The sequence below is a fragment of the Lolium rigidum genome, chromosome 4 (assembly GCF_022539505.1).
Source record: "Lolium rigidum isolate FL_2022 chromosome 4, APGP_CSIRO_Lrig_0.1, whole genome shotgun sequence".
NCBI classification, from domain to species: domain Eukaryota; kingdom Viridiplantae; phylum Streptophyta; class Magnoliopsida; order Poales; family Poaceae; genus Lolium; species Lolium rigidum.
The window spans coordinates 272,063,719-272,135,807 of NC_061511.1; the positions used below are offsets into that span (position 1 = coordinate 272,063,719).

At 44.2% G+C, this 72,089-nt stretch overlaps 1 protein-coding gene across 1 annotated transcript; it reads left to right on the top strand.

Annotated features, from left to right (window-relative positions):
• Positions 1–32,099: 32,099 nt before the first annotated feature.
• On the top strand, positions 32,100–34,619 carry LOC124648790. Its single transcript, XM_047188497.1, has one exon. It carries the CDS (start codon positions 32,100–32,102, stop codon positions 34,617–34,619), a length of 2,520 nt encoding a protein of 839 aa, XP_047044453.1.
• Positions 34,620–72,089: the final 37,470 nt, after the last annotated feature.

A 72,089-nucleotide genomic window follows, 5' to 3' on the forward strand; every position in this document is an offset into this window, starting at 1 on the left:
ATTCTTGTGCATTAATGAGTCTCTCTTTATAATCAATGATATAAGGATTATCACTGTAGCTTTCTATGCAAAAATTAAGGATAGAAGAGACATAATCTTTAAGGTCCTTACAAACAACACAAGTTTCATAATTTTTAGCCATGAAGGATTCTATCTCAGAAGCTCCCATAAACAAAACAAATTGTTCTACTTCTTCGAACCCAAAATGAATATAGCTATTCCAATTATAGTTCTTAATTAAAACTTCCTCACTAAAGCCACATTGAAATTTAAGATGTTTAGTATCCTGTTTAGAGCAACGAGTTTATATCATGGCGTTTAAGCAAGATTTTAGCAATTGCATTCAATTTTTCTATCACATCACTCATAACTTTACCCGTTCTTGATTCTCTATAATTATTATATAATTCAATAAGCTCCAAATAGGTTGTAGGTTCTCCCATAGCAACAGTTTTTAATTTTTCGGTTTTTCAAATTTTTATGGATTTTCGGGTATATGAGGAAAATAAAACAAGACAAAAAGAAACTAAGCAAAAGTAAACTAAGCAAAATAATACTAGGCAGAAATAAACTAAGCACAAATAAACTAGACAAAAGTAAACTAAGAAAAACAAAATAAAATAAAACAGAGAGAGAGGTAGAGTGTACTCCCTAGGTGAACTTATGAGTAGAGCTATGCCTCCCCGGCAACGGCGCCAGAAAATAGTCTTGATGACCCACAAGTATAGGGGATCGCAACAGTCTTCGAGGGAAGTAAAACCCAAATTTATTGATTCGACACAAGGGAGGTAAAGAATACTTATAAGCCTTAACAACTGAGTTGTCAATTCAGCTGCACCTGGAAAAGCACTAGTAACAGGGGTGATGTGAAAGTAGCAGTAATATGAGAGCAGTAGTAACAGTAACACAGCAACAGTAATAGTAACACAGAGGCAATGGCACCAGAAAATAGTTGATACTACTTCCAATGACATGTAGAACGAGTATATGATGATGAGAGATGGACCGGGGTTCCCGACTATCTTCACTAGTGGTAACTCTCCAATAACAAGTGTTGGGTGAACAAATTACGGTTGGGCAATTGATAGGATTGAAATAGCATTAAGACAGAACATCAAGATTATTAATCATGTAGGCATGTTTTCCATATATAGTCATATGTGCTCGCAATGAGAAACTTGTATAACATCTTTTGTCCTACCAGCCGGTGGCGGCCAGGGCCTCAAGGGAATCTACTCGGCAATTAAGGTACTCCTTTTAATAGAGCACCGGAGCAAAGCATTAACACTTGGTGAAAACATGTGATCCTCATACCTAAGCCTTCCCCTCCAGGTTATCCCGATTGCTTGTCACTCTGGGGCCTCGGGTTCCGGACATAGACATGTGCAAACAACTTGTAGATACAATCTAAGCAATAAGTATAGAGCTTAAATCTAAGATCATGCCACTCAGGCCCTAGTGACAAGCATTAAACACAACAAGATTGCAGCAACAATAACTTCATAAACTTTATAGTAACAATCCATCGGATTCCAACAAACACAACACCGATTACATCAGATGAATCTCAATCATGTAAGGCAGCTCATGAGATCATTGTATTGAAGTACATGGGGGAGAGAGTACCAACTAGCTACAGCTAGAACCCGTAGTCCATGGGGGAACTACTCACGGAACATGATGGAGGCGATGGCGTCGATGGAGATGGCTTCCGGGGGCACTTCCCCGTCCCGGCAGGGTGCCGGAACAGAGACTTCTGTCCCCCGAAACGGAGTTTCGCGATGGCGGCGGCGCCCCTGGAGTCTTTCTGGAGTTTCGTCAATTCGTGTCGAGGATTTAGGTCAGGACGGCTTAAATAGGCGAAGAGTCGGAGCCGGAAGGGCCACGGGGCCCCCTCACAGTAGGGGGCGCCCCCCTAGGCCATGCCGCCACCATGTGTGGGGCCCCCAGGGCTTCCCTCTGGTCCCACTCTGGCTCTCTGGAAGCTTCCGGGAAAAATAAGGTTCTGGGCGTTGATTTCGTCCAATTCCGAGAATATTGCCCGAACAGCCTTTTCGGGAACCAAAACAGCAGAAAACGGGAACTGGCACTTCGACATCTTGTTAATAGGTTAGTTCCGGAAAACGCATAAAAACATTATAAAGTGCGAGCAAAACATGTAAGTATTGTCATAAAACAAGCATGGAACATCAGAAATTATAGGTACGTTGGAGACGTATCACGGCGCTGCGGAACTCTTCGTGGAATATGACTGATATCTTTAGGGTTTTCGCATCTGGAAGAATATATAGGCGGAAGGGCGGCCTCGGAGGGGCCCCAGGGTGCCCTCCCCACCTGGTGGCGCGGCCAGGAGTGGGCCCGCCCCTCCCTATGGTGTGGGGGCCCCTTGGCCCCCCTCTGGCCCTTCTCTGGCTCTCTGGGTCCGTCTCGGCAAAATATTGACTTCTGTCTTCGTGGGGTCCAATTCCGAGAATATTTCCTATGTAGAATTTCTGAAACAAAAAACAACAGAAAACAGGAACTGGCGCTTCGGCATCTTGTTAATAGGTTAGTCCCGGAAAATGCATAAAAATGATATAAAGTGTATATAAAACATGTAGCAATTGGTATAATATAAGCATGGAACATCAGAAATTATAGATACGTTGGAGACGTATCAAGCATCCCCAAGCTTAGTTCCTACTCGCCCTCGAGTAGGTAAACGATAAAAAGAATAATTTCTCAAGTGACATGCTACCAACATAATCTTGATCAATACTATTGTAAAGCATATGAGATGAATGAAGTGACTCAAAGCAATGGTCTATAGTTTGCTAACAAAAAGATAATGACTAAACAACTGAATCATATAGCAAAAACTTTTCATGAATAGTACTTTCAAGACAAGCATAAAAAAGTCTTGCATAAGAGTTAACTCATACAACAATAGATTCTTAATAAAAGGTTTTGAAGCAACACAAAGGAAGATTTAAGTTTCAGCAATTGCTTTCAACTTTCAACATGTATATCTCATGGATAATTGTCAACACAAAGTAATATGATGAGTGCAATAAGTAAGCATGTAAGAATCAATGCACACAGTTGACACAAGTGTTTGCTTCTAAGATAGAAAGAAGTAGGTAAACTCGACTCAACATAAAGTAAAAGAAAGGCCCTTCGCAGAGGGAAGCAGGGATTAAATCATGTGCTAGAGCTTTTCAAGTTTTGAAATCATATAGAGAGCATAAAAATAAAGTTTTGAGAGGTGTTTGTTGTTGTCAACGAATGGTAGTGGGCACTCTAACCCCCTTGTCAAACATACTTTCAAAGAGCGGCTCCCATGAAGGACGTTATCTCTACCGAAGCAAGGTAGATCATCCCTCTTCTCTTTTGTTTACACATGTATTTTAGTTTTATTTATAGATGACACTCCTCCCAACCTTTTGCTTTCACAAGCCATGGCTAACCGAATCCTCGGGTGCCTTCCAACATTTCACATACCATGGAGGAGTGTCTATTGCAAAATTAAGTTGCTTACCGATAAATCGGGGCAAAACATGTGAAGAGAATTATTAATGAAAGTTAATTAATTGGGGCTGGGCACCCCGTTGCCAGCTCTTTTTGCAAAATTATTGGATAAGCGGATGTATATGCCACTAGTCCATTGGTGAAAGTCTGCCCAACAAGATTGAAAGATAAAACACCACATACTTCCTCATGAGCTATAAAACATTGACACAAATAAGGAGTAATAAAGTTTTGAATTGTTTAAAGGTAGCACATGAAGTATTTACTTGGAATGGCAGAAAAATACCACATAGTAGGTAGTTATGGTGGACACAAATGGCATAGGTTTTGGCTCAAGGTTTTGGATGCACGAGAAGCATTCCCTCTCGGTACAAGGCTTTGGCTAGCAAGGTTGTTTGAAGCAAACACAAGTATAAACCGGTACAACAAAACTTACATAAGAACATATTGCAAGCATTATAAGACTCTACACTGTCTTCCTTGTTGCTCAAACACTTTTACCAGAAAATATCTAGACCTTAGAGAGACCAATCATGCAAACCAAATTTCAACAAGCTCTACGGTAGTTCTCCACTAATAGGTTTAAACTACATGATGCAAGAGCTTAAACATGATCTACTTGAGAGCTCAAAACAATTGCCAAGTATCAAATTATTCAAGACAATATACCAACTACCACATGAAGCATTTTCTGTTTCCAACCAAATAGCAATAAGTGCAGCGGCTTTCAGCTTTTGCCATGAACATTAAAAGTAAAACGAAGAACACCAAGTGTTCAAATGAAAAAGCGGAGCGTGTCTCTCTCCCACACAAGCATGTTAGGATCCGATTTATTCGAGAGAATGAAAATAACAAAACAAGAATAAAAGCACACGGACGCTCCAAGTAAAGCACATAAGATGTGACGGAATTAAAATATAGTTTCACTAGAGGTGACTCGATAAGTTGTTGATGAAGAAGGGGATGCCTTGGGCATCCCCAAGCTTAGACGCTTGAGTCTTCTTGAAATATGCAGGGATGAACCACGAGGGCATCCCCAAGCTTAGACTTTTCACTCTTCTTGATCATATTATATCATCCTCCTCTCTTGATCCTTGAAAACTTCCTTCACACCAAACTCAAAGTAATCTCATTAGAGGGTTAGTGCATAATCAAAAATTCACATGTTCAGCAAGGACACAATCATTCCCAACACTTCTGGACATTACCCAAGGTTACTGAAATTTAATGGAGCAAAGAAACCCGGCCACTCAAACACAAGTAAAAGAGGCAATGCGAAATAAAAGGCAGAATCTGTCAAAACAGAACAGTCCGTAAAGACGAATTTTTTCGAGGCACTTAACATGCTCAGATGGAAAAGCTCCAGTTGAATGAAAGTTGCGTACATATCTGAGGATTACTCATGAATTTTTTCAAGATTTTTAGATTTTTCTACAGAGAGAAAAACGCAAAACCGTGACAGCTAGAAATCTGTTTCTGCGCAGAAATCCAAATCTAGTATCAACTTTCTATCAAAGACTTTACTTGGCACAACAATGCAAGAAAATAAAGATACAAAGGTATTGCTACAGTAGTAACAATCACCTTGACTCAAAACAAAAAGAAAAGCAAAAATAACAGAATAAAAACGATGGGTTGTCTCCCATAAGCGCTTTTCTTTAACGCCTATTAGCTAGGCGCAGTGATTTTTAAAAGATGCTGACACAAGAAATAAGAGTTGAAGCAAAAGAGAGCATCAAAAAGCAAGTATGAAACACTTTTAAGTCTAACCCACTTCCTATGAAAAATAATCTTGTAAGGGAACAAGTACTGAAAGCACAAAGCAACAAGCATAGAAAGGCAACACAAGCGCAACTTCAAGATTCTCAACATAAAGAGGGGAAACTTAATATTATTAAGATGCATATAACCATGTTTCCCTCTCTCATAATAACTTTCAATAGCATCATTGATGAAATCCACGATATAACCATCACTTAAAACATTCTTATCATGGTTCATATGCATAAAAGTATCATTAATTTTGGCATAAGAAAAACTCTTCTCATTAATAGTAATTGGAGCAGGATCATTATCAAGAATTTGAACATGGTAAACAAGTTGCATACTAAGGGGATGGTTTTTGGCAATCCCATCATAACTATGACAAGTTTCATAAGGATAATTATAACCTATGTCATAGCCATCTCTATAACGATTATCTAAGCCCGAAGATATAATATCATCATTTTCACTAAAAGTAAAGGTCTCAAATATAGGATCTTCAAGCACAACATCCCCAAGCTTAGAGCTTTCAATATCATCGTTTGAGGGAACATGGATAGTGCTAACATCATTACTTTCATAATCGGTACCAAAGAGATTTTCGAGTATCAAAAGTAGTGTGCTCTTCCAAATCATGATCACTAATATAGGTAAAGGGCATAGGAAGATCATTGTACTCAGATTCATTATCATAATAATCATTAGGAGCAACATACTTACGGTTACCTATCGTTATCTCATACACGCGGGGATATGCCGTTACCTCTTTTTTTTTATTCCTCCTCCTCTTCTTCTTCTTCTTCCTCCTCTTCATCTCCTTCTCCTCGTTCCCTCCTTTAGGAGGAAGAGGCTTGAATGGAAGCTTCTCCACATAACCTGATTTATTTCCAGAAACAATAGAAGAAACTTGGGAGGATTCCTCCTTTTCATTAATAAGTTCAAAACACACAGCGGTCCTATCATATTTTGGCAAAGTGTCATCTTCTATAATATTTTGTATGTAAGTATTTGTGTGGCAATTATCAATGCAATAAGAAAGACACCCATGCAGGACACTATTAATATCAAGAGCACTCATATCCACCAAAGAAGTTTTTTCTCAATAACTCTTCACACTCTAAAAATAATGTAAGTTCATCATGTTGATTAGGAGTGATTTCATCATCACAATACAAATTTGCAGCACTCATGAGGTTCGAATTATCATTGGAGGAGCATTGAAAATTAAAATGACCCACTCTATGGCAAAGTTCACAAATAAAAGGATAGAGGGCACAAACTTTTTCACCAAGATCATCTAGAGCCCTAGACCACTTTCTAGTTTTTTCATTCCTGTGATGGATACAATATTCTTCTTCAATTTTATTCTTTTCACAAGGTCTATGAACTCCACAAAAATTAACATGCTTATAGGAAATAGCATTTTCAGAAGTTTGAGCATGTTCATTGCAATCATTAATAACGAGTTTCATCCTTCATGCTGATGTCTTTAAAAGGTTCATGATACATGTACCAATTTTCTTTAGGAACATTAATATGAGAAGCAAAGGCTCTATAGCAATCGACCATAATTTGAGGATCAAGACCATATTTAGCACTAAGCTCTTGAAAATCAACGAGTTTGAGCGAAAGACTTAATGCAATCATACTCGTAGTTTATACCGATTCTTTACCTTTGTCATTATCCCAATTTTCAGTATTCCTTTGAATTTCTTCGAGAAGATTCCACTTAGCTTCAACCTCCTTGCTTGTGAAAGATCCTTCCAAACAGGCATCTAGATAGTCCTTGTGGTGTCCTGAAAGCCTTGCATAAAAATTATTAATAATAACATTACGGGGGAGCTCATGAATGGGACATTTGAGCATTAGTGACTTCAATCTCCCCCATGCTTGGGAAATACTCTCTCCATCACGAGGATAAAAGTTATAAATGTAATTCCTATCAACATGCACTTCATGAGGAGGATAAAATTTAGAATAAAAGAGAGGTACAATTTCCTCCCAACCAATAGATCGACCATTCTTCGAGCATCTTATACCATTCCGCAGCTCCGCCCTTCGGAGATATAGAGAATAGCTTCCTCTTAACTTGGTCCTTTGAAATACCTGCACTCTCGAACAACTCGCATAATTCATGTATAAAGAGTAAATGATCACTAGGATGGACAGTCCCATCTCCAAAATAGCAATTGTTCATAGCAAGTTTAACAATTTTCGTAGGTATCTTGAAAGGAATACTTTCAGTAGGTGGATTTAAAATATCACAAGCATCATTAGAGTTATCGCATATGGGAGATAAAGTATTATCGAGCAAATTTTCTCCCTAAAGCCGGAAGCTAAAAGATCATAAAAACTAGCTTCCCAAGCTTAGACTTTTCCATAGCATTAGCGAGTAATTGCATTCATACTAATAACATTGCTACTAGCATGCAAATAAGGTTCCATAGGTTTTTTAATTTTCGCATCAAACAATTCATGTCTTAACTCGGGAAAAAGATTAAAAAGCTCACTAAATTTTGTTGTTGTTTTCCATTATGCCTAACTAGTGAAAAATAAAAACAAGAAACAAAAAGATGCAATTGCATAATCTAAAGGAAATAACTTCGAGCACTCACACACCGGCAAGTTAGAAATAGCTGAATAGCCTGAATTTACCTTACCTCCCCGACAACGGCGCCGTGAAAATAGCTTGATGTCTACTCACGCTTCTATTCCTGTAGACGAGTGTTGGGCCTCCAAGAGCAGAGGTTCGTAGAACAGCAGACAAGTTTCCCTTAAGTGAATCACCCAAGGTTTATCGAACTCGGGGAGGTAGAGGTCAAAGATATCCCTCTCAAGCAACCCCGCAATTAAGATACAAGAAGTCTCTTGTGTCCCCAACACACCTAATACACTTGTCGGATGTATAGGTGCACTAGTTCGGCGAAGAGATAGTGAAATACAAGTAATATGGATGATTATAAGTAGTAATTGCAATCTGAAATAAAAATGGCAGCAAGCGAACATGTAGCAGAACTTGTTGGAAACGGTGTTTCAATGCTTAGAAACAAGGCCTAGGGATCATACTTTCACTAGTGGACACTCTCAACAATGATCACATAATTGAATAAATAAATGCTACTCTCAAACACTCTCTTGTTGGATAACAAACACCATTCATTGTGTAGGGCTGCAAAAGCACACCTCAAGCCGGAGTAAACAAGCTCCACAACGTCATAAAGGAATCACACACGATGCGCACACTGTCACCATCACATCGTGGAGAGTGACTCCGGAGTTCATATTAAAGTAACCTCTAGAGTGCATAATAGACAAGAGTAACATCTACATATTCAACTAGATTACAAAGCTCATGATCACATAAAGATCACACCATGGGAGAGAGAGATGAACCACATAGCTACCGGTAGAGCCCTCAGCCTCGGGGAGAACTACTCCCTCCTCATCATGGGAGGCATCAACGGCGATGAAGATGGCGATGGTGTCGATGGAGATGGACTCCGGGGGCACTTCCCCGTCCCGGCGGCGTGCCGGAACAGAGACTTCTGTCCCCCGAACTTGGCTTCGCGATGGCGGCGGCTACGTAAATTTTTGTGGAGGAAGACCGTGGTTTTTAGGGTTTTTACTTATGGGAGAATATATAGGCGGAAAGGCGGCCTCGGAGGGGCCCCAGGGTGCCCACACCACATGGTGGCGCGGCCAGGGGTGGGCCCGCGCCATGGCATGGTGTGGGGGCCCCTTGGCCCCCCTCTGGCCCTTCTCTGGCTCTCTGGGTCCGTCTCGGCAAAATATTGACTTCTGTCTTCGTGGGGTCCAATTCCGAGAATATTTCCTGTGTAGAATTTCTGAAACCAAAAACAGCAGAAAACAGGAACTGGCACTTCGGCATCTTGTTAATAGGTTAGTCCCGGAAAATGCATAAAAATGATATAAAGTGTATATAAAACATGTAGCAATTGGTATAATATAAGCATGGAACATCAGAAATTATAGATACGTTGGAGACATATCACCTTGCTCAAGGGTTCAAGATTCATTCTCGGCCTAAGCTCGCTAAAGGTGACATTTCCTTTTGCTATCCCCCGAACCCTACAGCTGGGCCTCCCACTATCTCTGGGATGTACTACTCTTATCTTGTACTTGCCAAGATGTTCCGTGAGAGTCTCATCAGCAAGTCAGGCGACACCAGTGAAGTCAAGAACTACCACCTGAATCTGATGTACTATTGCCATCCTGACAACATAAGGAAAATTGATGGCTATGATCTCATTCACTGTGAGCTGAAGCATTCTGTTCTGGGCCGCATGACTCCCAACTATGCTCAGTATGTTCAGCGGCTCATCAACAAGATAGTACTTCGTCCCAACAACACGCTAGATCAAAGGATCATCATGGAACCATTCAAGTTCCCCGTTCTGGACACACGTCCGGAAGTCCCTGCCATGATGCCCTCTGAGCGCCGTTCCAAGGAACGCCATGATCATGACGCTAGCTCCAGCTACTCTAGGCGCCCCAAGCGTGGTGCCTCTCGCTTCTTCTCAAGCTTGTGGCAAATGTGCAAGAACACCAATGATGTCGCACATCAGAGTCTTGCTTTGAACCAGGAGACACGGAGGCGACAGAATGAGTTCATGGCTGCAAGGAATGCCCCTGTTCCGCCTTCTGGCCCTGAGATGGAGCTTGTGGTTGCACCTGCTTGGGAGATACCTCCCATTACTGATGAGATGTTCCAGAACTTCGACCTCTCCATGTATGCTCATGGTGGCCTTCCTCCTAGGACACTGCTCGTGCCCCTGCTGATGCTGATGATGATGAAGAGGATGAAGGTGATGAGGATGCGGATGATGATGGCGAGGGCTCATATTCCACTGGGCATGAGTTCTCCTGATGGGTGCGCTCGCATCTCTCCTCTTTTCTTCGCCTTTTTGGTGTTCCGATGCCAAAGGGGGAGAAGAGAGTAGAGTCTAGGACCACGGGGTTCTTTGGTTGTCACAAGCCATGGGTGTTGCTTTATTTGATTCTTATATGGCTTGTGCTTATTTGCTTTGCTTTCTCAAGAACCATTTGCTACTTTGAATAATTCGTGTATGGACGAGTATTTGTATGCTTAATCACTCTATTAGGATTATCATGCTTTATGCTTATATATCTTGATATACATGTCCATACCATGCTTGTTTCCTAAAGATATTGGGGGAGCTTCTCATGTTTCACAAATGTTGCACTTTGCATTCAAACGCAAATTCTCCAAGTGCACACATTATGGGGGAGTTGTCATAATATCTTATATGGAATCAAGGTTTAGAGCTTATCATAATACCTCTATGTGACTCTAGCTCGGTTTGTCATCGTATACCAAAAAGGGGGAGATTGTAAGGGTATTTTACCCTTATCCATTATTTTGGTAACAATGACACTGTGCTAGAGTATTTGGCCTAATACATGTTTGTAAGGATAATCCCAGGTATTAGCCAAAGAGGCATAAATGGTGTATCAAAGGAACAAGAAGGCTAAAGGAGACCCCCCACTTCGACAACAATCAAAAAGGGGTCTACAGCAGGCAGTCGGTCACAGGCCCGGTTGGACCGGCCCGTGCGCCGGCATGTTACGGTCTGCAGCCCGGTTGACCGGGCGCTGGGCCGAGCGCACCGGCGCCAACCGGCCCCTGCGCTGACGCCTTCCGGGCGACGTACTGGAATACACGGAGATGCCCCTGGTCGGGGTCCGGTCTGCCGCCCGGTTTGGACCGGCGGGTCCGGTCCACGGCCCGGTCCGACCGGGCCCTCGACCGGGCGCCCCGGCGCCAACCGGGCTCTGCGCTGACAGCAACCGGAGGGAGTACTGCGCGACATTTCAAGGCTCTGTTTGGGGTCCGGTCTGCCACCCAGTTTGAACCGGCGCGTCCGGTTCGACCGGACCATGCGCCGGACGCTCCGGTCTGTGGTCCGGTTGACCAATATTCTCGGGAGAAAGCTGAGTTGGCAAGTGAGCAACGGCCATATTTCAAGTGACACTATAAATACCCCTTCTCCTACCTCTGAAGGGGTAGGCACTACACTACAAGCTGTTCTTGAGCTCTCTCTCTCATACTCCATTGCTAGAAACACCAAAAGCCTCAGATCTCCCTCCTCCTCCACCCAAACTCAAATCCCTCCGGGGAAACGATAGAGGAGGACCCGATCTACTGTTCTACCAAGCCAAATCTCATTCCCCCTTGTATTCATCAAGAAGCTTGCTTTCTAGGGTTCCTTGGAAACCCTAGGTGGGCAAGACTGGTCCGGAAGCATCTGGGCTGTGGATTTTCTCCTGACAAGATTGTGAAGGTTTGGAGGCTACCTCAAAGTCTACCACAAGTGAGTGAGATATTCCTTCGTGGGATAGGCTCCGGAGAATAGGGTGAGCCTTCGTGGCGCGGGGAATCCTTCGTGGGACCTCCACTCCTCCAAATGTGACGTACCTTCTTGCAAAGGAAGGGAACACGGGAATACATCCTCGTCTCTGCGTGCTATCGGTTATCTCTAACCGAACTCCTTACTTGTGATATAACTGCCTGTGAGAGCCTTCGTGCTTGAGTTACTTGTATCCCCATATATAGGTTGTTTCACCTAGTTTGCATTAGGCTCATCTTTATATTCCGCAAAGCCTAATATTGCAAAGAAAGAATTAAAATCTGTAGAAACCTATTCACCCCCCTCTAGGTTTACCATCTCTGAACTTTCAATTTGTCCATCCCGATGACGGATAGATATACTCTGGGCCCTCTCGGTGGAATGTCGTCTGATTAGCTTGCAAGCATATGAATCGTTCATAAGAGAGGACATACCACGGTAAGAGTAAAGAGTACTTGTCGGAGATGAGGTTGAACGAGGTATAGAGATACCGATGATCAAACCTCGGACAAGTAAACTATCGCGTGACAAGGGGAATCAGTATTGTATGTAAATGGTTCAATCGATCACTAAGTTATCGTTGAATTATGTGGGAGCCATTATGGATCTCCAGATCCCGCTATTGGTTATTGGTCGGAGAAGGGTCTCAACCATGTCTGCATAGTTCACGAACTGTAGGGTGACACACTTAAGGTTTGATGTGGTTTTAAGTAGATATGGAATATGGAATGGAGTTTGAAGTTTTGTTCGGAGTCTCGGATGGGATCCAGGACATCACGAGGAGGTCCGGAATTGTCTGGAGAATAAGATTCATATATAGGAAGTCACTTTCCAAGTTTGGGAATGGTCCGGTGAATTTATGGAAGGTTGTTTTTGGAATCATCCGGAATAAATCACTATGGAAGGAGGAGTCCCGGAGGGGCTCCACCAACCCTAATCAGCCAACCAAGTGGGAGGGTGGAGTCCATGGTGGACTCCACCTCCTTGGCCGGCCAACAAAGGAGGGAAGGGGAGAGTCCCTGTCCCTCTAGGTTTCGTCCATATGGCAGTTTTTGAATTGGGGTCTTATTCGAAGACTTTGGGCTAACCCTAGGGATTCCACCTATATAATGAGGAGGAGATGGAGGGGGCCGACCACTCTATCACAAGTTGGCCGCACCACCCAAGCCCCTTGAGGCCGGAGCCCCAGCTCCCCTCTCCCAAACCCTAGCCGCCCCTCCTCACACCTCTCTCCTGTAGCGCTTACGGCGAAGCCCTGCCGGAGTTCTCCACCACCCCCGTCACCACGCCGTCGTGCTATCGGGATTCCGAGGAGGATCTACTACTTCCGCTGCCCGCTGGAACGGGGAGAAGGACGTCGTCATCAACACCGAACGTGTGACCGAGTACGGAGGTGCTGCCCGACTGTGGCACCGTCAAGATCTTCTACGCGCTTTCAAAAGCGGCAAGTGATCGACTACAGCAACAACGAGATCTAATCTCGTAGGCTTTGGAAATCTTCGAGGGTTAGTCTCATGATCTTCTCGTTGCTACCATCTTCTAGATTGGATCTTGGCTTGTTATTCGTTCTTGCGGTAGGAAATTTTTTGTTTTCTATGTTACGAATCCCATCAGTGGTATCAGAGCCATGTCTATGCATAGATTGGTTGCACGAGTAGAACACAATTGTTTTGTGGGCGTTGATGCTTTGTTGTCTTTAGTTCGTGTACTTTGCATCTTGCGGCATGGTGGGATGAAGCGGCCCGGGCTAACTTTACATGACCGCGTTCATGAGATTTGCTCCACGCTCGACATGCAACTTGTATTGCATAAGTGGCTTTGCGGGTGTCCGTCTTCCCACCATAGTGAAGATTCAATTTACTATTTCTATTGACAACACTAGTATCACCGTTGTGGTTCATGTTCGTAGGTAGATTGGATCTTACTCGAAAACCCTAAACCACGTAAAATATGCAAACCAAATTAGAGGCGTCTAACTTGTTTTTGCAGGTTTGGTGATGTGATATGGCCATGATGTGATGATGAATATGTATGAGATGATCATTATTGTATTGTGGCAATCGGCAGGAGCCTTATGGTTGTCTTTAAATTTCATGTTGTGGTATTATTTCAAAGTAGTTGTAATAGTAGCTACACACGGTGAACAACCATGAAGACGGTGCCATGGACCTTGACGCTACGCCGACGATGATGGAGATCATGCCCGTTGATGATGGTGATCATGTCCGTGCTTTGGAGATGAAGATCAAAGTCGCAAAGACTAAAGGGCCATATTGTGGCACCCCCGGGATCAGGGTTAGACAAATACCAGATCTTCGTCTGACATAAGCCTAACCTAGAGCTCGAGAGACTACAGTGAGAGAATCGGTAACACAACAGTGACTCTACGACTCAAGAAGTAATACAAGCTCTTAACCGAGCGAAGAACCAAAGTATTACAAGCGAGAGGTCACCGACCCGACATACATCAATCAACGGAAGCAAAGTTATGCCATTAGACATAGCAAGATAGCAAAAGGCCTAAGAGGCCGGGAGCATAACGGCGACGTCCCGGCCCATAGATTCCGGGCTGCCACCGGGAACCCCAAGCTACTCGTCGATGTCGACTAGAAACCACCATCTCGTTGGAGTGACTTCGTCTGAAACAAAAGCATGCAAGGCTGAGTACAGGGACTCAGCAAGACTTAGTACAACCTCTTAGCAAAGCGGGTATGCGGGCTTTCTGTGGAGCTTCTTTTGCGTAAAGCCAGTTTTCCTTTGTAAGACAAGAGAGAGGAGAAGCTCGACTACTCAGAACCTTTAAAAGGGGATAAGAGAGCGATATCTCTATCTCTATTGATCATCATATTGTATCCACCAATCTTCATCATCTCGAACCACTATCCTCGGATCACCCCCTCAACACCCGAAGAAGGTGTCCGTAACAAACATTGTTTGCCAAGTTTTACGATTAGGTTCATGTTCTCTATGATCACGGAATCCATTCCCAAGTCGTCCGTAACCGTGGACACGGCTTTTCGAAAAGATTTAACCCTGCAGGGGTGCACAACTTTACCCACACGTGCCAACCGATTCTTAGTGCCAGAACATTAGCTCTCTTCCTTGGAGAGCCGGCAGAGAGTGGTTGACCACGACCTTTACCTTGCTGTCGCCGAGACCATGAGTCACGCGCTAAGGATTGTTCCGCCGTAACGGGTCAAGTCCCGAAGTCGGTCCTTAACGATGTGAGGCGAGGTGGGTTTCCCCGGGGACTCTAACCCCAGCCACCACGGCCACGCTTACCTACCCGTATGCTATGCACCTTTTCACAAACATTTTTGATGCATATGTCCAAATAACACGCAAACTATGTGACTCATGGAATCTACTAGGCAAGTTAGTGAGTCGAGAGGGTACCATAATAGGGCCTCGTGTGGTTGTACGCTCGGTCTTGGTTCAAGAGGCGAGAACTCGGTTCCTAGGGTCGGCGAAACGAAACAACCCACCACATCCCAATGTGGCCTCTCGTCTGAGCCTTTAATCATGTTTAACAATATCTCTATACTTACCACGTCAACCTGTCATGCTAGATTCATTTCATTGTATGGCTCCAGTCCGAAGACCGGAGTAGTAGCGTAACAAACTAAGCATGGCTAAGCATAAAGAGATAAAGGCTCTAGCGATGCACACATGCCCAACCTAGTTATGCTAGGAGCAGTGGATCAGGTATTTGAGGCTACAAGGTGGAACATGCAATAGATAGGATAACTCTACCTATCGATAAAAGACGGTTGAATCGTGTGCAATATGAAGGAACCAGAGTAAAAGCATTTCGAAATCATATATGAACCAGGCTAGGGCTTGCCTTTGTCCCTGACAAACCGAAGTGGATCTTCGATAATCTTGTACTTGAATTGTTCGTCGGAGGACAGAAATTGATCATCACTGTTGTTGATCTTCGTCGTCTCGGACTCGTGCGCTATCGATCGCGAAGAAGCAAATACTATAAAGAGAGAAATAACAATCAACACATGGCATAGATGCAATGCGCATACAAGTATGAATGATATGTCATATTAATGGAATTGAGTAAACCCTAGGTGCATCGTCAATTTAAAGGGGTTCCGGCATCGGACCCCGACATATGAGAGGGGTTCTTTTAGGTTTTCCCTACATTTGCAATTTAATTGTTGCAATGCTGTATGAATTACTTCTAAACTTGTAGAGAATGTTTTTCTGAACATTTCGGTATATTATACATATTTTTCTGATTAAAAATGAAATAGATATGAATTAAACAAGTTTTATCCATTTTCTGAAAATTAGGAAAAGGAATTATGACGTGGGCATGACGTCATGATGACGTCAGCCACGCCATGAGCTCCCAGTAGAGCTCGGCCGGATTTCAATCCGCCGAGTTGGAGGGCGATAGGGGCGTGCGCTAGGGGAAAAGGGCCAGCTCGACGCGGCCGACCATTTGGTGGCGGCGCCGCTGCCAAATGGTGGCCGGAGCATGGCCGGCGACGATGAGCGGCGGCGGCCGGGGCAGTTGCCCATCGAGGGTGGGGCTAGAGGGCGAGAGGGAGCAGGCCGAGGGCACCTGCGTGACGGGTAGCTCACCCTGAGCGCGACGGAAGCGACGGCGAGGCCGGAGGTGGTCGGACGGCGACGCTATGGTCGTCGGAGGCGGTGGCCGGCCGCGGGGAAGATGGGGTCGGGGCGGCCGATTGGAGCCTCCCCTCGTCGATTCCTTTGACGGGGTGGAGCAGCAGGAGGAGGCGGAGCCGATGGTGGTGGCGGTTGGGCGCGGGGCTGGCCGGAGCGATGGGGAAGAACGGCGGCCGGCGGCTAGGGTTCGGTCGCGCGCTTACAGAGAGGAGGAGAGGGGGAGAAGGTGGCGTGCGGGGGTTTGCTGCGGCGGCGCGGCGAGAGTTATACGCCGGCGGGGCGGCGCGGCATCATCCCGACCGCCGGCAGCATCGGGCGGCCCGGGGAGCTCCACGGAGCAGCTTCCAGCTGGAGGAAGAAGAAAAGGAATTTTGCGAAAACCCCCCTGGCATTTTGGGGATTATGTGGAATTTTAAAAACAGGGCTAAAAACAATAGTATTTTTTTCTATTTGGCAACCTTTTGGAGTTCAAAAATAACTCTGAACTTTATGTAAAATACTTAGTGGCCCTTCTAATTATATTTGAGGGTCCAACTGTTTGGTTTGAAACATTTTGAGAGGATTTTAAACTGAGAGGAAATTGCACACATTATGGTTTCCACTTTATTTGAAATGCAAATTTTTTTCTTAATGCATTTTAAATGATGCTCATGAATGCACAAACAACTCCTAATTAGGTTTTGCTAAAACAGGGATGTTACAACTCTATCCCCCTTACAAGAATCTCGTCCCCGAGATTCCTAAGGTAGGAAAAGAGAAGGTAACAAGGACTACGACGGTCTTCAACGAGCTTGTTGATACCACGACGATCTTCTTTGTTGAAGGAGTTGATCCACGACACCATGAAGAGGTTGACCCACAACACCATGAAGAGGTTGACCCACAACACCATGAAGATGTCTTCATTTTGTTTTCTTCACTCTAAAGGAAAGAGGGAATGACACTAGGTAGTGGATCTTCACAAAGATCGAGTATCTCATGGTCAACTCATGGAAGGAGTTTTTTAAAAACAACTCTTGAGCTAACAAACATGAAACACGTCAAGGTAACGGAGGAGATGAAAGAATTTTCAAATTTTGGTAGGCAATTGCTTCACGCTTGATAAGATTACAAGAAGACAAGGTAAATATCAAGGAGCTAAACTGCCTTTGATTCCATGACAAGGCACTCTTAGAGAGGGTGACTCGTAGAAGCACGAATGATTATCCAACGAGAGCAACTTTGGACTCCAAAATCATAGCCACTCTTTGGAAAAAGATACATGAAACAATTAGAGTCTACTCAAAAGGTTGGGGCCTAGATGACTGACGAATTCACACAACGTGTGAATTGATTGGAACTCCAGGTACATAACCAATGGAGAAGGGAAGGATCACTAGCTAGAGAAGTGCCAAGGATCCGTGGGAAGTGGAATTTCCCGAACGAAGTTGTTGTCACCGGAGAAATGATTTCAAGGGATTGACCGGGAGACATTTAGCAACTTTGTTTCTAATGTCCTTCTTGATGTTCTAGACACCATAATTAGGCTATTGACTAGCCTTCAATAGGTCATCAAGCGGAGGTCAAGACTTCGGGATTTGAAAAGCATCATAAGGGCAACTCCTAGAATAAGTCACACAAGATCCTTATGGAGAGTGGTTATTCTTGATGAATCAAGAGATTATGGCATTAGGCCTTCCGACTAATTGTGTTAACCACGACATCAATCTTGTCGGAGTTACAAAGAGACCTATGTCAAAATTCCTTGAGAAACACTAACCATCATTGTCGCTTGAGATTCAGCTTAGGTTAGGTGTCAAGATACTTTCGGACTCAGAATGTTTGAATAGAAAGATTTACAACAGTTACCACCAAGGTAAAGTTGCTAGACTCTCAAGTTATGGACTACAATGTCAAGCTCCAAAGGATTGAGCTAGATTGCATAATCACATATGGTTACGATTGCAAAGGCAATTGCGTGCACACAAACTTGCAATGTAACACAAGTGAGTCCTTGGGGGGCATTAAAGAAGATATTGAAGCTCTTCTCTTTCTTGAACAAACCAGTCAGTGGCTTAGGGTGCATAGAGGAGTGTTTCAAGGAATGGAGGTAATAACCTTCCATCTCAAGAATACTTCGCCCATGCCTAACCGACTTGCGATGATACCCGAGAAAAACAAAGGGAACTCTACTCGAATCCACGGCGACATCTTTCAACAAGTGCACGTGAACCAGAGAAGGTCACTTCCAACATCAAGAACACATACTTCATGATAACACAAGGATGGTTCTTAAAAGTTTCCAATATTAGTGCCAATTGCCCAACATGAATCTCTTTAAACATGGAGAAGATAAGAATGTCATCGATTGGGCTCAATAACAAACTTATCAAGATACTTCAATAAGGGACTCGTATTCTATATGGACTCGGCGGAAATATTGGTCAGACCAAAGGACATGAAGGTATACTCAGATGAGACACCATGAGTATAAACATCATCAAAATAGTCCTTGGAACTGAGTTTGGTTTGACGATAGCCCAAGCTTAAATCAAATATGGGGAAGATAGCATATCCACAAAGGAGATACTTTCTGACTTCAACACAAACAACACTAGACATCCCTTTAAGAAGGAACAAAGTTGGATAGACCTTTGGTCTTTCAACTCTTCAAGTTGTTGATTAAGCTAAACCAACTAGTCCAGGGTTATCAAGTACGGTTTCTTGGAGAAAGGAGTAGTTCAACATAACTAACGTACTCGTGAACTCGATAACACGGTCATGTAACAACATGGTGATACTCCTAGAAAGACATCCAGAATATCACAAACCACCGGTATATCACTGAATTCAAGAGGGAAACTTGCTTTACCAAGCAAACGATATGGTCTTGAGAGCTTCAGCATAAACCTAACTCTTTGACCGAAGATGTGCGCCGAATAAATGGCCTTGGCAGCACAATCAAACTTCGCTTAATAATTGGCAAACCAATTATGCTAAGAATGACATCAATGTCCTTGGATTTCAAAGAAATAAGAATTTCTAAGAATCTTGGATAGCCACATCAATAAGTACACCCCAACATTCCCAAGCACGGATAACTCGGAGGAAGGGCGAGTAAAGATATGTAAGAGCATCACTTCATCAATAAGGCCATGATACAAAGTACGACCTCATGATATAAAAGAGGGTGATACTCCAAGTAGAACAGAACAGAAGCTAACGAGGCCTCTTAATCTGCGGATTACAATACTTTGACCAAGTCCTAAATGGACGAGGTACTGGAGTTTGTTTCTCCTGACATACCAAAATGGAAGTTCTTGATGAACCACAAGAGTAATATACACTGGAGACACCAATGCACATTTACACTTGGCTTCTAACTAATAGACAAAGGTCGAAAAGTAACTAAAGAAGAAGAACACGATCAGGATCAGAATTCCTGAGAGGTAGATGCACAAGATAACACTTGTGTGAAACTCATGCTGAAAAGGGAGGTGGGTCAAAGTCACAGACATAGAATTGAGACTCACAAAGAGCACTCTTGTCGTGATCCATTTGGTTCGATGAAAGAACCTCTGTGATAGCTAGTGGAAGGGAAAGATCTTTATTGCCGCAGTTCAACACGACAATAACCACAAGCTTTAAGGCTAGCTTGATTTGGATTTAGCCATCTAGATGTAATGTTTGAACATTAACACCAGTGTTCAATGGAATGGATCTTGGGTTAAAGGCCAGCTTCATGTACTAAGATTCATTAGAATCCAGCACAATCGGGGACCTTCAGTTCAAGTCCAAGGGTTAAAACCCGAGAATGAAGTAACTACTAGATGTGTAACACAAAGGACACTACGAGGTAGTAATCACGATGTAGCATCTAGAAGCAATGCATAGCTTCCAAACTTCCCAAGAAAATAAAAGGAGGCATACAAGGCAAAAGGAAACCTCGAAGCCTAGAACAGAATTATGTGGAACCCACAAACTAGAAAGATCATGATGGAAAGGAGATCTCTCTGTTAAAACAAAATAAAACAAAGAGGAAACATAGAACACACACGACTCGTAGAGAACTCTTGCACTAGGTCAACTCGGTTTGCAAACGACCTGCCATGGAGGCACCTAAGTTTGAAAGACTAGAAGAGATGGAAAAACTTTCAAATCAACACAAGGTAAGGCACCTTAGAATTAGAGCGATACCAGATAAGGAGTAAAAAGAATCCTAAACAGATTTTTGAAATACTTTTAGCTTTCAAATAGTTTTCACAAACACTAGACTCAACATCGACCGGTAGAAAGGGCTTCCTACAGGCAGTCCTGCTCTGATACCAAAACCTGTGGCACCCCCGGGATCAGGGTTAGACAAATACCAGATCTTCATCCGACATAAGCCTAACCTAGAGCTCGAGAGACTACGAGTGAGAGAATCGGTAACACAACGGTGACTCTACGACTCAAGAAGTAATACAAGCTCATAACCGAGCGAAGAACCAAAGTATTACAAGCGAGAGGTCACCGACCCGACATACATCAATCAACGGAAGCAAAGTTATGCTATTAGACATAGCAAGATAGCAAAAGGCCTAAGAGGCCAGGAGCATAACGGCGACGTCCCAGCCCATAGATTCCAGGCTGCCACCCGGGAACCCCAAGCTACTCGTCGAGGTCGACTAGAAACCACCATCCGTTGGAGTGACTTCTTCGAAACAAAAGCATGCAAGGCTGAGTACGGGGACTCAGCAAGACTTAGTACAACCTCTTAGCAAAGCTGGTATGCGGGCTTTCTGTGGAGCTTCTTTTGCGTAAAGCCAGTTTTCCTTTGTAAGACAAGAGAGAGGAGAAGCTCGACTACTCAGAATCTTTAAAAGGGGATAAGAGAGCGATATCTCTATCACCATAGATCATCATATTGTATCCACCAATCTTCATCATCTCGAACCACTATCCTCGGACCACCCCCTCAACACCCGAAGAAGGTGTCCGTAAACACACATTGGTTGCCAAGTTTTACGATTAGGTTCATGTTCTCTATGATCACAGAATCCATTCCCAAGTCGTCCGTAACCGTGGACACGGCTTTTCGAAAAGATTTAACCCTGCAGGGGTGCACAACTTTACCCACACGTGCCAACCGATTCTTAGTGCCAGAACATTAGCTCTCTTCCTTGGAGAGCCGGCAGAGAGTGGTTGACCACGACCTTTACCTTGCTTGTCGCCGAGACCATGAGTCACGCGCTAAGGATTGTTCCGCCGTAACGGGTCAAGTCCCGAAGTCGGTCCTTAACGATGTGAGGCGAGGTGGGTTTCACCAGGGACTCTAACCCAAGCCACCTCGGCCACGCTTACCTACCTGTATGCTATGCACCTTTTCACAAACGTTTTCGATGCATATGTCCAGATAACACGCAAACTATGTGACTCATGGAATCTACTAGGCAAGTTAGTGAGTCGAGAGGGTACCATAATAGGGCCTCGTGTGGTTGTACGCTCGGTCTTGGTTCAAGAGGCGAGAACTCGGTTCCTAGGGTCGGCGAAACGAAACAACCCACCACATCCCAATGTGGCCTCTCGTCCGAGCCTTTAATCATGTTTAACAACATCTCTATACTTACCACGTCAACTCTGTCATGCTAGTTTCATTTCATTGTATGGCTCCGAGTCCGAAGACCGGAGTAGTAGCGTAACAAACTAAGCATGGCTAAGCATAAAGAGATAAAGGCTCTAGCGATGCACACATGCCCAACCTAGTTAAGCTAGGAGCAGTGGATCAGGTATTTGAGGCTACAAGGTGGAACATGCAATAGATAGGATAACTCTACCTATCGATAAAAGACGGTTGAATCGTGTGCAATATGAAGGAACCAGAGTAAAAGCATTTCGAAATCATATATGAACCAGGCTAGGGCTTGCCTTTGTCCCCGACAAACCGAAGTGGATCTTCGATAATCTTGTACTTGAATTGTTCGTCGGAGGACAGAAATTGATCATCACCGTTGTTGATCTTCGTCGTCTCGGACTCGTGCGCTATCGATCGCGAAGAAGCAAATACTATAAAGAGAGAAATAACAATCAACACATGGCATAGATGCAATGCGCATACAAGTATGAATGATATGTCATATTAATGGAATTGAGTAAACCCTAGGTGCATCGTCAATTTAAAGGGGTTCCGGCATCGGACCCCGACATATGAGAGGGGTTCTTTTAGGTTTTCCCTACATTTGCAATTTAATTGTTGCAATGCTGTATGAATTACTTCTAAACTTGTAGAGAATGTTTTTCTGAACATTTCGGTATATTATACATATTTTTCTGATTAAAAATGAAATAGATATGAATTAAACAAGTTTTATCCATTTTCTGAAAATTAGGAAAAGGAATTATGACGTGGGCATGACGTCATGATGACGTCAGCCACGCCATGAGCTCCCAGTAGAGCTCGGCCGGATTTCAATCCGCCGAGTTGGAGGGCGATAGGGGCGTGCGCTAGGGGGAAAAGGGCCAGCTCGACGCGGCCGACCATTTGGTGGCGGCGCCGCTGCCAAATGGTGGCCGGAGCATGGCCGGCGACGATGAGCGGCGGCGGCCGGGGCAGTTGCCCATCGAGGGTGGGGCTAGAGGGCGAGAGGGAGCAGGCCGAGGGCACCTGCGTGACGGGTAGCTCACCCCGAGCGCGACGGAAGCGACGGCGAGGCCGGAGGTGGTCGGACGGCGACGCTATGGTCGTCGGAGGCGGTGGCCGGCCGCGGGGAAGATGGGGTCGGGGCGGCCGATTGGAGCCTCCCCTCGTCGATTCCTTTGACGGGGTGGAGCAGCAGGAGGAGGCGGAGCCGATGGTGGTCGCGGTTGGGCGCGGGGCTGGCCGGAACGGCGGCGACGGCGAGGTCTGGCCAGGGCTAGGGTTTGCCATGGCTCACAGAGAGAGAGGGAGAGGAAGAAGGGCGCCAGGGGGGAAAGTGAGGATGGGAGGGAGAGAAGGGAGGACGGGCCGTCCTCATCCCTTCGCCAGGCGAAGCAGGAGGTGGCCGGCGACGGCCTCTGTCGGCAGGGCACGCAGGTGCCTGCCTGGCAGAGGTAGAAGACAAGGGGGATTTTGTGAAAATCCCCCTGGGTTTTGGGGATTTCCCTGAAATTTTTAAAACAGAAGGGATTTTGATAGTTTTAGGGTATTTTGACCCAAACTTTGAGGGACTTTTGCACCAAAATTTTAGTAGAGCAAAACTACAACATTTGCAACTTTGGTTCAAACCATTTTGGTGTAAAATTTTCTCAAATTAAATGCAAATGCATGCATGCTTATGAACAACTTAGCAACAAAATTGATTAACAAACATGGGATGTTACACATATCATATCACATTATGAATTGCATGTGATGTTAATCCTTTATGCATCTTATCTTGCTTAGATTGCAACGTTAGCATTATAAGATGATCCCTCACATTAATATCAAGATAATAAAGTGTTTTCCCCTCGTATGCACCGTTGCTACATTTCGTCGTTTTGAAGCATCTCGTGATGATCGGATGTGATAGATTCTACATTCACATACAAAGGGTGTAAGCCATGTTTGCACACGCGGAATACTTGGGTTTGCTTGACGAGCCTAGCATGTACAGACATGGCCTCGGAACACAGGAAACTGAAAGGTTGAACACGAGTCATATGGATGATATGATCAACATGTTGATGTTCACCATTGAAGCTACATCATCTCACGTGATGATCGGTTTTGGTGTAGTGGATATGGATCGTGTACCACTAAACAACTATGAGGGATGTTGTATTAAGTGGGAGTTCATTAGTAATTAGATTAAAACATGAACTAATTATCATGAACATAGTCTGAATAGTATTTTGGATTAATTTGTAGAACTGGCATCCGTTTTCTACCATGCGCTAGTCTTGTAATTGAGATAGAAATACTGTTAAGTCTGACAAGAAACTTTACGGACTGGTACCGTATTGTTAAAGAATCAAGAAATGATTAAGTCCTATTGCAAACTTTTAGTAAACCTCACATTGATGATTCAAAGAACAATGGTTTCAATTAGTACCTAAAATCATCTTGTCTCCGTGAAACTTGAAGTTCAAATCTGTTTGAAATGTAAGGAGCTGAAAATTTTGTTTTCAGAAATAAGCAAGGTATGAGATATATGTGATATGTAAGACCTTATTGCAAGGTGATAGAATATAATTTGGTGAGGCTACATAAACTCATAAGTTTTATGGGAATGTATGAAGGTTGAAACGCCAGGCATCCCAATCCTCCAACTATTGGGGAACTAACGATATTCGTATATCCATGAAGTGATCATCCTTAGTATGCACCGTTGCTAAGACTTGTCGTTTCGAAGCATCACGTGATGATCAGGTGTTATAGATTCTACGTGTGTATACAACGGGTGCAAGCAAGATTTGCACATGCGAATCCTGAGGTTAAATTTTACGAGCCTAGCATGTACAAACATGGTCTCGGAAAGTCGTCATGATATGATGGATAAAATTATGAGTGAAATTGTTCATCATATTACAAAGTTACTAATAGTGAAATCTGGAACACTTGTCATATGATGATCAACTTCAAAGTAAGAACCTCAAGGTTATTGGTATTTTACCAACAAACCTAGAAGTTATTGATGTTGAAGTGTTTTTCTGAATAATGAGGAAAGCTAAAAGAGAAACTACAAAAGATTATTGGCAGAAAGAAAGAAAAGACTGGAAAGTCTAGCTCAGGTGTATATAAATGATATACATGTTATGAATGTATTCCTAGTTTGGTCACACAATGAAATTCTTGGGTATTTGAACCATATTGGTTGGTATGAAGTGTCATACAAAACAACACAATACAAGAATACAATGGCCTAAGTGACTAACAAGGAATATTATAGGAATGCACGTCTGGAACAAAAATAAAGTGTTATTATGTTTGTCGTTGGCATTCTATCTAGCCCTTCAGATTTATAATAAAGAACTTCATAATTGTTGTTTTGTTCTGGTCAAATGAAAACAATGAGTTGTTCAAATTTTGACAGTATTCCATGTACGATGGATAAGTTATTATAAATTTTTATGGTGAAACACACATGCATAACACTGACGCTAAAATGCCATAAGGCAAATGATTTGAATTCCACTTATTTGTGGAACCGCCATTTAGGTCATGTTAGAAAAAAACGCATGAAGAAACTCCATGCAAATGGATTTTTGGAGTCATTTGATTTTTGAATCGTTTGACGCTTGCAAATCTTTTCTAAAGAGAATGACTGAAATACCGTTCATAGGCCAAGAGTTGAACGGGCAACTAACTTAGTGGAAACATACATGATGATGTATGTGGTTCACTGGGCATAGTTGTGTGCGGGAGATTCTTCTACTTCATGAAAACTTCCAACAAGGAATTGAGTATATATATGTGGATATATTCGATAAGGAAGAAGTTTGAAACATTTGAATGAATTCAAATAAATTTCAGCATGAAGTGGAAATCATCGTAATAGAAAAGTCAAATATCTATGATTGGATCATGGTGGAAATATTTGAATTACGAGTTTTAGCGAACATCTAAGAGAGTTATGAAATTGTTCTATAACTCACGTTTCTTGGAGTATCATAGTGATGATGTAGTATCCGAGAGATGTATCCAAACCTTGTTGGATTAATGATGAGATAAAATAATATGACGCCATTATATTTTTGTGGATTATGCCTTAGAGACTACCGCTTTTTACACTGAATAGAGCATCATCATGATCCGTTGAAATGACACCATACGACTTATGGCATGGGTATAAACTCTAATAGTCCCTTCTTAAATTTTGGTATGCATAGCATATGTATATAAGTTTACAACCAAAATCGGATGAATGTCTTTGTTGGTTAACCCAGAGAATAAATTGGGAATTCTTTCCACTATGAAGTAAAAGACAAAAGTGTTTCTTAATGTTACTTGCTTATTTCCAAGAAATTGTTTTCTAGCGAAGTATTTGAGTAGGAGGACAATAGAACTTGATAAGGTTTATGAACTTAAGCATAATGATCAGAGTAGCGCAGCATCAGAAATGGTTCCGAAAGCGGCCACGACAATCATGGCTCCCATGACTACAAAGTGTTTTAGCCATGGAGATCGAAGTACTTATTGAACCTTGTAGGTAAGGTTTACTTTGTGATCAAATAAATGATTTGTGGACAAAGTATTGATTTTGAACAATGATAAACCAACTACATACAAAGAAGTTATGATGGGCCCTGACTCCGTTAAAATGACTATGCGCCATGAAATCCAAGATAGGTAAATACTTTTTGAAAGTAAATTGATCTATAAAATTAATGGACTTGGATGGAATATCCTTGAAGAAGCTCGACTTGTCGAAAAGTTGTTTACGACAAAGTTCAAAGAGTTGACTACGATAAGATTAGATCTTCCGTAGCACTGCTTATAGTCTATGTGGATTATTCTAGTAATCGCTACATATTTCTTTTATGAGATATGATAGTAGGATGGCAAAATACATTACTTAATAGAAGTGTGTATTAAAGGTGTATACAAGATACAACCAAGGGTTTTGCTAGTCCGTGGAATACTAGATAGGTATACGAACTTCAAATGGATGAAGTGAGTATCGCGGAGTTGGAATCTTCACCGGATGAAATAGTCAAAGAGTTTTTGATTTCATCAGAAACGATGAAGATGCTTGCATTTGCAAGAAATTAAGTGGGAGCGCTGAGACATATTTATAATACTTTATGTAGATGACATATAGTTGGTTATAAATGATGTAATTATATACTTGATTAAAAGGTTTCATTGAGAATTAACTTCAATGAAAGGATATGGACTGAAACGTATTTAGTGTCAAGATCTATGAAGATAGATTGAAACACATAATAATTTTAAGTCAAAGTACATAGAATGGATATTGAAGTAGTTCAATATAGAAATATTAAGAAGGTGTTCTTTTCATGTGAAGGTTTAACAAGACTTGAGTGTATCTGACATTCAATGAGTAAAAACACATGAGTGACTTTAGATCACGATTAATATGTACACAATTAGATATCCTGTGTTCTAAAGTGTTATGAGCATGTACCATAATGATTCATGTGATGATCATTGGACAACAGTAAGAATATACTTGGATACTTTAGAAGAACCAAGGATATATATAGTTTTGTATGGGATAATGACAAAAAAATCACTGTAAGGTGTTGCACCGATATTATTTTGGTCACATATAAAAACAAATTTCAAATCTCAATTAGGCTAAGTGTTATTTAAAAGGTAGCACAATGCTAGATTTAGAAAAGTTCTAAATATTGTGACAGATTCTACAAAAGAAGGCAGAGTATGTGATTGTTTTGACAATGACTAAGGATGTTAAGTCGAAAAGTTCTTTGAGAACTTGGTGTAGTTCCGATAGTGTCAGAACTTTGAAGCTATATTGTGTGTGACAATATTAGTGACATTTTTCAGACCGCGGAATTAAGGTTCCACCAGAAGACCGAACACATACGATTAATGCCGACTCATTTGAAAAATGAGTGATGCGTTGAGACGCAAATGAATTGCAAAATACATACGTTTCTGAGCGTGTCACATGCGTTGACTAAAAACCTCTCCCGTGAGCAAAACATGATAAAACACCAGAAGGCCAGGGTGTTATATCTTTACAAATGTAAACTAGATTATTGACTCTAGTGCAAGTGGGAGACTGTTGAAGATATGCCCAAGAGTCAATAATAAAATGGCTATTATAATATATCTTTGTGTCTATGATAAATGTTTGCATACCATGCTATAATTGTATTAACCAAAACATTGATACATGTGTGTTATGTAAACAACAAGGAGTCCCTAGTAAGCCTCTTGTATAACTAGCTTGTTGATTAATAGATGATCATGGTTTCGTGATCATGAACATTGGATGTTATTACTAACAAGGTTATGTCATTAGGTGAATGATATAATGGACACACACCCAAATAAGCGTAGCATAAGATCACGTCATTAAGTTCAGTTTGCTATTCGCTTTCGATACATAGTTACCTAGTCCTTCGACCATGAGCTCATGTAAATCACTTATACCGGAAGGGTACTTTGATTACATCAAATGCCACTGCGTAAATGGGTGGTTATAAAGGTGGGATTAAGTATTCGGAAAGTATGAGTTGAGGCATATGGATCAAGAGTGGGATTTGTCCATCCCGATGACGGATAGATATACTCTGGGCCCTCTCGGTGGAATGTCGTCTGATTAGCTTGCAAGCATATGAATGGTTCACAAGAGATGACATACCACGGTACGAGCAAAGAGTACTTGTCGGAGACGAGGTTGAACGAGGTATAGAGATACCGATGATCAAACCTCGGACAGGTAAAATATCGCGTGACAAAGGGAATCGGTATCGTATGTAAATGGTTCAATCGATCACTAAGTTATCGTTGAATATGTGGGAGCCATTATGGATCTCCTGATCCCGCTATTGGTTATTGGTCGGAGAAGGGTCTCAACCATGTCTGCATAGTTCACGAACCGTAGGGTGACACACTTAAGGTTTGATGTCGTTTTAAGTAGATATGGAATATGGAATGGAGTTCGAATTTTTGTTCGGAGTCTCGGATGGGATCCAGGACATCACGAGGAGGTCCAGAATGGTCCAGAGAATAAGATTCATATATAGGAAGTCACTTTCCAAGTTTGGGAATGGTCCGGTGAATTTATGGAAGGTTGTTTTTGGAATCATCCGGAATAAATCACTATGAAAGGAGGAGTCCCGGAGGGACTCCACCAACCCTAATCAGCCAACCAAGTGGGAGGGTGGAGTCCATGGTGGACTCCACCTCCTTGGCCGGCCAACAAAGGGGGGAAGGGGAGAGTCCCTGTCCCTCTAGGTTTCGTCCATATGGCAGTTTTTGAATTGGGGTCTTATTCGAAGACTTTGGGCAAACCCTAGGGATTCCACCTATATAACGAGGAGGAGAGGGAGGGGGCCGGCCACTCTATCACAAGTTGGCCGCACCACCCAAGCCCCTTGAGGTCGGCGCCCCAGCTCCTCTCTCCCAAACCCTAGCCGCCCCTCCTCACACCTCTCTCCCGTAGCGCTTACGACGAAGTCCTGCCGGAGTTCTCCACCACCACCGCCACCACGCCGTCGTGTTGTCGGGATTCCGAGGAGGATCTACTACTTCCGCTGCCCGCTGGAACAGGGAGAAGGACGTCGTCATCAACACCGAACGTGTGACCGAGTACGGAGGTGCTACCCGACTGTGGCACCGTCAAGATCTTCTACGCGCTTTCGAAAGTGGCAAGTGATCGACTATAGCAACAACGAGATCTAATCTCGTGGGCTTTGGAAATCTTCGAGGGTTAGTCTCATGATCTTCTCGTTGCTACCATCTTCTAGATTGGATCTTGGCTTGTTATTCGTTCTTGCGGTAGGAAATTTTTTTGTTTTCTATGCTACGAATCCCATCAGCTGCCAGCGGCCTTGACCCTCGTTCCTTCTCAAGCGAGGACTCACCATCCTTGTTGACCGCCGAGGATGCTCATCCGCCAGCCGAAAACCTTTTGTAGGTGACCACGGCTTGTTCCCTCGAAAAACACCCGCCGGTAAGGGGAATTTTTAGTGACCATTCCGATCTTCAAAAGTGTGATTCTCGAGAGATTACGCTATCAATCCTTCGTCAACCTCCACGGAAAGGTGAAAAAGGTCATGCTTCCAATCAGACCCCAAGTGAATTTGGACACATGTGCATTGCCCTCCGTAACTATTCGGGCACACAATTCAAACACGCAGTAATTTAAAACCCGGCAAATGATCAAGGGCCTGAAAGATTCACACCGAGATGCACACGGTTCAGAGATGATCAGACGGTCAAATAGATTTTTCAACTAGCTACAAATTAGAAAAGTCGTGAAAAGAAAGCAATTACGATCCTTGGCGGTTTTCTAGTGGATTGACTAACCAACCATATGCGGGTACGTTTTTTTGGTCCGACGCATGCAAGACACATGAATAAAAGGATCGGGTCTACCTTCAGCCCACCACAGGCTAATGCTAGTCACGGAAGCTTTTTTTAGGGTGCCAATCGTGGAAGCGAGGCCTTAAGGCTGGGCACGGCATGGTCCTTTTATCTGCAGGCCGGCACGACACGGCTCAGGACTAGGCCGACTCGGCGGAGCATTTTATAATTTGCCACACTTTTCTTTGTACCTATATTATTTGCCACATAACTATCACATGTGGTGGTCATATGGCAAATAATAGAGAATCGGAGAAAAGTGTGGCAAATTATAAAATATCTCCAACCCGGCAACTACGGGCAACCCTAAGACCCAAAGCCACCATAGACACTGTTTTGTACATGTGTTTTGTAGTGGATTTGTTTGGTTAATCCCCCATGTCTTGTGAAATAATTCCCCTCAGCCAATCACCCTCGTTGCGAGCATCGAGAGGAACTCTCCAAAAGAACACCGCGAATTTAAAGGCAACTGTATTTACTGTATCTACCGTCCACTCTTTGCTTTGAGATTGGCGAGGTTTTTGACATTTATCTAATATAAAATTAATAATTGAAACACAAGTGAAATTTTTATGAAACTAAAATGATACATGAAAAACATTGTGAAACTGTCTGATAAAAAGTGAAACTGATGACATCATTGGATGTTACTACAGTTTGTTTCACAAAAATATCCGTGTTTCCGTCATGTTTCAAATATGTTTCATAATTTTGTGAAAGAATTGGTCATCACATGGCTGACGTCATTCCTATAGGTGTTGTTGCTTGTAAAAAGAGGTCTTCGCTCTCCAAAACGCGAGGAGATGGTAGTATTTCAATTAATTTATCTACAAGCCTATGGAGTGTTTTTGCCAAGGTTTAAAATAGCGTGCTAAATGAAATAGCGGCAGCCTCTTTCAAACATTATGGAGGCTATATCGTGGTAATAGCGTGGTATATTTTAAATAACTTTTTTAAAATAATACTAAATATAGCCTAAAAATAAATAATTTTACTAAAACGAATGAATATATGTAATCCAAACGTGATTGATCATACATACATAACCACATATAAAAATAGATATCAAGTATTTTAGAAGGCTAACATCAACATTTCACAAGGCAACAACATAGTATAAATAATTTATTAAAAATTATTAGCATTAACGATATTATCTCTGATTTAGAAGTGAAACCAACATATTGCAGTTCATCACCACGAAAAAATGAAAGCAACTTACTTGAAAAAAACAGCGCGCTAACGCTATAAGTTTTAGGATGATATAGCTTGTTGTTTCGCAAATGTCAAATAGCGCTAGAGCGAGCAAAATTACTAAGCGTGGATTCTCTAGATATGCTATAGCGCGCTATTAGCGGAGAAATAGCTTGTTATTTTAAACCTTGGTTTTGACCAGTGTATTTGGGTTGAGTCTGTTGCTGGAAAACAGAGTTGTTAAATCTTCGGGAATCTTATGGTGGCCCGACAAATACCCTGGAAACCGTGATGATACGGGCCTACGGAGTACAAAACAAGACCATATAAGGGTTTACAACCTCCACGTCCAGATCTGGAGAAACAAGATCGGGAGGCCAAGGAGATGCTGACCACGGCGCTGCCAAGAGACCGCGTCGGAGACGTTGTGGACAGCTCACGACGTCCTCTCTCTCTCTCTGGCTGGGAGGTGATCCATGACTCCATGAGACTTTGATTCCTGTTGTCGTCTTGGTGTGCGCGGCCGTGCTCCCGCCCTATGTTCATCAACGAGCTCCTCCACAGCCAGTTTTGCTCTTACCAAGAGGCGGAGGAGGATGGAAAACAAGGGGGCTGGTTACGGGGCGTCGCTTCCCGACGAGATGATCATAGAGGTGCTTCAGTGGCTCCCTGTCAAGTCCGTCCTCCGCTTCCAGGCCATTTGCCGCTCCTGGGCGGCGCTGCTCTCCTCGGACGAATTCCGAGATCTCCACATGGCAGCAAGGCGAGCACCGCCGAAGATGCTCTACATCGCACCTACCGCCAGATATGAATCCACCGCGGTGTACTCGTGCCCCTTCTCGCCGCCATCATCATCATCATCATCGTCAACCAGGGGGAGCCTACTCTTCACCATCGACGGTGCCCGTGGCAACTATGTGGAAGTGGTGTCGCCCGCACCGTGCCGCGGCCTCATCCTTTTGTACGATGCTATTGCCGCAGCTTACTACATCTCCAATCCGGCCACACGGGCAGCCACGCTTCTGCCACCTTCATCTAACCTAGCATCCAGGTCCACTACCGGGCTGGGGTTCGATGTCCGCACAAAGGAGTACAAGGTGGTGAGGTTGATCATTGGGCTGTGCCATCACAAGGTTCCGGTCAGGTGTGAGGTGTACACGCCTGGAGGTCGCTATGGTGATTGCTGGAGACCGGTTGCCGGAGGAGTGCCCTCAAGCTTGCACCAGTTTGTAGCTTCTGCTGTTATGAATGCATCACTGAACAAGCTACCACCTGTGTTTGCAAACGGTTTCCTGCACTGGTTGATGGATCCTACACCATCAGGAGTTGCTGTCATATCCTTTTCGATCACAGAGGAAACATTCACATGCATCTCGTCACCGCCCTTCTGGGTACCAGGAGCATGCCCGTCCACCAGCCGTTGGTCATCGGGAGAGCACCTTGTGGAGATGGATAACCGTCTGTGTATCGTCAGAGACCTTCGCGACACAGTCGGTCATGGCAGTAGCTCTTTGGAGATTTGGCAGCTGCTAGACAATAGCTCTGGTTACTGGTCACTGAATCTTCGAATCAATTTGTCCGAACAGCTGGCAAGAGATTTATGTCAGCCACAGATTGTCAGAGTTATTGGTTCTCTTGGCGATTGCAGGTCATCAAGGAAGAAAATAATCATCGCCACTAGTACTAGCAAGCATAAGATTCACAGCATGTATGAGAAAAAGGTTCACGTCTATGACCCTTGGTCTGAAGCTGTGGAGACCATTCTTTCAATCACGGAGACACACTCATCTCCTAAATATGAGCGACCTAGTTCAAGATTCAGTTTATTTGAAGACACCCTTGCTCCAGTGCATAAAACAGATGAAGAGATAGCCTCGTCATCCACCCAGGCTAAGGCGACCAAAGAGATTCTACTCCGTCTGCCAGCTAAAGCAGCAATACACTGCAAACTGGTCTGCAAGCAGTGGCTCGGATTAATTGAGAATCAAAACTTTATCGATGCATATTTTAGATATAAGAACACCGATAGAAGGATAAAGGTCATGCTTGTCGGCAAGGGCACTGGCCGATCGGGCTTCAGTTTTGCTCCCCTGAATATATTTCTCCGAGAAACTCGTAGCAACAGTACCTTGCTTGATAATAAGGTGGTTTGCTCTAAGCCTTGCCATGGTATGAACCTGGTAAGCGCCGCGACAAGGGACTATCTCTGCAACCCATGCACAGGTTTTCACAGGTGCTACTCTAGCCAGGAGTCGAGTTTAGACTTAACCTCAGAAGAGCATGTTTTCACTGTCGGCAGCAAGAATATTGGTTTGACTTTTGACCCTTTGACTCGTGAACATGTTGTGGTGGAAATCTTCTATAACTGGAAGGACTTCAAATCTCGTCAATATGACTTGACATGCACTTTACGGTGGTGTCGCTCTTGGAATCCTGCCCGTCTGAACTCAGCACCTCCTCTGCCTGTGAATGATATGCCACCTGCCTATCTTGATGGAATGCTGTACTGGATGAGTGAACCAAGGTTGGGTCAGAACTGTGAATGGGCCGTTATCTCTTTCGACATCGTTACGAGAATGTTCGATGTTATACCTTGCCCCTCATGGTTTGCGACATGTCATAGCAGAAACCTTTGTAGTGCATTTGTGGTTGAGCTCGCAGGATTATTATGTGCTGTTCTAGCAGATCCAGTAGCAAACAGTCTAGATGTATGGAAGCTAGAGCACGGCCAATGGGACAGAGCATACACAATTCACTTGAAAGCATGCCCTGACTATTCTGTTGGGGCATATGTTGTGGTGCCATTAGCTTTTGAGCCCGATGGTGGGAGGATCCTGCTCAGCACTGGGAGGAAAATTGGTCTATATGATCCAGTAGGGCAATCAATTCAAAGTTTGTATTCACTTGATCAGGTGTCAGTTGCCACAAGTAAACCCCACCTTAACTCAATTGATACGCCTTCAACTTCATCAGGGAATAGTTCGACATGCTCTAAAGACCTGCAAGGGGAAGTGATAAATATAATGGATACTAGTATTATCCCTTTCGTTCCCATGCTATATGAGGAGAGTTTGGCCTGTTACTCCCGTGTGGCCAAATTGAATTTCTTGTGGTGATACATTCTAAAGGCACCTTCCTTTCTTAATAATTATGTAATAAAAGCTCACTTTGTGTTTATAAATTGAAGCGCCAATTTCTGATGATGTGATAGTAAATCATGTTGTTGCACAACTGGTGACTATCCAATATTCCTTCTATTGCATATTGTTATTTGTTTTCAGAATATAATGATGATGTGTTCCTAATACTTATTTATCTGCATAGGTAAGTGATAATTATCTCCATTGTCCTTATGTTAGGAATACTTTTAACAATGTTTTGTTATCTGTTGTTTACATGATCTGCTATTTTGTGCTGGTAATAATTGCATTGCTTAACAAAACATTATTTATGTGTTAACTGTGTTGAGTATTGAGCTTCATCAAGCTCCTTTTAGGAACGTGCTTTTCTATGGGACTCCTGGCACAAGGAAAACAGTGGCAGTGACCTTGATGGAGGCATTGTTTTGAGAGTGGGGACTATCTTCAGGGTGAAAACCTAAGATCTTTGATCGGGCGACGACGGTGTTTGAGCACCGTTCCCTTCTTGGAGGCGTCTTTTTTTGGAGAGTCTGTAATTCAGGTGTTGTCATGGTGGTGGATGTATTGCTGTTGTTAGGCCCGAGATACTGTAGCGGGACTTTTGTTTCTTAGTTTCCTTTTTCTTTTTTTGGCTGTGCGCATCCGTAGTGCCATTAGGGTGGTGCGTTGTTGCAGAGGTTGAGTGTAATTGGTATCTCTTGATATTAATATATTTCCTTTATCGAAAAAAGGAAAACAGTGGCCGCAAGAGAACTATCTTGCGAATCTGTAAGTTGTATAAACGAATTCCCTGTGAGGATTAATGAAAACATTTGAAATATTATAGCTTTCTAACATTTTAACCATTACAGGGACTAGATTATACCCTGATGACTGGTGGAGATGTTGCACCATATGTTAGGATCAGAAGCATTCACGAAGATTCATCAGTTATATGACTGGGCAAGGAAATCCAATCAAGGTTTATACTCCTTCTTCATTGATGAAGCAGACGCTTTCTTGTGCGAGTGACAGTCAAATATCAGACTAATTAAAAAAAACTAGATTCCATGGTACCATGTGATTTTGCAGCTTCCTAAATCTTTCAAGTCTCGGTTTCTTATAGTATCATCATTCAATTTCGAGTCCACTAAAATGACTGCTCGTTTGCTTCAAAAATGTGTCATATTGACCTATTAACAAGCAATAATAAAAGTTAGTTTTGAAATAGTAATGATACAATGTGAAATACCTATGAAGATACGAAACGAAATATATACACCTGTTCAAGAGTGTCGGATAAGATATCCCCGTGAAGTATTCCATGAAATTTAACATCCGCATACCACATGATGACATGCATGATTATGGATTTTTGATAACAGAAAATTTGATATGTACTCGATGCAACCTACATGAATACCATCAAATCATTAAAAAAATTGAGGGCATGCAATCATTTTCATTTTTCATGAAGTATGTATTACAAGAAAAAAAACGGCCACACTCACCCGAAGGACAACAGGCCCGAGAGATATTTCACTGTTATTTTGTTAGATTGTATTGTTTTGGCAGTAATAACTTTTGTTTATAGAGATGCTTGCTTGTCTCTAACAAATAACTCGATGGACATCTAAAAAAATAACACAATAAAACTTAATTTTCAGTTGCCTTGAGTGAAGAGGTCTACCCACAGTTATTATGCAAGAATGTGTCCTTTTTTTCATCAGTCATTGATCAGCATTGTTCCTTTCACGTTATCGTTTCTTCTCAGAAGAATCACGCGGTAAAGATGTGAGGCCGTTTTGCATTTCTTCACTATCATCTTCGTGAAGCAAAACTGACTCGGTGCATCACGTGGTAAGATCATTGGTCATGCTGGAATATGCAGATCCAATCTCCCGAATTATTGAAGTAAAAAATGTGAAACACATACTTGTCCTGTCAGATGATGGCAACCGTTATAAACTATAGTGTTGAGAATGGTTCTGGTTCTTACCAGGTGTATCATCTATGGGCTTGAATGTGCACATACCCTCTGGGCTTGCATCTGCACATACCCTGCGGGCGGACATATATCAGCTCAGCCATAAACCATTATCCTAAATTTTACTTCAATTAGATTTATGTACCATTTTCCTCTAACATGGTTACATTACTCAATGGGGTATGCTGCATATGAGACACTTCTGCACGTTTAACACAACTCCGAGCTGCATCATTCTTTAGCTGGCGGGATATACGGTGCCTTTGTAAATAATCTGCTTTTTATCGGCGGGTAATCAGACATACCAAATTTGACCACCTTGTTGTTTGTTTTCTCGGCGGGTCTGTTTAGTATGATTGTTTGGCAGGTGTGTAGCCAATGCAGGCTCCTCAGATCTAGAACGCTTGGTTGATCGAACTAAACATTAGTGCAGCCCACATTAGCCTCGATATCTGAACACATCAAACATTGGTAGATATTCATATCGCAATATTTATATTTGTAAAGTAAACAACATGATGTCACATATTAGTCTACCTGTTGTTTGGTTGAGCGAACCATCTGCATAGGATTGTAATGAATCTAGTTGAGAAATTTGAGATGCATCAGTATGCTGCACAAATGGAGCCATACCTGAAATTTAATTGCAGATGATAAATCAGTATGTCATACATATACTTGCATCCCAAATCACACCATATATATGTTGCAAGTTAAGAACACATCGTAGGTGTCTGGGTGACTCCTGATTGTCCAGCAGATGGCGTATGACATATTGCGCTATTGTTATTGAGAGTAGTCGCTAAACTCACATGCTTTTTAAGTTCTTGTGCTTGGTGCCGGATTTTGAAATCCCATCTTTATATTTGGCATAACATTCTCTGTCCCTTTGCCTTTTAACCTCTTTAGGATCTGCATGTACGAAAAAATATACTATATGTCCACATACCAATAAGCACTTCAAAAACCTAAAAAACAGTACACCGTCTTAATATTCAATAACTTGCATTTTAGATGGGCTCGGGTTGGCATCTAAAACAGAACATGATGAACCAAACCAAAAATACAGAAAAGTCTGAAGCCATGTAAGATAATACTAATATAAATGAGTTTATGTCCAAGGCGACATGGACTGATGTTGAATGGGTACAAATAGTTGGGATGCACAATTTATTGAGCTTTTCATATGCAATTCATTCAGGTCAATTCAGAATATGAAATTCAGTTACCTTGAAATTTGATGTGAATTTGTGGGTGTACGAATGCGAGTTAGCTGCCTTGGAGGAGCAGTTGGAGTCCGCAGGTTTAGGGCGGCGGACTCGCTGGTGGCGGCGGTGACTTCTGGGAGGTGACGATCCGTGATATGGTGTCGGCAGTGGCGGTCTTCCTGGCGGTGGTTGGTGGAGACTGTGGTTTAACGATTGAGCGTGGTTAGCGGTTGGACTTGGAGGAGCAGTTCGAGTTGGCAGGTGCAAGGCGACGACGTCCTCGCTGGTGTCATCGGCGAAGGCCGGGCGTCGGCGACGGCCGAGGCGATGGTCTGCGCTGTTGTCGGCAGTGATGGTCGTGTTGGGGACGGTCAGCGACGACTGTGTTTTGGCAACTACGTTTTTTTGGAAGTGTTAGCAACTACATTTTAGCGACCAAGTTGTCAATCCAGGCTGTTTTAGAGGTACTGATTGGAGATATTTGGACCGTGAGATGTGAATTGGTTGGTTGGGATTTTATGGATCTGCCCCCCTTTCTGGATCTTTTTGTATTAGTTTTTTTTTTAGATAAAAGGCACTCAAGTGCCCAACTTTGAATTAACAAAGCCACGAACGGCGAGATTGATACAAAGTGCTGAACCCAGCTTACAGAATGACACCACAAACCCACACGAGCTACCGAAGAAGCTACAGCCGCAAGCGCAACCAACAAGCTCAGCCAACGCGCCTACGAGGACTCGGAGGAGAGGTGGAGTCTACAGTGTCGGGCCGGAGCTCACTCGAGAGCGAGTCATTTTCACGCGCGCCTCAATAGACCTCCTCCATCGCAGAAACACCACCGGAAGCCGACCACCACCGGGGACCGAGCCAAGATGCTCACAAACCGAACAGCAGCGCCAAGGAAGCTCGACAAGGGAAGGGCACGGAGCAAGCCTTGCCGACGATCGCCGAAGAGTCACCTCCGACACGACCGTCGGAGAGCCTTGTGATGTGGGCTCCAAGACGGTGTCTTCAAGAAGAGCACGACACCGGAGTGCCGCCACCGCCCGATCCGGGGATCTTGGGTTTTCACCCGGAGCACGAAAGGGGGCAGGGAGAAGCCACAACGACGCCTTCAAGAAGGAGACGACGTCTGTGGATGCCGCCGTCGTGGCCCTAGAAGAACCAGGGCGAGACTTTCCTCTCGGCATCACCTCTCCACCACCCAGACATGGAGAGGGCCACCACCGTGGTGACAGCCACCACGCCCCCATAGAACGCAACTCGCTGAGAACCATGACAACCCCATCTCCATGGCCCCAGCCAGCACCAGAACCTCGGGCTCGCCCGCCAACCCACAAGGTTCCCACCTTCCAGGGCCGCCGCCCTGGCATCCTCGTTCTTGCACCCGCGCAGCGAAAGGCACCACCTTGACAAAAACTTGGTACACACCCGAAGAAGGCCGAGGCCAAAAGACAGCAGGCGGACGGCCCTCCGCCGGACACGATCCTCCGTGCCGACGGCCCAGCGTGCCAGCAGACCCCCCTGGGGTGGCATGGCAACCGTCGGGAAGGGACGGGGCGGGTCAGGGCTGCCAGATCCAGATCGGGGCCCCTGGCCCAGATCCGGCCGGCGCGGCCGTCGAACCGCCCCCACGCGCCCACCAAACCTGCTTACTGCGCCAAGACCTGCGCCGTCGTCCCCAGTCGCCGTCGTCGGTAGGGCCGGCCGCCACCGGATCAGATCTCGTCGGAGAGCACCCGATCCGCCCGCCTCCGCCTCCCACGGAGATGGCACCCGCAGCGCTCTCCACGCCGCCTCGAGGAGCGTGGACCTCGCCGGCCGCAGGCCGCCGGCCAGCCCACCCCGGATGCGCCGAGATCCACGCGGGGACAGCGCCTCCGGTCACGCCACCCGCGCTAATGACCAGAGGAGCGAGGGGGGGAGGTCCGCCGCCGCCAGCACCAGCCAGGCTTTGCCCGGCGGCTTCAGCCTTCGGCGGCGGGGAGGAGGGGGAGAGGCCTAGGCGCGGCGCGGTGTTAGGGTTCGCCCGAGCGCCCGCGGGAGCGCTCGAGGCAAACGGGTCTCGGTTCGTCCCCCCGTCCTCTGCTGTTTTCTCACTGGGTCTATCTTTTTGTATTAGTGGAGATGGAGATTAGTGGAGATGAGGTTGTAAGTTACAATGTCATTGAGCACCAGCAGCTAGTCATGCCTAGGAGTAGATTATAGTGTTCATTTTGGGGGAGTGGAGTTTGTGGAGGCTATCCTGAAACAACCAAGCAAAATTTAGGAGGCTCAAATGCATCAACACAGGGTCCACTTATGGCGCGTTTGGTAGCTCGGGCTCGTGGATGCAGGCTCAACGGCAACACATTTGTTGCTTGCTATCGAGGAAGTCGACGATCTTGAATGTGCCATCGAGATCAGCTCCTTGTCGCCTCTAGTCCCCGCAGACGGCGCCAATTGACAAGGTATCCACGTTGCAGCCAAGCCATTCAACCACTTGTCTCCCAGTGACGCTAATCAACCAACATGGAAGGACATCTCCAAGACGATGTCTCCATGGAGGTAAGCGACATGCAACGCCGCCATCGCGGGATCAAAAAGATCCGAGCCCCCCACGCCCCCTAGAAAGGCAAGGCCTAGTCAATGAAAAGGTAAAACTCCACGAAAATGGCATCTTCAAGAAGGTAGCGGCACCCGAGGGTGTCACTGACACCAACTCCGACGGGAGTAGGACTTTCGTTCGAAGAATGGCACCTTGTGAAATCTATATCTGCCCTGCCGTGTGGTGAATCGATGCGGCTGGCGCCCTTAGGGTTGTCCGCAACACAACATCGGTAGGCGAAACCGACGTGCCTCCCATGCTGGATCTAGATAGGGAGGTCTGACGCCCGCTGCCAGAGTCCAAAAGGCCACTGGAGGCTCACCTGACATCCATGCTGCTTGGCCTAGAGACACCACTCCAGACCGCTCCACCTCCTGCCCCGCAGCGCACACATGCCAACCGGCCCCACGGCCGCGCCAGCAGCATCTCCGTACGCTGCCGTCGTAAGCCGGACATCCCCACTTTGCCTTAATGCCCATATCATGACTAGCTATAGATGAGGTATGTGTATCAGCAAGACTTCCCCTCTTCAACATCACATGTCATTTTAATATCACATACTCCATCTATTCTGAAATACTCTACATTCTAGACCTAAAATTTGTTGTGAATTAGTCTTCATTTTAGCTTTGTAATCAATAATACAGAAATAGAAGTTCCGCTCTCTCTGTATTGGGTGTCATTAATTTTAATGTAGCCCGAGATTCGTTGTTTACATACTTCATCCATTCTTGAATACAAGGCCACTATTAAAAATACATTTTTCATCTACACAAGGCTACTAACACTAATCGAGAAAAAATAATTAGCTTTTTACATCTTTGGATGGTGCTCATAAATAGCCACCACATGCAATATATTTAATTAGCCCCGAACACGAGAGCATTTCCACATGAATAATCGTGATATTTATCACTTGCTTTTCTTTTCTTGGTAGCTGGAATATGGATTTGTGGCCTTGTATACAAAAACGAAGGAAGTATCAAACTAGTAGTAATAAATGACTTGCTAATTTTACTCGAAACAAGATATGCCCCCACCTCTGCCATCGTGGTGATGCATATAGGCCTTTATTAATGAACTTAGACTAGTCATAGTGGAGAGTAACTTAGACTGCTCATAGTGGGAGTAACATAGCTACTCCCTCCGTCCCAGTTCGCAAGGCAAAGTTCCAAAAAATATTTGTCCCAAAATGCCTCACCTCCTAGGCACATTTGCATTTAATGTGGGAGTAAAACTGATTCACTATTGCATGCAAAAGACTCTTCCTTTCGTATCCCATTGTGTAAAATGAGGCTCATTAGTACTTTGCATGCACCATGTGTGAGTTTTTGCATGTTCATTAGTACTTTGCATGCACCATGTGTGAGCCAATGAGAATTCACCTTGGGCCAAGATATTTGAAAACTTTGCCTTGCGAACTGGGACGGAGGGAGTAGTAACATCACACATCTCAAGGCATTTTGGTGACATGGCATGCGAATAAATGAAGAAAGAGAGTGAGGTGGTAACTAGCTATGTTACCATAACATCACACACCCCAAGGTAAAATGAGTCTACAACATAATAAATGACACAATGCATGACACCACATATAAGTTACTACCCACTATGAAGGTAGTAACCTAGACTAGTAACATGACATATATTACTAGTCTAAGTTACTCCCCACTATGAGCACTCTTAGACTAGTAACATATGCCATGTTACTAGTCTAGGTTACCACCTTCAGACTAGTCATAGTGGGAAGTAACATAGAGTAGTAAAATGCACATGTTACTACTCTATGTTACTACCTTCATAGTGGTTAGTAACATCAAAGTAGTATCATATATATCTTCATTAATTAGCTTATAGACTCATTGTATCTTGAGAAGTGTGATGTTACAGTAACTAGCTATGTTACTCCATCCTCCTCTCTCCTCATTAACTCACTGCCACATAAGCAAATTTGCTGAGTTGGACACTTAGTTACTAGTGAAGTTACTCCCACTATGAGTAGTCTCATAGTGGGTAATAACTTATATGTGGTATCATGCATTGTATCATTTATTATGTTGGAGATTCACCTTGTCTTGGGGTGTGTGATGTTATGGTAACATAGCTAGTTACCACCTCACTCTCTTTCTTCATTTATTGACATGCCATGTCACCAAAATACCTTGAGATGTGTGATGTTACTAGCTATGTTACTCCCACTATGAACAGTCTTATTCAACGGTACAAATAACTTGCTAATTAGTATTAAAATTTGTAGAATTAGATACAACATGTATGGTTGTTGCAATCGCTGGCTTCTCATCGATTTGACGGTGACATCGCCGTGTGGGGCCACCACCGACCACCCTCTAATTTTCTTTCTGCTGCGTGCAAACAGCGCACGACCCGGGCCACCATTTTCTTCTTTTTCGGTCAACCCTTAGAGCAGCGCTCGCTCCTCTCTCTCGCTTGTTCTGACCAAGGAGCCCTGGGCAGTAGCAGCCCGACCAGGGACAAGAACTCACGAAGAGCGGCGGCGACGGCCGGAATCGGGTGGTCGTCGACCAGATCGGAGCCGGGGAGCAGCGACGCGGCGGCCTAGGGAGGCGTCGGTCAACGGACAAAACGAGGCGGCGACAGTCGAGGAAGGCCCGGCGGCTTCTGGAATGGAGCGGCAGCGGTCGGACAATGCCGGCCGGATCAGGGCCAAATTGGGCCCAGTGAGGCCAAATCGAACGAAATCGGCAACCACGCCGCCCCTCTTCCTTACTTCCTCGGCCTTGCTCCCGCAGCCACGTCGCCGGGAGCCCCATCCCCGCACCTCACCACCGTCCTCAGCCATACGAATTGCTCGCGCTTTGTGTTTTCGTTGTGGTTGCTAGGGTTTCAGTTTCATCGGAGGTGGCGGCGTTGGGATACGGCTCTCCGGCAGGCTTCGCAGTTTAGGGCATTGATTCCGGGCGGTGCTGGCGGTGGGCTGCTGGTTACTGCGCTTCTTCTTCTGGAAGTTTGTGGGTTTTCCATCTTTTCAGTGCATTTTGGTTTTCCATTCGATTTTTCTCAGATTGATTGCTTTCTCTATTTGAGGGGTCGACTTCGATGGGTTCAGATAGCTGAGGCTGAGAAGATGGAGAAAGGGAGGTGGGCATAGGCACGCTCCGATCTGGGGTGGTGGCGGTGATGTATGACGCGACGGCGGGAGGTAGCAAGTTGTGCCTCGTGGAAAGTGAGTGTCATCTGAGCATGCGCGAAGCCCATCGCTTGATTTGTCAGCTTTAGGCATCCTGCCCGCCATCTGTTTGTCGAATGCGCCTCTGTTTTGGCGTCTTCACCATCCGGTGTTGGTTCCATGGGTTGTCAATTGCGATTTCTTAATTTTTCTCTTCTCCGTTGGTCCATTTTTTTTATATAGCACAATATTTGATACTTAATGGCAGAACCGGGCACTCAAGTATTCTGGTATTGGGATTCAGATCTCTGCGACTATGTTATGCTTTGTTCGATTCATTTTTCTGATACCATACCTCATGCTGATTTTTCTAGAATAAGATGGAAAAGCCCACTCAAACCAAGTACTTTTGTATTTACATTCGGATGTATGCTTCTCTGATAAGCTTTTAGCTCCCAAGAACAAAAAAAAGCTTTTATTGATGTCGATCTCTTTTTTGTTTGGGCATGTAATGTCTCCTTTTTGTTTGGCAAGCAGAGCACGCTTTAGAGAAGAATATGAGATGAGGGGATTCTCTTAAGAGATTTGGTACTTACATATCCTGATGGATACATATAGTCATACTGTGATAACCAGTGTCTGATTCATGACTTTTCAGCAAAGGAGGTCAAGAGAAGAAAAGAAACAGAGGAACATAGTATGTTTTGCCTATATCTAGCATGACCAATCGATAGTACACCTTCATTTACTTTATATTTCGATCTTATTTATCCATTAGCTCACCATGCATGAATCACACAAGCACTACGCACTAAAAAATTGGTCCAAAGCTAGCATACAAATCCACAATATATGAGGTGGTAAATGACAGCCTGATGAATAGTACTATCTCTGTTCCAATTTTTAAGACGTTTTGGCAGGCTAAAATAGTCTACCAAAACATCTTATAATTTGGAACTAAGATAGTAGAATATATGGGTGTTTATGTGTAGCTACCCTACCAACACCATACTCTTTGTCCAAGCATCCAAAACAACTGACTGTGTTGCAGTCAGCACCAGCTCACATTTGATGTTCTATCCCTTGTCCTCCGGTGTTACAGCCTTCAGTTTGTGTAAGAATTACCTTATTTTTTTATGCTATACATATTATTCTTGAATATTAACTGCAAATGTACTCCAGAACATATTGCTCCAGGAATGTTAGCCTTCAGGAGTACATGCCTCAGATGGTACATCAATGTCCACGCAGAGATGATAGCGATTCAGCAAGGGTAAGATGCAGCATATTCATGCAACCTTCTGCTGTTCTGCTATACTTCATCTGAAAAACATAAGATAGTGTTTGTGTCTAGATATACAACCAACTTGTTTTTTATATGCTGCAAAATAAAAGCTATCCTGCAGCAGCTAATTTGAATCTTGGAACACGGAAACTTGTACCTAAAAATAAAGTGAGTTGATACCGTGGAGTTTATATAAATCAACATAGTTACTATATGAAAATTGCTTGCCTCTATTTCCAACCAGTTCTTCTATCAGCTCTGTACATATATAGTAGTTCTTTTTAGGATATAAATCTTTTGGCATGTGCTAAGTTGGTGTCACAAAATATTTGGCTCTCTGTCATTACTTGTGGGTGGGCGATAGATTAGTGAGATTGATTGTGTACTGCGAAAATGGAGCTATATTTCAATTGGGTTCTGCTTTGCTCCAATCCCAGTCTCCTTAGAAATTAAAGGAAGCTGCAGGAACTAAATCCACCTTTGGTATCTAGGCTTATGGCAAACTTCGATTTTCTTGAGGGAGACTCCCCTGATTTTTAATCTGTCGTCATCATGGAAGCATGCTATTCTAGGGTACTTCCAATTTATTTTCATATTTGAAAACTTTTGAACTGCATAATCTGAAGATTAATCGCATGCCACCTTTTATAATAGAGAAATTGATGCATATATGTCAACTACAATATCTCTTGCCTATAAATAGTCTCACAATATGTGTGAACTGTTGCATGTGCATATGCATCTTCCTATTTTGCTATATTTCCATGTACCAGGAAAAAAAATTGTGGATGCTTACATTTTCTTTAATTCCTCAAAATTCATACATGTTAGTAGCTTACCTGTATAACAGAAAATATTAAACTAGGTTGTAACCGATAATGGAGAATTTCTTAGTGAATGTTCAGAAAACTTTGTACCGGCTTAATCGTGTTAAAGCGAGAAAAGACAAAGTTATGAATGACAAGGCATCATGAGTTGGATTGGTTCTCCTGAAAGTAATCACTTTCCTATCTATAGATGAGATTTATCACATTTGTCACTGCACTCAGTGAAAAAAGAGGGTCCACCCAAGACAATACACTTGCATGAAACTTCACACACAAAGAATCAAATGCGCCAGGTGCTCCCTCTGGTCGGATTTAATCGATGCCGGAGGGAGGCATGGCTATGCATATCATTAGCAGGTGGTTAGTGTCAATTAAATAAATCCAGAGGTAGTAACAATGAATACAATAATGGTTCCATACATAAATGATATGATCTCAAACTAAGATGGGCTCCCGAGCTATTGCTTTCTCTTGCAGTTTGTTCACTTTGTTCATTTCTTCCTGGTGGTGCTTGAAATGGTTTCTCTTGGTGGTGTAGAAGCATCCTATCATGCCATGCAGCTTCAGACTGTGAGGAGTTACCCTATGAATGCGTCCTATGACACGGTCATGTTTGTTGATACACGGGCCAGCGATGGCGATGCGGTGATATTGTGGACATTGGTACTAGGAAATTCTATTTATTTTGGTTTATATTCCTAAAAATGTTTGTACGGTGTCGTTATTTCTCATTTTCTTGGTTATGCTTCCATGTTATTAACATACTGTGTAATGCTTCTTGGTGGGATAAGCCTCTCGGTGCAGGTTCATCATAATCCATCTTTTCAAAAAATTATTTTTCTTTTCGCTAAGAAACCAGAATTCAATATCCATATGCTTGGAGCTTTTTTTTTGCATTTCTGACTTTCTCAGTTGGTGCCTTAATCTCTGAAATGATATTGCATGAAGTAAATGCATCCTACAAATTATCTAATTAAACAGTACGTACCAAGTTTAGAAAATAGAAAGTCTTAAAAAGGAAGCACGATATGTAATAACCATGATACCTGATATAACAGTATTGTCTTTATGTCTTCCACTTAACTCCGATTTTTTTTAGCTAAGTGTTATACCTAGAGCAAATCCCTAGGTTTTTTTTTCGAAATAGGGGAAATATGCTTCTGCATCGATGCACACGGTTTTTTTATTAAATTATTCACAACACCTTACAAGAAGCAATACAAATAATCAAACTCGAAGCCACCTTGCTAAACCTCCAGTGGTATGAAGGGGGTGACAATACACCAACTCGCATCATCCAAAAAACCAAATGTCTTTCCAGGCCGCCCAATAGCAGATGAGAAGCACATCCAGTCAAGCAAACTTTCAGCGTACGCCAACACCCACGCCACAGAAGCTGCTACCGCCGTCTTCCTCGACTCCATCAAGCCTTGTGACAACAGGATGCAGGCGGCGCAGCGAAGCGCGCATTTCTATCTAGTGTAGAATAAAAGAGGACGGAGGGAGTATCGCAGAATCTTATAATTATAGTCTGGACATAAGAATTTATGTGTTTCCTAATGTTGCCTCCATGCAGAAGACTCCCATCCCTTCAAATCAGACTCTAGCATAATTACAATGATATAAATTCCCTTCCCTAAAAAACAATGATATAAATTCCCTTCCATAGTTCCACACTGTGAACGAGATGACAATAATTACCCGTTCATAATTCGAGTAGAAAGCATTACATAAATGGAGATGAACGAGATATCATAAGTTCCCTTCCATAATTCCACACTGAAAACATTATATAAACGAGACAGTAGCTCTTCAACGAAATCGACTCTTCCAGTTGAACTGGACTTGACAAACCCACATCGTAGATCGCAGATGACAATGCTAAGGACAAGGACATGAAGCTAAGAACCACTGGATACACACTGATCAAGCTGGAACTGACAAGGAGCCTAGCTCACACGATCAACCTAGCGAAAAAGGTTAGTCCTAGCGACACTACCAGGAACTAGCGTGAGCGGATGGGCAGTCCACGAGAACGGGCCCATGTCCTTGAGCCTACACACCAGAACGGGGATGTCGGGTTCAATTCCCTCGATCCTGAAGATGTCGTGAACGGAAGCAAATGTGTAGTCAACCCTGCCATGCAATAAGCTACGAACTCCGCTCACAAGCACATACGGATAGTCTGGGAACGGATCGGACAGCCGGTGATGAATCTCGCAGTCCCCCACGAGGATGGGCTGCGGGAGAACGTAATGCAGGACGGAAGGATCGCAATCGCAGCCGCAACCAGGACAGTAGATGGAGTGGCAGCCGGAACAGTACCTCTTCGCCGGGTTCCTGCAGCGGGCGCCCTGGCACCTGGCGCGAGGCACTGGGGTCTTGTCCGGCCCCACGTCCCGGTAGGTTCTGCCGGCGCCGTCCCCTCCTTCTCGGCCGCCGCCGCTGCCCCATCCTTCGCCTTCTCGTCCTGGCCCGCCAGTGGTTCTTCTGTAGGCCCGCCGATCAGCACCCAGCAACGGGTTGCGCGGTGCATCGTCGGTCGCGGTCGTGACATTGGCAGGGCGTTGCACTTGCACGCTCTTCAGGATGTTCGTCTTCACGAGCACAGGACGGTCGTCTTTGGTGAAGCAGAACTTCAGACGCCGCTCCAGGTGCTTGTCCTTGATGTCCGCCACGTCGACGAGCTCGTCGCGCTTGGCGCCGTCCGGCGTGATCTCCTGGTCCTTGACAACGAGTGCAGGCCTTGTGGCGCGGCGGTCCTCGGTGTCTGCCACATCGATGCCGGGCTCAACGGTGTGGCGCTGGGGCTCGAACTTCCCATCCCGCTCTGGCTCGGCGAAGGTCTCGTCGTCCGGGAGCTTCTCCACCTCCACGCCCGCATCCACCTCCCTGCACGTCCATCAGACAACAAAACGAGCGGGGCAGCGGATCAACCGCAGACGGAAGAGAACATCTCATCGACGCCCTCAAACTTGGTTACCGGTGCTGGTGAAATCAACGAGAGAAATAAGCAATTTCGCAGGAACTGGGAGGGGGGGAAATTAAGTGAACCTGACGACTGCAGGCCATTCCTGACGCGAAGCTCTGGCGCGGCGGTGCTCGGTCTCGGCCAGCTCGATGTAGGCCTCCAGAGTCTGGCGCTTGGACTCCAGCTTCGCGTCCCGCTCCGGCTCGGCGCCCTCGTGGAACATCTCCTCGCAGGCATCGAACTCACCAACCACCACCTCTCTGCACGTACGTGGGCACGCATCACACAAACAATTTGAAGATGCAGCGGATCAACGGCGTTGAACGGAGGAGAAATGGAGAATACCTCATGAGGACCTCGAAGCTGTTACGGGAGATGTACCCCTTCTTCGCCGATCCCGGCGCGGCCTTGCGGCCAAGCTTGCCCTGGTCCATGTCCTGCCGGTGCCGGCGGCCGGAGGCACCGCTGCAAGCAAAACAGAAGGCGAAGTCAGATCGAAGGCGAAGACGAATTGGGTCAAGCAACAGGACGAATTGGACCAATCAAGCAACAGATTACGTACCTGGTCGCGTTCCCCTTCCCCGTGTCCGAAGTACGGTAGTAGCAGCATGGCAGGCCCGTCGCCTTCGCCGCGCGGCGAGCACGCCCAACCCGGAGGTCGCGGCGTGTGGTGAGGCGGAGGACCCACTCCGGGATATCCTCCCCGTCGTCGGTCGCCTCCTCCGCCGCCGGCTTCGTGGCGCCGACGCGGCCCTCCACGGCCACGCCGCGCTCGCGGTAGCGCGGCGCGACCCAGTGCGTCCAGAGATCTCCGTGGACGTCGTCGGCGGAGGCGGCGGCGCGACGTGTGGCAGGTTGCTTGAGCGCGGCGGCCATTGGGGCTTGGGAGGGGATGGGGTTGTGGTGTTTCGCGTGGGATGGGTACTTTCGCCGCTCTCGATTTTGGAATGCCAGATTCAAAATTTCGAAGTGTGCTGGGTTTTTTTTTTAGATTGTGTGCTGGGGTTGGAGAGGGAGGCAGCGGCAGTTGGGGTCTTTTATAGAGGCTGCTGTGGCAGGAGGAATGCACACTGCTCTACTCCACATGAGCACCGGAACGCCAAACTTTTTTACTTGCGAGCGCTCGCACGCTAAGGGATCTTCTTGCTTTGCAAGAAAGAGAAAATTGTTGGTTTTTTTAAAAAAAAAACCAGGTTTTTTTTGTAAAACATCATTGCACTTGCACATTTATCAATCAAGGGCAATTAACGATGGAAAATGCTCTATATCATCTGGAGGCTACAAATATCCCAACCTTCCCCACCGTTGGATCCAATCAATCTGAGTCGTTAGATCGGGTTCTCTGTTCAGTTTTTGCTTCAAATCCCACTTTTATTTCATTGAAGCAAAAAAGGGTTCGACTAAAAACAAAAACACAAAGACCATTCAGTTGTGGACCTCACCGGAGACTTCGCCGGATCAATGTACTTCGTCGGAGACCTCATTGGAGCACCGTAATTCGCCGGAGACCTCGTCGGAGCACCGTACTTTTACGGAGACATTGTAGCAAAACATTTGTACTAAAGTAGCAACATGACAGAACAATTGTAGCAAAAATAATGTACTATTATAGCATACAGAATTGCAGCATTTGTACTAAAAACACGATCTCGTCGTAGAACATCGCCGGAGACCTTGTAGCAAAAAAATTCTACTAAAATTGTAGAATAGGGGAACAATGCCTTCGACGAGTATATACCACCTCATCATAGTTACAAAAGGGGGCCATCAAATGTCTTTCAACCCTAGCTACTGCCAAAATGTACATCATAAGCATCATCATCATCAAGTTTATCACCTCCATGATGCATCCCCTAAACCACCCCCTCAAGCGCACCACTACACATTGCAGTGGTACTTGGCAAGGTAGTTCCTTAGCCAGAGGACGCGGTGTGGCTCGATCATGCCCACAAAGATGCAACCCTAGGCCTTGTGGTCGATGAGGTGGTTCAGCGCCGCCATGAGATCATCCTCGGCGAAGCCAATCATGTCCATGACCGCATTGTACGGGTCAGGGTGCATGTCCGTGGGCTTGTTGTCCCTAATGGCATGTGCGACGTCCTTCACAACAGCAATCATGTTGGTGAAGGACACCAACTCGTCGTCGGGAATGCACCTCTCTCCTTCTTGCTGGCGGTCGCCTTCTCAGGCGCGTCGGCAGTCTTCTCAGGTTACCCATCGAGGTTGACCGTGTCCGACTCTTGGGCTTCAGCATCCTCAGGTGAAGGATTTGCTGCAGCCGAGCCTAGGGGCTCACTAGATCCCATGGCGTACCTGCCGATGGAGAGGCCGAAAGAGAAGATCGTATGCATCTCGTCGTAGTTGGCAATGGGCACATTCAAGTACTCTGCGTCCTTTGGATATTCCTACGATAATCAATAAAGACCAGAGAGCCAATCATACCTAACTAAAGAAAACTAACAAGCTCTGAACAAAATACGAATGGAAAACAAGAGCTAAACGCAGTACTAGCAACGGAGAACACCCGCAGAACAATAAGAGTGAAAACTAGAGCGTTCTATGCAATGAAAATGGAGTGTGTCATTCTCCAAAATAAGTATGTTGGGATCCAACCATATACTACAGCAAACAAAACAAAAGAAAACTAAAAACAAAAATTAAGACGCTCCAAGGACAACACATAGCATATGAAGTAATAAAAATATAGTGTCTTGAAAGATGATCTGATATTTTTGGTGATGAAGAAGGGAATGCCTTGGGCATCCCCAAACTTTGACGCTTGTACCTCTTGGATATTTTTTGGGGTGACATGGGCATCCCCAAACTTGAGATTTTGTCCATCATTTATCTCATCACATCATTCTCCTCTCCCTACACTTGAAAACTTCCTTCATACAAAACTTCACACAATTTTCATTAGCAATGTTAGTGCAATCAAAATAACAAATCCACTTTGATTTAGTTCAAACATAAGTCAAACATCCATTAAAATATTAGCTACTGTAGCAACTTCTTTTAAAAGCTCTTTCTCTCAAAAGAACTCAAAAAGAAAAAAGATTAATAGACAAATGCAAATAATGGCAGAAATCTTTCAAAACAGAAAAGCAGGTAAAGATCATTTTTTCGAAAATTCTCTGTTGTTCAAATCGAAATGTGCCAAACTAATGAAAGTTAGGTAATAACCCGGGGCAAGTGCTTAAAAATTATCAGATCAATCCGACGTTCTGGCTGAGAATACTAATTTGTTTGGTGGCAGCATAAAATCTGTTTCAGGACAACAACTTCCCCAAATCTTACCTTCTTCCTATTAGAGGCTATCCTTGGCATAAATAAAAGATAAGGAGATTTTATTACAGAGGTAACAACTTCCAAGACTCAACAAAAAAATATTATATAAATAAAACATGGGTTATCTTCCAACAGTGTTTTTCTTTAACGTCTTTCAGCTAGACGCAGAAAGCTTGAATCAACTATATTCAAGTGAAGAAGCATCAACATCATAATTTGTCCCAATAATAGAATCAAAAGGTAACTTCTTTCTCTTTCTAGGGAAGTGTTCCATACCTTTCTTGAGTGGGAATTGATATTTAATAATCTCATCTCTCATATCAATAGCAACACCAACAATTTTAAGAAAAGAACTTCCCAAAACAATAGAACAAGAAGCATTGCATTAAATATCCAAAACAACAAAATCAACAGGGACAAAGTTATTATTAACCATAATAAAAACATAATTAACTCTTCCCAAAGGTTTCTTCTTAGCAATATCAACAAAATGAACATTCAAATAACATTGTTCCAAAGGTGGCAAATCAAGCATATCATAAATTTTTCTAGACATAAGAGAGATGCTCGCACCAAGGTCACATAAATCATTGCAATCGAAGTCATTCAATTTCATCTTAATGATGGGCTCCCAACCATCTTCTAACTTCCTAGGACCTCTCTAATTTGCATGAGAGCATTTGTAATATGTTTTGTAAAAGTCATATTTATAGCACTAGCATTAGGACTTCTAGCAAGCTTTTTTAGGAACATAATTACTTCAGAGATATTACAACCATCAAAATAAAAGTCATTATTATCAAAGGTAAAAGGACTATTGTCTCCCATACTTCGAAAAATTTCAGCACTCTTATCAGAAACAGTTTCAGTGGTTCTAGGCAATTTTGTAGAAGAAGTGGGGACTTTTTATACACCAATTATTATACCGTTAATAGTAGGAGGTTTTCTATCATATGAGACTTCAGCACTACTAGTGGTGGTAATGGTACAAACTTTAGTTATACTATTATTTCTAGCAATTTCATCCTCTCTTTCCCACCTAGCATGCAATTCATCCAACATCCTAACATTGTCATCAATTCTAACTTGAATGGCGTTTGTAGTAGCAAAGGGATATCGTCCATAGTTAAAAGTTTAGCAGCCATTTTATTAATCAAAGAAGTTTGTGCTTCAGACAAGGATGAAATACAAGTTTCAGCATTTGAAATTTTGACTTGCAAACCAGAAATTTCCCTATTTAAATTCACAAGTTGATGACTAATATTTCTCAACATAACAGATTGTTCCTCCATGGTTTTAGTGAATAACTTATTCTCCTCATATTGCATTTGCATAAAGTTCTTAGTGGCTTTTTCAACTTCTAAAATCTTTTCCTCACTAGGTATTCCAGATCTACCATAATAACCATTGCCACTATTAGAAGGATATGGCATATAATTTTTACTACCAAAATTATTCCTATAAAAATTATTGTTCATATTATTGATTTTAATAAAGTTCACATCAACATGCTCTTCTGGAGCAACCAAAGAGGCTAAAGGAATATTATTTGGATCAACATGAGCTTTACCATTAACAAGTTCGACATAATGGTATCAATCTTATCACTCAAGGAAGAGGTTTCTTCAACATAATTTACCTTCTTACCTTGTGGAGCCCTCTCAGTGTGCCATTCAGAATAATTTATCATTATATCATCAAAGAGTTTTGTTGCCGCCCCCAAACTGACGGACATAAAGGTACCTCCAGCAGCTGAATCCAGAAGGTTTCTTGAAGAAAAAATTAGTCCTACGTAAAAAGTTTGGATGATCATCCAAGTAGTCAGTCCATGAGTGAGACAGTTGTTTACCAAACATTTCATTCTTTCCCAAGATTGAGCAACATGTTCATTATCAAATTGTCTAAATTTTATTATGTCACTTCTCAAGGATATAATCTTAGAAAGAGGCTAATATTTTCCGATGAAAACATCTTTGCATTTAACCCAAGAATCAATACTATTTCTAGGGAAAGATAGCAACCAATCTTTAGCTCTCCTTCTCAAAGAGAAAGGAAACAATTTCAGTTTAATAATGTCTCCATCTACATCCTTATATTTTTGCATCTCATAGAGTTCAACAAAATTATTAAGGTGAGAAGCAGCATCATCAGTACTAACACCAGAAAATTGTTCTCTCATAACAAGTGTCGAGGGTGCTCCTCGGCAATGCCCTCCGATAGGGGCTTAGGGTTGATGGAATCCTGCAAGCTGACACGAGACATCGATTCACAGACAAGCGGGGAGAGCGATTTACCCAGGTTCGGGGCCCTCGATGAGGTAAAACCCTTACGGCCTGCCTGTCTGTTCTTGATTATGATGATAATGGGTTACAATGGGGTGCCGAATAGTTCGGCTGTGATCTCGTCGAGATAGCTAAGTTCTAGGGTAACCTAGTTCTAAACTTATGTTGGCTAAGATCGCTAAGATTGATTGTGTCCCTCGATAGCCCCTCTCCTGGTCTTTATATAGGAGGCCATGTCTCAAGAGGTCTAATCGAGTACGACTAGGTTTACAGTAGATCTATCTCCAGACTTTCCTTGTTCGGCTCCTTCCGTGTCTTATACTTCAAGGAATCTTCCGCCGCACCGTCCTAGCGGCCCACCTCGCCATTGAGTGCCTTCATGGGCCTCCAATTAGGAAATATAGGATAGGGCAACATTGGTTAGCTGAAGGGTAATGCCCACGTCAGTAGCCCCCGAGTGTCTAGCCGAAGATAGTTCGGGTAGAGACTAAAGCATGCCTCCACCCAATGCTCTTCTCCTCGATTGTTCTTGTTCTTCTTGAATCTGCATCATCTTCTTCTGTCGGGTGCGCGTCCAGCGCTCCCGATGGGAGTAGCCCCCGAGTCTAGGTGCAGATGCTTGCAATCCGTGCATAGACTCAAGTTGTACCACTCGAACATTTTTCTCTGCTGAAGTTTTTCCGCAAGTCTTCGTAGATCATTCGATATATTTTTCTCATGCAAGGGATAATGAGTAACGTGCCCAACTTTTGCTGGTTAACTGCCGATGGTAAAACAACGTTACCCTACACAGAATCAAGTCCCCGGGCATGATCCTGGAGTGGGAAAAAAGTTCTGTCGGGTGCGCGTCCAACGCTCCCGATGGGAGTAGCCCCCGAGTCTGGGCACGGGTGCTGGTAACCAGGTGTAAACTCGAGTCGAACAATTTTCTCTTCTTGCAAGGCCTTCTTTCCACTTTCTTTGAGTCCTCATTTTGTCGGGTGCGCGTCAGCGCTCCCGATGGGAGTAGCCCCCGAGTCCAGGTGCGGATGCTGGCAATCCGTGCGTGGACTCAAAGTTGATCATCCGATACCTTTTCATTCCTTCGAATGCTTTGAGCATGACGTCATCGATGACGCTTTACTAATATCTTGATTTTGACTGACAGGACATGACCTGCTGGGCCTACTCTTTCTTTGTCTGGCCCTTTCCGCACAGTCACCAAGGCGTCTCCTCGATTTCTACAATCTTTAATTGAAAAGATCCACTGAATGAACCGGTGGCAACGACACGTGCCTACACGGCTCTCAATTTCTCCTTAAAATCTTCAAAGGGCGAGAAATCCCTAATCTTCTCCCACGTTTTCCGTAGCATCTTCTCATTCTTCTCCTTCTTCCTCCCTTCGCTGCTGCTGCGCCGCCACCACTGCTTTTCCAATCTTCCCCAAATCGCACAATGGTGAAGAAGAAGAATCCTGCTGCAGCCGCCAGTTCCACTAGCGGAGGCGCCGCCGCCAAGTCCTCCTCTTCTCTTCCGAAGGGGAGCGCTCCGAACGCTCCTCCCCGGCTCCGGCGCCGCCAGCCACCAAGTTCGGTGGCCAAGCCCGGAGATTGGATAGCATCCACCGTCACCAAGCGTGATGAGAAGAGATCCCGAAGCCTGGGATTAATCTCCTCTGACGAGGGGAATGTGATCTTTCCAGGTGCGATTTCTCGGCCTAATCCCCCTGCTGGCTTTACCTTGATGTTCTTGTCATTCCTTTATCGAGGTCTTTCTCTCCCCGCTCATGAATTCCTCCTCCATCTCTTGCAAACTTATGAGATCCAATTATGGCAACTCACTCCCAACTCAATCCTCCACGTTGTTGTGTTCATCACCCTTTGCGAGGCATTTCTGGGCATCAAACCTCATTTTGGGATGTGGAAAAAGATCTTCTATGTGAACAGATACATCAGTAGTAATGGATCCTTTGTCACCGGAGGGGTAGGGTTCGTAGCTCGTTCGGATGTTAATTACTTCAATTTCCCAATGAGAGAATCTGTGCAAGGGTGGAGACTGAAATGGTTTTACGTCAAGGACTCCTTGTCACCCGAATCCCAGCTTCCTCGCTTTGACGACGTTCTTGAAGCCAAGCCTAAGAATTCCTGGAAGAACATTCTCTCACCCGAAGAAAGAGTAGCAGACGATGAATTATTTGCCAGATTTCTTCGAATCAAAGAGGCCGATGGCCAAACCATGGTCGGCACAGAGGTGGCAGCAGTGTTTCTGAAACGTCGAGTCCAACCAGTCATGGCCAGAGTTCGTCCGATGTGGTTGTACTCAGGCCCAAAGGATGAGACCAGGATTAATAAAGGAACTGCTCGATGAAGTCCGACGCCTTACTTTCTTTAGTCAAGAAGACTCGATCCCATTGACATCTTCTTACACTCCTCTTGACGTCGATCATCCGCCACCAGAGGTATCTTTCCTTTTTCAAATTCTTATCACGTTACTTTTACTTAGTCATCATAATTACCACTGTTCTTATTCGTTTTTCTTTTCGACAGATCCCCATAGTCCCTATAGATTTGCACGATTCGCCAAACGATACTTCTGAGGGGAGAGGTTCTTCAGTACCCGTTGACCATCACACTGTCGAGCATACAGGCCCAGAGAGCAATCACGATGATCCAATAGATTCCGAAACTGTTCACACCGAACTTCCTCCTTCAGCCGATGACGCTTGCGACACAGAGGGATCAATGCGTGATGATAACGCTGATCATGATGCCTTTGTTAATGCAGCTGTGGAGGCGACCAGGGCTTCGCCTGTGAAGAGATCGGCCGGCGGTTTTGCCGACGAAGATGATCTCTTCGACATGTAAGCACCCTTTTCCATGATACCACAGTTTGTCCTCTTACTTCTTGCATTCTCCTTATAACTTCTGTCGATCATTTCTTTTTGCAGTGACGAAGGTATCATTGAGCCTCCGTCTAAAAAGGCCAAGTCTGGTGCTGCTGCGCCGGATGTTGCTGCTTCCGAGGCTTCGGCCCTTAAGTCAGCTCCCACTGCCCAGGCATCAACAGCTTCCTCCCTTTCTAAGGGAAAAAATGTTCCTTCAGCTGCCACCGCCGTGACTCCTCCATCTGTAAGTCCCTTTTTGATTTCGACTTAAATTTTCCTGGTGCGTTCTTTGCTTAATGATTCTTTGTTTACACATCTTTCTTCTCTAAGGACCTGCGAGGTGTCATATCTTCATTGGAGGCCTTTGCCTCCCAATTTACCTCTCTGGAAGCGGACAATGTTCGACTGCAGGAGGAAGTTAAATCTTCCTCTTCGAAGTTGGACGGCGCCATCAAAAAGGCTGCCACGGCTCGCCAGGAGGTCGACTCCCTGAAAGAGGAGCTGGGCAAACTGAAGGAGAGGCTAAGAGAGGAAGAAGCTCGGGCAGCTGAAAAGGATGAGCTCCTTCGTCAATCTTCTTTGGCTTTACTTGGTAAGTTGTTTCATATATCTCTGTCGATTATTATTCTTATGAATTTGTTTCTTTAACAATGATCTTTTCCAATTCATTTTCTTGCAGAAGCCGCCAACATTCCTGCTGCTGCCTTGGACAAAGTTCCAAACAACTCTCCGGCAAATGGTGTGTCGATGGCTCTCGCCTCCCACCGGCTTACGCGGGAGCTTCTTGAGAAGGGAAAAGGTGCCCTGGCGCGGATGCACTTGATGATTTTCCCCAAGATCAAGCAGGACAAAACCCTGGGGCAGCTGATCGATGCCTTCGCGATTGACACCAAGGAGGTTATCGAGGTATTCAAGCGTACTTCGCGCACCTATGGTGCCCTCCTTGCCTTCCAGCTTATGATGGGTTACGGCTTTAAGGGTGACATCGAAGAAATGACTAAGGAGCTGCCGAAAGAGCAAGACGGGCAATTTGTTGACTTAAGCGCCTTTAAATCGTCTGCCCTTACTTGCGCTCGCCAACTCCTTGAGCTGGTTTCGTCAAGGAAGTCATCGGCTGGTCCTAGTTTATCGACTCAGACCCAAGCCCCTTGATTTTTGTAACAAATTTACCTTCGAGCTGATGTGAAACATTGTTCTGCTGCAGAACTTATGCTTGTAATAAACTCCGTGCTAGCAATGTTGCTACCACACCTTTATTATGATATTTTTACTTGCACTTCTCCCGATGGGAGTTTCTTCGGGTGCTCATCTTGACCATGTCCGTCATTCCTTTTAACGATGTTTCCTGCAGGTTTTCCCAGTGCCCTCATTTGTCGACGACTCTTCGGGTTCTCTTCCTGAAGGTGATCGGATCCAGCGTATGAAGGATCAGATCACTCAGATGGAAAAGGACCTGCACAGCACTTATGCCTTAGCTGCTATTGTTAATAAGAAGAACGAGATTGCAGCCGAAGTGGAGCGGTACGCTCTTACTGAGCTGCATAAAGCTACCGAGAGTTTGAACTGTAAGTTTGCTGATCCCTGCGCCCTTTTGTCAACAACTCCTTGTCTGATCCTCTATTTATTCCTTTATCAGTCATAGCTCTGAACCGTGCGGAAGAGAACAAGCGAATTCACGAGCGTGTGCACGCTTTGACCCAGCTGTCCTCAGCCGAAGAGATTTTCTGGCGGGAACACTCGAAGGCTTCGACTATCGCATTATTTCAGGATCATGTTCAGCAAGTCCACCATTTCTTCGACAAGTGCTATAAAGCTATGAGGGTGGTTTGGAAGACGATGTTCCCTTTAAACGCAATTCCTCCTACGCTGCTGACTTTGATGTCTGAGTTCGGAAATGCCAAGAAGATTCGAGACTTGGTGCGGGCGCAAGTTTTCGCAGGGGCCAGGTTTGCCCTTGCCCTTGTGCTTGCACGTTATCCCTCGGCAAATCTGCTGGCCATTGCCAACGCAGTTGGAGACTTTGATACTCAGTATCCGAAGGTGTTGCTGCCTTCCAATATAATTGTCGACAAGCTCGAGGAGTATTCGAAGGTTCCTGAAGAAAGAGAAACTCCGCAAGGGTAACTTCAAGGATTAGGATCATTTTATAAATAGGTTATTTTGGCTACTTGATCCAATTGTTAAGCCGAAACTTTTTGTTCGGTAGATACATGTGTATGTACTTTTACCGTGTTGTTGCCGTTGGCAATTTTTGAAGGAACAAATCTTAATTGTCCGTTTAAGTGTTTTTTCTTATTCGTTGGTCAGCAAACGTTTGAGTGATCAGCTCGTGTTGCAGGTCTTGCTAAAACCCGTTGTATGTGTAACTTTGCTTTCAACCGATGTATGTTTCGACAGTCATTCCCGAATTTTTCGGGTGCAATGATTCTACCGATGAGCCCGTTGTTCTTTGATACCTCCATAAGTATAATATCGAACGTGGGTTGTGTGTATTTTCAGAACTCTTGCTATTTTCGGCACTCGTAGAGGCATCTATAGCAGAGGGAAAGATTAACATCCTTGTTTGCTTTGTATCTTTTAGCGCTCGTAGAGGCTTTTCTCTTTGGAACACGATCTTCTGCCACGTACTATGTTGCATAGTGATGCGACTTTAGACGTTTTGGATTACTGCAATGCTGAACAAAGGATCGAAGCTTTAAGTTCTCATTAATAAGGTAAGCATGAGACTAGAGGGCGTAAAAAGGAAGGCCCTGTTTAAAATGAAAGGAAAACAATGAAATGCTGGTAAATTGCTTAAGCAAGGAAGGGGTTCTTCTCATCTTCTGGCTTTTTCACCACGTTAGTGGTTGCTGCAGCGCTGTTGATTTCGCCAGGGGTCTGGGCAATTGTTGCCAGCGCCTTGCTGTCTCCTATGCCTTCTATGCCATCAACTGCCGGACCTTGTGCTGCCGAAGCTTTTTCTGCCGAAGCTTCTGCTGTCGAAGCTTTAGGGGCAAGGTCAGCTGGCTTCTTCTTCGTTTCCCTGACATCTTTTTCTTCCTTGATTTCTCGTAATGTCAACTTGGGCAGGGGGTCGACGATTTCTTGCTGTGACCCAAACTTCGCAGCAGTCCTCTGAAAGTCGCGATCACAATTGTCCGAGCGTGAGAAACTTCCATAGACTATGATGTTTGTTCCGCTGTTCCCAGGCATTTTCAGCTTGAGATATGCATAGTGCGGCACAGCCATGAACTTGGCATAAGCTGGTCTCCCGAGTATAGCGTGATACTGTGACTCCCAGTACACTACTTCAAACTCGATCTTCTCCTTCCTGAAATTGTCGGTTTTGCCAAAGACGACGTTCAGGTAAACTTTGCCAAGAGAGTAACCCGGTGCAGTTGGAAGGATCCCATGGAAGCAAGTGTCTGTTTCTTCTAGCATCCTCATGGTTATCCCCATACTTTTGATTGTGTCGACGAATATCAGATTTAACCCGCTTCCACCATCCATGAAGACTTTGCTCATCTTGAATCCCCCGATTTGTGCCTCGACTACCAAGGCAGCGTGTCCTGGTTTTGGTATGGTCATCAGGTGATCTGCTCGACTGAACGTAATGTTCTGAGAGGACCACTCGACATACTCGGGGATGTTTGCCATGATGCTTTCTGCCAGGTTGATCTCTCGGGTGAGCTTCTTCATCTCTCTTCGCGAGACGCCTGTCCTATGGATCATGCTCATCTGCCCCCGTGGAGGTGGAAACGCCTCGTTGGGTTGGTGAGGTTGAGCCTGCTGGACTTGATGCTGTGGTGGAGGTGGGGGTGGTGGTGGTAGCTGCTACTGACCTGACTGCTGGATGAGTTTGTGCATGTCAAGGAACTGCCGACAGTCCTTGAGCAGGTGACTCGACTTCGTTTTGCCGTCCTTAGAATCGACATACGAGTGCAGGTAACAGGGGGCGTTGATCTGCTCAGCGTAGGGCAGTTCGGGAGTCCTCTGCTGTCGTGGTTTATAATTGCCGCGGTTCCCCGAGTTGTTCCGATTGCCGTCCTGCCGATCGTCTCTTCTATCGTCATATCGATCATCCTGCCGATCAGAGTACCCTGCGGCTACCAGGTTGTTGTCGTCATAGTTGCGGTTCTTCCTTCTCTTGTGTCGATCCCTTCGGCCGCCTGAGTCGTGCTTCGGCTGGTCATCGTCTTCGTCGTCACTGCGCTGCCGTGGCCTTCGCACGTTGTCCTCACCATCAGCCCAACTGTTGGCGATTTCCATTAACTTGGTTATGGTTTTTGGCTTTTTGCGTCCGAGTTCTTCTATGTAACTTTCACGCCGGACGCCATCGCTGAAAGCGTCGATTGCTCGTCGACGCATACATCTTCGGCAGCGTTTAGGAGTTTGGTGAATCTCCCGATGTATGAACGCATCGACTCTTTCTGCTTTTGCTGGCAGTTTCATAATTCTTCAATTCCGACGGGTCTCTTCTATGTTGCTTGGAAATTGGCAACGAAGGCGTCTACTAGGTCGTCCCATGATTTAATGGAACCCTTCGGCAGCCCCCTTAGCCAGGCGCGCGCTGAATCCTTTAGGTAAAGCTGCAAGCACTGCATTGCTGCTATCTGGTTCCCCTTATGCAGAATCACGGTCTGCAGGTAGTCGTCTATCCAAGATCTTGGTTCCTGCTGCCCATCGTATTTGGCAGCGTCGGTAGGAGTGGGCTTGAACTTTTTGGGCGGCATCGTCTCGCGGATTTTGTAACTTAAACAGTCGGCTCCCCTGAGTTCGCCGTCGTACTCCTGATCCTCATCCGAAGAATCACTATTGTTGTCCTTCCTAGCAGCGCGTCGTCGCCTTGCTTTGTCGATCCTGTTCTGAGTGATTTCATCCCGAGCATCTCTCGCATGATGTTTTGAACCACTGGTGACATGGGCATACCCTTCGGGTACCCATTATTAGTATACCTAGCTCAGCCCAATATGGAGAAGACCAAATATGAAGAAGGCCCAACAAGGCAACCCGAAGAAGTAGTCGACCAGGACTCTTGTAAAACCCTATGCTGGTTGCATATATAAAGCTAGCCAGGACACCCGATAGGAGGGGACCAACACATAGACAGAAGATAGACAACAGATAGACAACAGATAGACAACATAGCTCCGCCTACGGCGGCACCCTGTAAACACATCTATGCTCGTATACTAGATTGCTAGCAGCACGTCGGGATCCTCCACCAAGGGGACCCGAAGCTGGGTACGTCGTGTGCCTAATCTCGCTCCCGGAATCTCCATCGTCGCTCTCTCCCGAAACCCAAGTCTACAATACGTAGGCATTGCCGAGGTGTTCCCTCGTCAATTGGCGCCGTCCGTGGGGATTGCGGCGACTGGATTTTGTCATCCGGGCGAGATCGTTCATCATCGATTATCTTCGGATTGCATCTCATCAACAAGCGAATCCAATCTACGTCAGAAAACGGCGGATATGATCTACGTCAAGAAACAGGCGCATCCGATAAGCTCCCTGCGGCTGTCGGTCAAAAAAAAAATTCTTCGGTTGGATCGGTTTCATCATCAACAAGACGCTGCGCTCAGGTTTCGGCCAGATCGTGTTATGCCAGACACATGTGTCTACCGACGCGTTTCTACCAAAGAAGAGAGTTTGGAGAATTGAGCGATGGAGGCAGAATTGAAAGCAGCAATGATGCTGTCCTTAGGATCATTACCATCTTGGACTGCAACTGTGCCCGCCCCTGTCGATCATGTCTCGAAGACTACGGACAACGCTGGCTGTTCATATCAATCTCCACGACGAAATACTCAACAGCATATTTGCGCCGAAAATCGTCGGCCCAATTTCATCCAACATAAAGATCATCAGAGAAGATGGTTTATGCTGCAACCCGACGTTTGGACTGCCGTTTGGACTGTGCGGCCAAGACCAACATCAACACTACCTCACGGCCACACGACGTTGGGCGGCTCTCGCACATGTGCCGTCGCGATGGCTAGTCAAATCAGTCAGGGTCGCCGTGCACTGCTGAAATCCAAGAGAACAACCATTGATTAAAAACAGTCGGGTCAAGTGCCGAGGAGAAGCTCATGCGCACAGGCGCACCACCCGACCAGAAGTATCGCGAGTTGCCTGAAGAGAAGCACATTGTTCAGAAGTTCCAACATCCAGTCGTACGTTTTCCTTCATCTAAAAGGCAGAGCTAAGTATTACTAGACCCTAAGTACTGAAATTACCAGTATTTGTTTTTCCATATTATTCGTTCACTAGTGCTATTTAGCTAAGATTAGATCTCTGAATGTATTGCATACTCGAAAATTATTCGATAATATTACTTCAGTTATTATTTGATGTGTCCTAAATTCTAAAATTCAACTGAAATTATGATTGTACTACTTTATACTCTAATATTACTATGAAGTATTTTGTGTGTTCATGTGTAAATTCTTGTGTCATCGGCGGGCCATACAAGTCAGTCAAGAAAGCACAAAAGTATCGGGTACTAAAAAGAACCGCAATACAGCCGAATAAAATTTGGCTCAGTCGCCACCGTGATTTTATCTGACACAAGGATCATCAGGTGCTATATTTTCAATTAATTATTATTTGCAAAATTCATATGGCTAGATATTTTTTTGGTTTGTGTTGTTACTTGCTCGCAAGATTTTTTGCGCCTTAATACAAATTGCAGATCGGAATAAGCTCCGACTACTTCGCCGCTGCGCACTTGGTACGCTCGGGGCTCACCTGTCGCGAATAATTTCACCATCGCGGATCCGCCACATCGACTACGTTTTCTTCATCAACTGCTACCGGCCAGGCGCCGCGCGAGTACATCGACTGTGTCCACCGCACGACCTCCTTTCATGTCGGTGCCACCGCATCCGATAAAAAAGCTAAGTGTCCCTCTTTCAAGATTCAATTATTATTTACTTCCGTTACACCCAGATACTTGGGGGTGGCACCATTACATCATTACAACAAATACACCCGACACTCGTGGCTGTACCATTACTTCGTTACCACAAATATATTCGTTTACTTGGTGAATTTCTTTTCTTCGACTCTGGATTTATCTTCTCCGGCTCAGTGGAATTATTTTCTCCGGTTCAGTGAAATTATTTTCTTCGGCTTAGTGGAATTATTTTCTTCGACTTAGTGGATTTATGTTCTTCGGCTCAGTGGATTTATTCTCTCCGGATTACTAGATTGGTTTTCTTTGGGTTATTTTTGGTTCATTTATACAATATTACCCGATGCGTTTTCGGGCTAATGGATTCATCTTGTATGGTTATTACTGGAACTATTTTCTTCGGGTCAATGGACTCATCCTCTATGATATCAACGGATTCATCTTTTATGGTTATTACTGGATTCTTCGGGTCAATGGATTCATCCTCTATGATATCGGCGGATTCATCTTCAATATATGATAGTGTAATCTTTAATATGGATTCATCTCAAGTACTTCATCTCGGACTTCATCTTCAGTATTTCATCCTTAATGGCCTTCTTTCGGCGACACGGATAATACTCAGGGGCTTGACAACGACTTCGCCCCGAGTAACAATGGTGACACAACGTCTAAGCAACAATCATGACATCACGCTAGCAGCGCTCGGGGGCTCGGCTATTTCTTCATCAAACAATTTGGCGGCATTTATTTTCGCTATTTGGTGGTTTCTACTTCGGCTCGACTTCTTCTCCGCACTCGAAGACTTCATCGCGCCGACTCCGTCGTGCCCAATAAGCTAAGTGTTCCTTTGATTTGCATAAAGTTGATTATCATTTACTTTCGCCGCACCCGACACTCGGGGCTGCGCCATACTTCTTCACTTTACATCTCAGGTCGACAGAAAGAATAATTGCGCCTACAAAAAAGTCTTCAAGGATGAACCCGACGAAATCAAAAGAGAACCCGACGAAATCTTTTTCAGGGAGGAACCCGACGAAATCTTGAGAGAACCCGACGAAATTGTCTTCAAAAGAGAACCCGACGAAAAATTATCTTCAAGGAGGTCCCGAAAAATTATCTTCAAGGAGGTCCCGAAAAATTATCTTCAAGGAGGTCCCGAAGAATTATCTTCAAGCAGGTCCCGAAGAATTATCCTCAGGGAGGACCCGAAGAATTGTCCTCAAAGAGGACCCGAAGAAATTTTCCTGAAGGAGGAACTCGACGAAATTTTCATCAAGAAGGAACCCAAAAAAAAATGGACAAATCTTCGGGTTCATTGACTCGTCATATTGTTCCAAGCAAGAGCATCGGTGATGTACCCGACAATATAGATGAACCAATATATTCGACTGTCTTATCAAGCCCGAGAGAAAAATAGAAGAACCCGCAAAATGGGTCATTGCATCAGCCGAACAAGGCACTTAACAAAATATTCTCAGAGCGCCAAAGTCGCGAATAATCTCAGAATGCCGCAAAAATCTGCGAAGGTAAGACCCCGGGTCCGTCCTGTGTGGCGTGGCATCGCCAAAGACTGCGCTCTGCTACTTTTTTCCACATCAACAGATGTGAAGAAATATCCCAGCGGACGCGCTGTGGACCCGATAAAACATGACTGGGGCTCGACGGATGGTAAGACCTTAAGCGGCACCTGTCGAGTTAGCACCAGTATCCCGAGATCATGTCCAGGGACGTGATCTTGAAGTAGGTTTTTGCGGATTTCCACTAGAGCAGTTAACTAGTACCTGATCCGTCAGATGAACTAGCCCCAATTACCATTATCCCTGTACAATATTGATATGGATGTCAAATAAAAATAGCAACGGCCTGGAGTCGATAAAAAGAGGGGCTGTGTCAAGTTCTTTATTGAGTAGTACAACTCGATCCTATGCCTAGGTGCAAGCACCTGCCCATAGGCTCGGGGGCTACTCTTATCGAGAGTATTGTTCACCCTCTTGATAAGATAAAAGAAAGAAGAAAAATTGTGTTGTCGATTAAAAGCAAGTTGAGCCTACACCTAAGTGCAAACACTTGGCTGTAGCCTCGGGGGCTACTCCCATCGGGAGCGCTGGCCGCGCACCCGATAGAAAAATAACTCCAACAGAATCTATGACAATCAAGGTTTGTAGACTCAACTCGATTCTACGACTCGAGTGGAGCCTACTCCCATCGGGAGTGCATGGATTTCATCAAGTCCTCCAGAAATATAGTTAAGTTCTTCATCGAGTAGTACAACTTGAGTCTATGCCCAAGTGCAAGCACTTGCCCATAGACTCGGGGGCTACTCCCATCGGGAGCGCTGCCGCGCACCCGATAATTTCAAGAATCGTCGACATCATATACGCTACACATGATCTACGACATGGACCTCGCCTTGTATTTCTTCGACTTCGGAGATGGTTATGCTTGGAGTTTCTACGCAAGTCTTCGACTTCCATATAAACTCGGGGGCTACTGACATGGGCATACCCTTCGGATACCCATTATTAGTATACCTGGCTCGGCCCAATATGGAGAAGACCAAATATGAAGAAGGCCCAACAAGGCAACCCGAAGAAGTAGTCGACTAGGACTCTTGTAAAACCCTAGGCTGGTTGCATATATAAAGCTAGCCAGGGCACCCGATAGGAGGGGACCAACACATAGACAGAAGATAGACAACAGATAGACAACATAGCTCCGCCTACGGCGGCACCCTGTAAACACATCTATGCTCGTATAATGGATTGCTAGCAGCACGTAGGGATCCTCCACCGAGGGGACCCGAAACTGGATACGTCGTGTGCCTAATCTCGCTCCCGGAATCTCCATCGTCGCTCTCTCCCGAAACCCAAGTCTACAATACGTAGGCATTGCCGAGGTGTTCCCTCGTCAACTGGCCTGCACCGTGGTTTTTTTCCTTTTGTGGCACTAGATTATTTCCCAATATCGCGAGACTTTCCAGGGCGCCTCGATGAGCTTGAGCCATGGATCCTTCAGGGCGCTGGTTGATGAGGTACGCGGCGAGGTTGGTTGTTGCTCCTGCAACGGTTTTCGGCCGTGGCATGCCTGCGGTGTCTGTAGTTATAAAGAATCTGTCAAAACAGAACAGCCAGTAAACACGAATTTTTAAGAGGTACTTCCGTTGCTCAAATCAGAAAACTCAAAACTAATGAAAGTTGCGTACATATCTGAGGATCACTCACGTAAATTGGCATATTTGTCTGAGTTATATACAGAGAATCATACCCAGATTCGTGACAGCAAGAAATCTGTTTCTGCGCAGAAATCCAAATCTAGCATCACCCTTCTATTAGAGACTTCACTTGGCACAACATTGCAATAAAATAAAGATAAGGAGAGGTTGCTACAGTAATAACAACTTCCAAAACACAAAAAAACAGTAGCAAAATAAACACATGGGTTATCTCCCAAGAAGTGATTTCTTTATAGCCATTAAGATGGGCTCAGCAGTTTTAATGATGCAGTCGCAAAAAATAAGAGTTGAAGCAAAAGAGAGCATCAAGAAGCAAATTCAAAACACATTTTAAGTCTAACCCACTTCCTATGCATAGGGATCTTGTACACAAAAAAATTCATGAAGAACAAAGTGACAAGCATAAGAAGATAAAACAAGAGTAATTTCAAAATTTTCAGCATATAGAGAGGTGTTTTAGTACCATGCAAATTTCTACAACCATATTTTCCTCTCTCATAATAATTTTCAGTAGCTTCGTGAACAAACTCAACAACATAACTATCACATGAAGCATGCTTTTCATGATCCATAAACACATAACTTTTATCAAGCTCAAAAATAATAGGATCAAAACTTTCAAACTCGCTTTTATCAATAATATAACAAGATGATTGGTCAATCTCAAAAGATATGGGACTCATAGATAAAGTCAAGAACTCTCCAATCCCATTTTCATTAGTAGTACAATTAATAGTATCAAGTAATATAGGACCATCATCTAGAGATTTATCATAAACATTTGCCAAGCAAAACTCTTTAGTACCATGCATTTCGACATCAGGAACAAACAAAGCATTATCATAAGATTTATCAAAGTAGCATGGATTATCATAAATAACAGTAGCATAATTATTCTCGCAAGTTTTACTCATAGGGAATATTGCAAGAGAATCCACAGGAACATAACATTCATCATCTTTTGGTAAGCATGGAGGATAATCAAATAGTGTAAGAGATAAAGAGTTACTCTCATTAGAAGGTTGGCATGGGTAGCTAATCCATTCTTCCTCCTTTTGTTCATCACTCTCCTCTTCTTTTTCATCCAATGAGCTTTCGGGTTCATCACTTTCCTCCTCTTTTTCATCCAATGAGCTTTCAGGTTCATCAATTTCTTCTTCCACTGGTTCCTGCAAATCGTGAGTGCATTCTTGTGCATTAATGAGTCTCTCTTTATAATCAATGATATAAGGATTATCATTGTAGCTTTCTATGCAAAAATTAAGGATAGAAGAGACATAATCTTTAAGGTCCTTACAAACAACACAAGTTTCATAGTTTTTAGCAATGAAGGATTCGATCTCAGAAGCTCCCATAAACAGAACAAATTGTTCTACTTCTTCGAACCCAAAATGAATATAGTTATTCCAATTATAGTTCTTAATTAAAACTTCCTCACTAAAGCCACATTGAAATTTAAGATGTTTAGTATCCTGTTTAGAGCAACAATTTATATCATGGCGTTTAAGCAAGATTTTAGCAATTGTATTCAGTTTTTCTATCACAGCACTCATAACTTTTCCCGTTCTTGATTCTCTATAATTATTATATAATTCTATAATCTCCAAATAGGTTATAGGTTCTCCCATAATAGCAGTTTTTAATTTTTAGGTTTTTCAAATTTTTATGGATTTTTGGGTATATGAGGAAAGTAAAACAAAACAAAAACAAAAGTAAACTAAGCAAAATAAAACTAGACAGGAATAAAATAAGCACTAATAAACTAAAAAAAGTAAACTAAGCAAAACAAAATAAAATAAAGCAGAGATAGAGGTAGAGTGTACTCCCCAGGTGAACTTATGAGTAGAGTTATGCCTCCCCGGCAACGGCGCTAGAAAATAGTCTTGATAACCCACAAGTATAGGGGATCGCAACAGTCTTCGAGGGAAGTAAAACCCAAATTTATTGATTCGACACAAGGGGAGGTAAAGAATACTTATAAGCCTTAACAACCGAGTTGTCAATTCAGCTGCACCTGGAAAAGCACTAGTAACAGGGGTGATGTGAAAGCAGCAGATAATATGAGAGCAAGTAGTAACAGTAACACAAGCAACGAGTAGCAGTAATATGAGAGCAATGGCACCGGAAAATAGTTGATACTACTTCCAATGACATGTAGAACGAGTATATGATGATGAGAGATGGACCGGGGTTCCCAGCTATCTACACTAGTGGTAACTCTCCAATAACAAGTGTTGGGTGAACAAATTACAGTTGGGCAATTGATAGGATTGAAATAGCATTAAGACAGAACATCAAGATCATTAATCATGTAGGCATGTTTCCCATATATAGTCGTACGTGCTCGCAATGAGAAACTTGTACAACATCTTTTGTCCTACCAGCCGGTGGCAGCCGGGCCTCTAGGGAATCTACTGGAAATTAAGGTACTCCTTTTAATAGAGCACCGGAGCAAAGCATTAACACTCCGTGAAAACATGTGATCCTCATATCTAAGCCTTCCCCTCCAGCTTGTCCCAATTTCCGTCACTTTGGGGCCTTTGGTTCCGGACATAGACATGTGCATACAACTTGTAGATACAATCTAAGCAATAAGTATAGAGCTTAAATCTAAGATCATGCCACTCGGGCCCTAGTGACAAGCATTAAGCATAACAAGATTGCAGCAACAATAACTTCATAAACTTTGTAGATAGACAATCATAATGTAACAATCCATCGGATCCCGACAAACACAACACCGATTACATCGGATGAATCTCAATCATGTAAGGCAGCTCATGAGATCATTGTATTGAAGTCCATGGGGAGAGAATACCAACTAGCTACAGCTAGAACCCGTAGTCCATGGGGGAACTACTCACGGAGCATGATGGAGGCGGTGGCGTTGATGGAGATGGCTTCCGGGGCACTTCCCCGTCCCGGCAGGTGCCGGAACAGAGACTTCTGTCCCCCGAATTGGAGTTTCGCGATGGTGGCGGCGCCCCTGGAGTCTTTCTGGAGTTTCGTCAATTGGTATCGATGTTTTAGGTCAGGACGGCTTAAATAGGCGAAGAGGCGGAGTCGGAAGGGCGCCAGGGCTCCCTCCCCATAGGCCGGCGTGGCCAGGGTGGAGCCCGCGCGGCCCTGTCGTGTGGGGCCCCCCTGGCCCATCTTCATCTCCCCTCCGGTGTTCTGGAATCTTCCGGAAAAAATAAGGTTCTGGGCGTTGATTTCGTCCGATTCCGAGAATATTGCCCGTACAGCCTTTCTGGAACCAAAAACAACAGAAAACTGAGGAACCGGCACTTCGGCATCTTGCTAATAGGTTAGTTCCGGAAAATGAATAAAAACATTATAAAGTGCAAGCAAAACATGTAAGTATTGTCATAAAACAAGCATGGAACATCAGAAATTATAGGTACGTTGGAGACGTATCAGCATCCCCAAGCTTAGTTCCTGCTCGCCCTCGAGTAGGTAAACGATAAAAAGAGTAATTTCTGTAGTGACATGTTACTTACATAATCTTGATCATCCTATTATAAAACATATGAGATGAATGCAGTGACTCAAGGCAATGATCTATAGTTGCTAACAAATAGATAACATATTGCAAAACTTTTCATGAATAGTACTTTCAAGACAAGCGTCAAAAGTCTTGCATAAGAGTTAACTCATAAAGCAATAAATTCAAAGTAAAGGCATTGAAGCAACACGGAGGAAGATTTAAGTTTCAGCAGTTGCTTTCAACTTTCAACATGCATATCTCATGGATAATTGTCAACACAAAGTAATATGATGAATGCAAATAAGCAAGTATGTAAGAATCAATGCACAGTTGACACAAGTGTTTGCTTCTAAGATGGAAGGTGATACGTCTCCGACGTATCGATAATTTCTTATGTTCCATGCCACATTATTGATGATATCTACATGTTTTATGCATACTTTATGTCATATTTATGCATTTTCCGGCACTAACCTATTAACGAGATGCCGAAGAGCCTGCATGTCGCTTTCTAATGTTTTTGGTTTCAGAAATCCTACAAAGGAAATATTCTCGGAATTAGACGAAATCAATGCCCGGGGTCCTATTTTGCCACGAAGCTTCCGTAAGACCGAAGAGAAGACGAAGTGGGGCCACGGGGCGACGACACGCGACGAGGCGGCGCGGCTCGGGCACCCGGCCGCGCCGTCTACTGTGTGGGTCCACCGATACGTCCAATTTGCATCACTATTTTATGTCAAAATTCCTTGAGAAACACTAACCATCATTGTCGCTTGAGATTCAGCTTAGGTTAGGTGTAAGATATTTCAGACTCAGAATGTCCGATTAGAAAAATTACAACAGTTACCACAAAGGTAAAGTTGCTAGACTCTCAAGTTATAGACTACAATGTCAAGCTCCAAAAGATTGAGCCAGATTGCATAATCCATATGGTTACGACTGCCAAAGGCAATTGCGCCCATATGAACTTGCAATGTAACACAATTGAGTCCTGGTGGGGACATCGTAGAAGATATTGAAGCTCTTAAGCTACTACTCTTTCTTGAACAAACCAGTCAATGGCTTAGGGTGCATAGAGGAACGTTTCAAGGAATGGAGGTAACAACCTTGCATCTCAAGATAACTTTGCACTTGCCGGACCAACTGGTGATGATTCCCGAGGGAAACAAAAGGGAACTCTACCCCGATCCACGGCGACATCTTTCAAGCATATGCACGTGAACCGAGAAGGTTACTTCCAACATCCGAACAAATACTTCGTGGATAACACAAAGATAGTTCTTGAAAGTTTCCAATATTTGTGCCAATTGTTCAATATGAATCTCTTTAAACATGGAGAAGATAAGAATGTCATCGATGGGCTCAACAACAAACTCATCAAGATACTCCAATGAGGGACTCATATTC

Excerpts from the sequence above, each read along its gene's own strand:
- LOC124648790 (XM_047188497.1), top strand. The coding sequence starts at position 32,100 with ATGGAAAACAAGGGGGCTGGTTACGGGGCGTCGCTTCCCGACGAGATG.